At 48.7% G+C, this 56,103-nt stretch overlaps 3 protein-coding genes across 4 annotated transcripts; 1 reads left to right on the forward strand and 2 right to left on the reverse strand.

The window, feature by feature from the left end:
• The first annotated feature begins 9,481 nt into the window (after positions 1-9,481).
• LOC107283745 (protein FAM49A-like) lies at positions 9,482-19,781 on the forward strand. Of its 2 annotated transcripts, none has more exons than XM_015811686.1 (10): positions 9,482-9,551; positions 12,309-12,430; positions 12,833-12,938; positions 13,445-13,581; positions 15,164-15,241; positions 15,668-15,784; positions 15,973-16,052; positions 16,388-16,514; positions 17,239-17,309; positions 18,813-19,781. In XM_015811686.1, exons 1-10 carry the CDS (start codon positions 9,482-9,484, stop codon positions 18,874-18,876), a joined length of 972 nt encoding a protein of 323 aa, XP_015667172.1. In that variant the 3' UTR covers positions 18,877-19,781. The 2 variants fall into 2 exon arrangements, with proteins under 2 accessions (XP_015667172.1, XP_015667171.1); XM_015811685.1 differs by lacking the exon at positions 9,482-9,551 and adding an exon at positions 11,015-11,087.
• A 188-nt stretch (positions 19,782-19,969) lies between these two features.
• On the reverse strand, positions 19,970-36,611 carry TRIT1 (tRNA isopentenyltransferase 1). The gene is made up of 14 exons (XM_029283279.1): positions 36,576-36,611; positions 35,057-35,206; positions 32,333-32,473; positions 31,873-31,971; positions 31,064-31,206; positions 28,421-28,563; positions 28,050-28,161; positions 27,794-27,906; positions 27,435-27,512; positions 25,916-26,025; positions 25,173-25,290; positions 24,702-24,846; positions 21,766-21,806; positions 19,970-20,037 (listed from the first exon to the last, which is right to left on the reverse strand). Exons 1-14 carry the CDS (start codon positions 36,609-36,611, stop codon positions 19,970-19,972), a joined length of 1,497 nt encoding a protein of 498 aa, XP_029139112.1.
• Positions 36,612-42,948: 6,337 nt separating this feature from the next.
• Positions 42,949-52,209, reverse strand: MYCL (MYCL proto-oncogene, bHLH transcription factor). The gene is made up of 2 exons (XM_015811687.2): positions 51,807-52,209; positions 42,949-43,526 (listed from the first exon to the last, which is right to left on the reverse strand). The coding sequence occupies exons 1-2, from the start codon at positions 52,033-52,035 to the stop codon at positions 42,949-42,951; spliced, it is 807 nt and encodes a 268-aa protein (XP_015667173.1). The 5' UTR covers positions 52,036-52,209.
• Between the last annotated feature and the right edge of the window lie 3,894 nt (positions 52,210-56,103).

Raw genomic sequence — 56,103 nt, forward strand, 5'->3', positions numbered from 1 at the left:
CCAAACCTGGAATGCGGGGTGTGTGCGTGCGTGTACGTGTGCGCGTGCACGTGTTGGCTGCTAGCAGTTTGGGGAGGCAAGGAGTTTGTGGGGCATGGAGTTGTCCTCAAATCAAGTTAGCCAGTGTGACTTGTTCAGTTGGGACCCAGCTGTCAGCTATGTCCAGTGAGTGGCGTGGAGCAGGCCACGCACACCTGCTAGGTCACTGGTGGTACTCGAATATTGCCATATCCTAATCTCTGAAAAGGTTGCAAAGCCCTGCACTAGGATTCCAAGATCCCTCTCACAGTTACTACTGTAGATCCAGGTTCCACCTATTCTATACCTGTACATTTGGTTTTTCCTTTTCAGTGGCTGAAGGCAGCTTCCCACCAATACGCCGACTCTGCTGGCTTCCACTGGACAAGAGCAGAGATGCGGCTCGGCTGCAAAGTGGATGAGACTGGATGACCATTGGGAGCCCGGCATCTCTCTGAATTCCTCCCTTCTAGGTCACTGGGCGGCTGGCCCGGCAGGCAAGGGTTAATCTGCCCCAGCTCCCTCGCACCGCAGACGTCACCAGGGCTCGAGCAGAAGAGGAGGGGGCGCATGGGGGGCTTGTGATACGCCGAGCCCGCGCGAAGGAGCTGCACCAACCCCAGCCCCGGCCCCGCCGCCGCGCCCTCCCGGAGCCCAGCCCGCCGCCGCCGCCGCCGCCGCCGCGCGCCCNAGCTGGGAGCAGCAGCAGCCGCGGCGGCAGCAGCAGCAGGACCCCCGCCGTCCAACCTGCGCCTTGGCCTCGTCCATGACCTCCGTGCAAAGGTGGGCACCTCGCCCCTCGGCCGGGACGGGGAGGCGGGTGGGGCGGCGGCAGCCTGGATTCTGGGGGCGTTCCGGAGCTGCGGGCTCGGTCGGGAACGAAGCTGTTTCCGCAGAGCGGCGGGTCGGCTTGGGCGCCCCTCGCTCCGCTGCGGCCGAGCCCCGGTTGCCCCGGCTTCCTGGCTTCCTTCCTTCAGCCCAGCCCGCTCAGCTGCCCGCCCCTTTGGGGACCAAGTCACGCCGAGGATTCTCGTTAGTTGTCGCTTCTGTGAAATGGGCCGCTGCGGATTCCCCCCCCCCCCCACTTTACCTGCAGAGACAGGAAATACGAGCCCACTCCCTCCCCTCAAGCAAGCCCCCGGAATTTGCCTGCTGGGGAAGTTTGAAGGGTGGGGAGGCGAGGGAGTGGCTGACACTCTCCTTCCAGCAGTCCCCAGGCGGAAGGAGCCCAGGATGAGGGGAGGCTCCTCCTGGGTCCCTCCTAAAACCTCTGCTTTCTAAGTGCCCAACCTCGAGGAGGGCCCCTCCTTCCCCTCCTCCTGGAGGTGGTTCCCTTGAGAGGGCAGCCTTCAGCACCCCCCACCTCCCATACCTCTGGGGTGTTTGGAGGGATTGACCCCCAAAGTCAGCTGCAGTAAGGAAGGGAGGGTTCTTCCCTGGAATCAGAACTGAAGGAGGTGAAAAGGCAGAGTGCGGGGTGGACAGTCTGGAGGAGGGATACTGGAGTAGCTGGTCCTGGTCTGAGCCAGCCAGGTGTTCCCTGGGCAGGTAGGTGAGGACTTTGCCAGGGGAGGGTGATGAAGATGCCCTGGGCCAAGATAGAAATGATCTGAGCCAATCAGGGTAAGGGCTACTGGAGAGGAGTCTCTCTGCAAGATCCTTGGAGATCCTGCAAGAGAAGCAGCCTGGAGGCAGTTCCCTGCGGGAGAACTCATTAAGAAAAAAGAGAACATTTCCCTCAAAGCCCCCCCCCCTCTGGGCTGGCTTAGCTGCACATAGATGGAATTTGAATGAGGGAGAGCAGAGCTTTGCATTTCTTCAGAGTCTTCTTGGGAGGTGGGTCTCTCTTCTCAGCTTCCCTTGCAAGAGTGCAGAGCATTCAGGCTGTGCTGCTGCTGGCAGAGGGCCTGGCTCTGCCCTGGCTGCAGGTCCGCAACCTCTGGGTGCACCAGACTGGCACAGAGCCTGCCCTTAGGAGGGAAATGGGGAAGGCTGGACAGGAAAGGCCCAGGGAGCAAGGATCCCCTGGGCCTCAACCCCTGCCAGGGATCCAAAGGGAGGGTCCCCACAGAGGGCGGCGCAGCCTCTGCTGAACCCACCCAGGGGAGGGACCCCCACGGCCTCTCCGCCCTCGAGCTCGCTTCCTCCTAGGAGGTTTTTCAAAATTTGGTTGAGGATTTATTTATTTGCCTCACGTGGATGCAGTTGAATCATGAAAGCCTGGAACAGCTAACAATTTCATCCTAAAATAAAAAACATTCCAAATATACCAAATGTATGAAGTAGGAGTGGATAAAAAGTCAATATGGCAGCTGGAATGGCACAATTGATGCTCTGCCCATTTTTCATGCACGCATGCAGGGAGAGCTTCACTTGTGCTGCCATGACTACCCTCTTTTTAAAAAACAACAACAACCTTTTTTTTAACCACACCCTGCAAATACAAATGGGAATCCAAATAAAAAACAGAAAATACCAAAGTCACACTCTTGGGAAGCCCCTCTTCAATCAGCATCACCTCCTCCTCCTGAACCGGACAGAGCAGATGGGACCTGTCCATCTTCCCAGAGGAGGGAGCTGGCTGAAGGGAATATGGGGGCATATTATGGGGAGAAAGGCTGCTTCCAGGCCCCACCGGAGAACACTTGCAAGAAGACAGGAGCTGGAGGGGATTCTCCCTGGTCAGTCTGGTGGACAGGTGGAGGAAGAACGTGGGAGAAGGCGTTTCCTAGATGACTGGTCCGGAGCTGTCTAGGGCCTCCCCCTAACTGGTGTTCTGGGCTCTGGATGAGAGAGAATAGGGTTTGCCCTCCTTCTGAGTGACATTGAGGAGGGCCTGTCATTAGATCCTCAAGGTCATTTCCCCCCCACTTCTGTCCCTACCGCTGAAACTATCCAGGGCCTTCGCTCTCTCTGCCTCCAGCTGCCACTTCCAGAAAGTCTCCCAACTTTTCTGTCTATTGTGTTGACAGCAGTCTTGCAATCTACTAATGTTACTTGATTAAAAAAAAGGAAATAAAGTTAGTCTGGAAAGTTTTATTTTTAATCAATGCATGCTCACTTTTTCTGTAATTAGTGTGTTGCTTACCCAGTGATTTCTTTAGTCGTAGCACTTTCTTTAGCACTGATGACAGTTTGCCCGTCGCTCCCTGGGGTTCCTCCTCTTTTCTTTGAAGACAGGGACAGCACCCTCTTTCTTTCAATTCTCTTCTTTCTGGAAAGTTGCTTCTTGTGTCAGTCTTACAATAATATTTCCTTTCTCCATCAAATCCTCATTGCTTCTTATAACCGAAAGGTGGTCACCCACTGGGCTGTGTCCTTGTTTCATTGAGTCAACCAACTGCCACAACTCTTTTCTTTGTCTTCTTGCAGGGTGCAGCTGCATTTCCTCTGCTCTGCAAGGATCTCCCCTTTTGCCCCTTGTTCAGCATGGCCTCTTTTTCCTCTCTTGAAAGCTCAGAAATTATTATTTCTGCAAGAGGTCCAGAACTGTTTGGGTTGCAGCAGTGGAGAATATCACCTGCACTCTCATTTTTAGGGGTCTTTTTTTATGAACTCAGGAGCTTCTTTGCTTAATTCTCTTCATTTTGAAAAGTTTCTTCTCTGTTCCTTGTATTTTGTTTGGTGTAATAAATCTCCATGCTCCCTTTTCAGTTGATGGTGCCACCTGCTGTTCTGTGCTTTTTCTTCCAGCACAGCTAGAAGTTTAATTTCAGGCAGGAATCCAGATATGTCTGACAAACATAGTTCATGATTGGCAAGTTCTATTTGTTCATCTTCATTTCTGCTTCTTAAGGTAACAGCAATATAAAAAAAAATTTGGTTTAGTTTTTGTTAAGATTCCCTCCTCTGGCTCTCTTTTTGGTTTCTCCTTACTTGGTATACACTCTTAATAGAGGAAATTGTGACAGCTTCCCTGCCCTCCTCTACTATTAGCTCATTCAGTTGCTCAATACGGAGCAGCCATTCAATCATCCCCAATGGGCAATTGGTGGCAACATCCCCACCATTATCAGCTATTCAGGAAACAATCTTTTCTCTCCCTACAGCATTGCAGTACCCACAAATCTTGGTCACTCCTCCCTTCCTCCTGTTGAACATTGCTAATGAATTCCTGTTAGTGATTTGAAAGCTATCTAGATTCGTTTTATTCAAGTATTTTGTTTCCTGCACTTTTTTCTGCACTTCATCAAATGGCTTTGAAAATCACACTTCTTCTGTTATTGGAGAATTTTCCAATAGTTGGATTTCTAGGATATTATGAGAGGGCGAAATGCACTTTTTCCCTAAGTCAGTACTTCTCAACCTTATTTATTTATTTATTTATTTATTTATTAGACTTATATGCCGCCCTTCTCCCCACACCTGAGTCCCGCCGAGTGTCGTATAATTTTGTCATGGTTTCGTAATAGGGGTTATTTTTGGTTAATTTTTGTTTATAAATGGCGACACAGTACAATTTTATTACTAATTTTAACAGGGATAAATTTTAAGAGGGATCCGGTCACCCGCTTGCTGAAAAAGCCATGTCTTGAGGGCGCGGCGGAAAGCTAGGAGATCCGGGATCGTCCGGATCTCGGGGGGTAGTTCGTTCCAGAGGGTGGGGGCACCCACAGAGAAGGCCCTCCCCCTGGGGGTCGCCAGCCGACATTGCTTGGCCGACGGCACCCTGAGGAGGCCCGCTTCTTCGCAAGTTCAAGATGCGTGGACTTCAACTCTCAGAATTGCTCAGCCAGCATCTTCAGTTGGCCAAGATTGAGAAACGTTGCCTTACATGGAAGATACAAATGAATATTGTCCTCTGGTTCCATGATGGCCCTCAGGCCTGTTTTTTTTAAAAAATAGGAAAACTATTGCAACAGCAGGTTTAATACTAAAATTACATGATCAAAGGAGAATTCACACAGAATCTGAACTAAAATCTATTAAAACAATTGGATCCTTTTTGAAGAAGGAAATACTTTCCTTGGAGATATTCTCTTGAATAAAATTATTTTTATTCCTGAAATACCTTTTTTGCTTTTTTTCCTCAGCATTTCGCTATCAGTTATCAATGCCCTAAGTGTGATCACTTTCAGCTGGCATTCTTGCCAGTACAATTAATTCTTGACTCATTATAGATCACTCAGAGGCAACTGGCTCAGAGCACTTCTACCCGATTGTCTGAAAGATAACAAGATGGTATTCTTTTAAAAGCTCCCCCAACTGGACTGAAAGTGGTTAAATATTGGTCAAAGGTGGTGGATCTTTTAAGGGAGGCTAAGCATCCAGGCAGATCCTGCTAGGAGGTTCCATTTCAGGGTCCTGAAATTGAGAAGATCCTGCCATTGTTCTGGTAGGTTTCTCCTCCAAATAGGTAACAAACCCCAAACCGTTGCTTAGATTTGGGATGCACTATATAATCATGAGTTTTGAAAGCAAGCTTGAAATCTTCTTGAGCAATTTTTGGCTTTAGTTTATTTTTCAATATACAAAGATTTTTTTCACATTTTTTTCTGTTGTTCTAAGCAAAGGAAAAAAGTAAGATTAGTACTAAGACAATAACAGCTTCTTTGCAGCATCAATACTTCATTAATCCATCAGCAACTTAAAACTCTCTCAATTTATGGGAGTAACTTAGACTTTGATATATCCAAATTTAAGAGAGGGCCAAATGGTTTGTAACATGGGAAGTAATGCAGTGCCTATTCTACAGGTACCACCTTATCTGGCAGAGAGAGAAAAAACTGTGAAACAAAGGCCTAAATGGGTTGTTGGATCTTCTCTGAGGCAAGGCAGTCCCAGCTGTTGAAAAGTTGGATGAGACAGCTTGAGTCCAACTAGCAGTGCCCATCAATGTTCTCTGCAAGCATGAAGAAATGGGTGCCCATATAAATTGCTTAAATGTTTGAGGATCTTCCTTGGCGTGAGGGTGGTGACTGCCACTTGTGCTGGGAGAGGCAAAGCATACTAAACACACTAATATTGCCAATAGCATGGTCTTAGCAATCATTTTTAAAATTTTGCTAATACATTTTCCCATTTAAAATTTTCTATTTTATTGATTGAAATAAAGGCAACACACATAAAAACCAGTAGGACTTCAGTTGTACAGTTGTAGAAAACATCTTAACATTTTTACCCCCCACCCCCAGCAGTTATACATAAACTAAATGGAGGTGTCTAACACTGCCCACATTAAGACTTGTGTTCAATTCCCAGGCCAAGGTTGAATACCCTTCAACTAGATCAAATCACATATTTCATAAGTACTAACTACCCACCTCCCTTAGACAAAAGAGGGATGTGAAATTATCTTTCCTTGCAAGCACATTTCTACACTGCCTTACTTCCTAAGACTCGAGGTTACATCAAAGAAGCTAAAACCATAGTAACATCTAAATATAGCATGATAGCAGTTAAAGCTGGAGATGCCCCAATAGCCTATTGACCCAATAGCCTTTTTGAATGGGATGGTTTTAACTGCCTTGTAAAATATAATCTAAAATGGACTATCTTTTTGATGTTTGTTGCCATGGAAATAGTATATTTTACAATCCTTTACAGTACAAATTCTTGGGTGCTTCACAGCATAAAAACAAAAAAATATATACAAAAGGCATACAACAGTAGCAATAACCAGATGGTGGAACAGTCAACAAGACAAAAGTTGTACACCAGAAGGAGTTCCAACCACACTTAGTCCAACACCTGGAAGGAGAAGCAGATCTTTGAGGCCCTCTGGACTGCCATCCAAGTGGAAGCCTTCCAGATGGCAGGTGCCACAACGGAGGAGGCATACTTCTAGGGTGCCAATAGATGGCACTGTTTGATCAAAGGAACCATTGAAGGTTTGAAGATCTTAAGTGAAAGCAAATCTACCACTTCATGAGGCAGCCTATTCCACTGATTGACAGCTCTTATTGTGGAAATTCCTCCTAATACCTGTATCTACTTCCGTGTGGTTTCAAACCATTGTTCTACTGCTGCCTTTGGGTGACAGAGATCATCCATTCCATCTTCTGTCTCGCAACTCTTTAAATCAGAGGTCCCCAACCTTTTGGGCACCAGGGACCGGTTCCATGGAGAAAAGTTTTTCCACGGACCAGAGAGTGCATGGTTTTGTGTGCTGCCTGCATCCCACGGATGGGACTTTGCTTGTTTGTTGCTAGCATGCCTCTAGTTTTGTGTCATTTGCATATTTAATGATCATTTCCTCAACTTCAGGATATTAATAAACATGTTTAATAGGACAGGCCAAGACAGAACCCTGTGGCCCTCTACCTGATACTACTCTTCAACTTGATGTAGAACCACTTGTGAGCATCCTTTGGGTGTTGATTCCACTATACCCACCGCTTGTGTAATTTAGCTCAGTGGTCCCCAATCCCCGGTCTGCGCCGGTTAGGGAAGGGACCAGGCCATGCAGCTGGAGGTGAGCTGAAGCTGTGGCATGCGGTGAGTCTGCAGAAGTTGGGACTGGGGCAGGAGGGCGGCTATCATAAATACTGTGAAGTTGCCCACCATGATCTAATACACACAGTGTGTTTCCTTTTTCTTAAACAGTACTCAACATTGTCCCAAAGGTGTTTTTCAAAAGACAACTGGACTTCCTTGGTTTTTTTCCTTGAAGACATTTCACTTCTCACCCAAGAAGCTTCTTCAATTCTGATTTCAGAACTAAAGAAGCTTCTTGGATGAGAAGCAAAACATCTTTAAAGAAAAAACCAAGTTACCTTTTGAAAAAGCATCTTTAGGACAACCATGACCTGAATGATTGAGAATTTCTATAGACAGTACTCAACCTTGTTTTATGTGTCCACATTGATTTTGTTCCCTGAAGTTGTCCTCAGTATTAATATTCAGCTGATGACAAATTCTTCCTGATGAAGTAAGAAGTAAGACTGTTGTGAACATGATATAATTAGGAACAAAGAGAGTAATTCCCCATTCCTTCCAGCTGCCTTTGAAGGTTTTTCTGTTTTGATATTTTAATTGCTGCCATGTATTGAGATAATGGCTTTAATATCTGAGGCATTTATTTTTCTCTTGTTTAGTCTTTTAATACCTTTGCAATCCACTAGAGAATTCTTGCTGTTGGTGGGAGCAATAAAAATCAGAAGCAATCGATAAGCATAATTGCCCTCAGCAGCCAAATCCTTTGACTCCGTCCTGTGTGGAACAATGGTTGAAATTTCTCTTTCTGACCTGAGGTGTCCATTTTCGCATCCTCAGTTTCACCAAGGACATTGCTCTCCTGCTCAGACACCTGAGACAGGCCGTCTGAAGGGAACTGCTGACTTGGCCAGGAGCATCTGGAAGCCTCACACACACACACCCCATTTCTCTCCCTCTTCCTTGCTGCAGGATCCTCCCAGCTGATGAAGTGTCTCACGATCCACATAGGACTCCAGGACTCCTTGCTGTAGACATTGCCCAGGCACCATAAACAGAGGTAAAAGGGCCTCCCCTGCACTGCACAAGCCCATCCTGGACCCTCTTCACCCCAACGCTCAGCTCTGACCTTTCTGCTTCCTGAGCCAGGAGGAAGTTTGGGGGAGGCAGAGCCAGACTTTGGGAGGGGGTTGCAAAGGAGGACATTCCTACTCTTCAGATTGTGGCTGCTTGTAAGAAGCAAAAAGGGCACCTTGAGGGATGCTTATCCAGCAAAGGAACGTGAAAGCAAAGAGGGGCCCCACCTGCGGTCTGCTGCTCAGGGCAGGCCCTAGGCCCAGGTGAGTAGGCCTCAGGGGGAGCCTACGGGGGCCAAAATTGAAAAGACTTCTGAAAAGCAGAAAAAGCAAAAGACAGTAGTGGCACACTCTGTGAGCCAGCATGGCTCAAGGGCTAAATGTAATTTTGCAATATAAATATGGTGAAAGTTTCTGAGAAAAGAAAAAAAATTGGTCTGAGGCTGAAAATCATAAATATAAAAGCTCAAAAACCTAAAGAAAAACACACACCCCAAGAAACAAAAAGCCGCTTTTTTGAAATGCCTAACCAGATGGAAAGGCAAACCCAACTGCAGGGGGCGCCAGAGGGCCAGAGCTAGGCACAGGCTCCAGGGCCTGAAGCTCAGGGGACCCTCAAGCCGGAGCACAGCAGAAGGGGGGCCAATTGTGGAGGGGCTGCAACCAGGCTGGCTTCACAGGGAGCCTGAGGTCCAGCTCCCCAGGCCTCAGTTCCTGCCCCACAGCCCAAAGTGGCGGTGCTGCTGATGCTGAGTGCCTGCAAAGGGTCAGCTCTTGGGGCCCTCAAGCACCCAGGAGAGTTGGGCGGGGTCTCTGGGCCAGGAGCTTGATCCCCAGGCATCTGCCAGCAGGGCTGAGCAGCAGCAGCAGGATTTGCAAGCTGGTCTTTTGGGGGGCGGATGTAGGAGCCCTGTTGTGGGCTCCTGATGGGGAAGGGGTTGAGGGTGGCCCTCGTCCTGGCTGGGCCTCCACTTTCCCACCCCTTCCCTTTCTCCTGCTTTAGGTCTGCCGCCATGGGCAACCTGATCAAAGTGCTGGGCAAAGATTTAGAAAACTGTCCTCACTTCTTCCTGGATTTTGAAAGTAAGTCCCGGGCACAAAACAAAGGGGGCTGGGGGGCCCCATAAATCCTGATGGGGGAGTCACTGTTCTCCACCAGTTTTGGCCATGGATTCCTTTGGTCTCCTGGAGGGAGCCAACCTCTGCATCTGTCTCAGAGGAGACATGTTTGCACTACAAAAAAGCAGCAGCGTTGCAAATTCTGTTAGGGAGGGGCGCCCACAGTTTTAGAACTGACGCCTAGACGTCCTCAGATTTCAGGTCCAGAGTTTCCCATCAAGCAAATTGGGGATCATTAAATCCCTGCATCTTTTTATTGGTGCATGTGTTTCATTTTGCACCCCTCTTGCCATTCTGGGGTGCTCAGGACAGATGACAGATTGGAAAACCAGAAGTAAAAAGCAAAACCATATAAAGCATTTACAACCCAGCTAAAGATCTTTCAGTTGCAGCTGAGGTTGCATCCTTCGGTCCAGATGAAAAGGGCGGCATGTAGGCTGGGAGTCTTTCCCCCCAAGTCTGAAACAGAGGCCTAAGCAAGCCCACCCCTCTGCTCCCACCCCCAAAGTGAGACTTCCTAGTGTGGGAACCACTGAATCACAGGTCTTGTTCTGAAGCAACACTTCCACTAGCCCAAGAGAGTGGACACCTCCAAGATGCTAACGGTCCGTCTCCCATATAGGAAAGAGAGAATTTTACTGGCATTATGAAATGCTGGCACAAAAGAGGAAAAGGCTTGTGTATTTCTTCCTTGTAATTAAAAAACTTAAGCCATACCTTTGGGATAAAATTAACAGTACATTTATTGATTGTGCTCAATTGAGCTGCCATGGTTAGATTGGCTAAGTATAAGCCATAGGTTGGTCCCAACACATGCTCATTGCTCGAGTTGGTGTCTCTTATCCTCAGTGCTTCCATCTGCAAAATGGGAGCAGTGGTGCTGATGGTCTTTGACAATGCATCCAGGGGTTACTGAGAGAAGCCTTGGGGTCTTGGAAGTGCCATATAAAGGCTTAGATCCATTTCAGGTGCTTCACATGTCACTTCTATTCAAAACCTTCCTGGGAATGCTTCCTTCCTTCAGGCAGAAGGTTTTCAATATTGCAACAGGGACACAGAGCTGCTGTGCTCCAGCCACGATGGGCCACCTCAGGCCTGCCTGCCACAGGGGTGCCCCTCCCCCTCCCATGTCAGAGAACAGTGGCTCTCCTCTTCCTTATCATTGGTCTTCCTCGCCATCAGCCAATGCTCACCTCCATTCAGGGCAGGAAGAAGCAGGCCAGACCAGACCTAGTTCAGCTTGGACACCCCCATTGCATTCCTGGATTTTCCTGCCTTTGGCTTTGCATTGGCTTTGTCTGACCTGCTGGAGACTCTTCCTGTCCCAGATGGGGAGCCATTCCCAACCCCATTGTGCCCATCCTTGCCCCCCCTCATGACCCATCATGCTTTTCTCCCTCTTGTCTCTTCTCTTGCAGGTGTGTCACATGGGGAATCTTCTTAAAGTGTTGACTTATAATGAGCATGACCAAGGCCCTAATTTTTTCCTTGACTTTGAACGTGAGAAGGGTTTTTAAAATTATGTTTGTCTTTATTTTAATTTCACAAGTTCTTTCATTAATTTATGCTTTATTCACGTTGATTTACTTTCATTTGGTATTATTTTGCTGGGCTAAGCAGGGTGGTGGAACTGGGGAACTAGGAGGGCAAGAAAGAGACTGGACAGTCACTTGTCTGAGATGGTATAGGTTCCCCTGCTTGAGCAGGGGGCTGGTTTAGAAGACCTCCAAGGTCCCTTCCAGATTCTATTCTACTCTACTCTATACTCTACTCTACTCTCCAGACAGATAGATGGCAGTTGCAGAGGAAGTGGGGGCAGGCCCATTAAAGATGTTGAGGGAGTCAGGAAGGGCAGGACTTTCAAGAGGAAAGCGGGATCAGGAGCTCCATCTCTAGAACAGCATAAAGACCTCTAGGCTTCATTAGCAGCGTCATTTGCAGGGGGCCCCATTAACCAGTCTAAGGTCACTGTTATCAGTGACCCCTCCCCTATTTCTGCTCCTTAAGGACATGGACTTCTTTAGAGAGCAACTTGGGCCCTTTGCCTGAGAGTGGACTTCATCTCCCAGAATCCCTGGTTGGGGAGCTCTGGGAGCTGAAGTCCATTCTTTGGGAGGACATCCTAGCTGTGGAAGAAGGAACCCACATTGGGGGAGAAAGGAATGAAGAAATGAGGGATGCTGGCCCATCAGACAGACCCTGAGGGTGAGAGGGACCCCTGCTTAGTAGCAGCCATGTAGCCCTGACTTAGGTTGCCACAGGTGTAAAGCTGTTTCATGCTTTCTATTCTGTTTGGTTCTCCTGTATGTTTTTCTATATACTTATTTTCTACAATTTCTCCTGCTCTGCTCAAGGCCGAAGAACTTGGCTTATCAGAGCAAAGCAACTCATGAGTCATGGCTTTCTGGTGAAGCCCCAGGATATTTCCCCTCCCTCCTAGGGGGTCTCCCTTTCTTGGTGATGGGGCAAAGGATCTGGAGACAGAAGCTTATGGATCCCTTGAAGATCCTGCTTCTCCAGGCACCAGTTTGGATTGACTGACCAGCTTGGGGAGGTGCTTTATGGACTTACAAGAGTGTCCTCAGAAGTGTCCTAGCTCCTTCCCATCACTGGCCAGCCAACCATCCTCCTCCCTTCCATATGCTCCCCTCTATGGCCACTCCTTTGCCCCCCAGCTTCTGAATTCTGCCTCCCTTCCTTTCTGGGTGGGGTGTGCTGCAGATGCTCAGCCCACGGAAGCCGAGACTGCTGTCTGGAACCAGGTGAATGCTGTTCTGGAGGAGGCCCAGACCATCCTGGCAGAACTGCAGTCCTACACTGGTGCTGGCCAAGAGATCCGAGAGGTATGAGCAAAGCTGAGCTTGCAGCCAGCCCAGACTATGCCACAAGCGTGGCTAAGGTGGGAGGCTCTGTTCTCACAACCATGAGATTCTGCACTGGGATTTTTGTTGCCCCGGCTTTGGTCGCTCAACATTTTTGTCTTGCTAGCCTTGGTTAGTCAGAGCACCTCCTCCAGATAGATTGTTCCCAAGTCTTGGGGACTGAGGGTGGGCTTCAGCTGCCACGGGCTTTCTCTAGCCTCAGAGTAGTCCCCAGATATCCCAGCTCCCGGGAGTCAGGCCCACAGTTGATCCACCAGGGAACAGGCCTGGTTGGGGTTGCAGGCTGCTTCTCTGGGAAAATAAAACCAGAGCAGTGGAGGGTTTTAGGATCAGCACGTCCAGCATGACAGTTTCCTTCTTCAGGCGATCCAGAACCCCAGTGACCAGCAGCTTCAAGAAAAGGCCTGGCGTGCTGTGTGTCCTCTTGTGGCGAAGCTGAAACGGTTTTATGAGTTTTCTCTTAGGCTTGGTAAATGTATGTCTGCTTGGTGTGCGAAGGGAGGGATGACAAAGGAGGCAGTTCACACACACATACACAGACACACACTTTTACTTTTTGCAGCCTGTCTTTCAGATTGCATCTTCATATATTGATTATACTTACCGGGGCCCTGGTAACCTAAGAAAAGGCAGTCAGTATGGGAGCAGCTCCTGGGGTGCCCGAGTGTCCTTATCCGGTGCCAAAAGGTTGAAGGATCTGTTTGGGGAGGGGCTTTTCTGGGCACGGTGGTCCCTGGGTTCTAGGTTTCCCTTCTGAAGACATTTTTCTTTCTTGTTCCTTTGTGGGGGAGGACAGGAGCCTCAGTTCTTCCTCTTTCCTGAGGCTTTTTCCTCTTAGCAGCTGGTGCTTCTTCTCCTACACAAGAGCCTGGCCTGGCTGTGCAGAAAAAGGAGTGCCTTCAACCCCTTGTAGCATTGGGCCAGCCCCCCAAGTGGCACACAGGGACTGACCTGTCCTTTGTTTTCCCCCCCCAGAGAACGCCTTGCGGAGCTTGCTGGAGGCCCTGACCAGCCCCCCCTATGCCCCCACCCAGCACTTGGAGAGAGAGCAGGCCTTAGCCAAGCAGTTTGCAGAAATCCTGCACTTCACCCTCAGCTTTGATGAGCTCAAGGTACCTTGTGTGTGGGGTGGGGGGTGGGGGTGAATGGAGGACAGGAGAAAGAAGTAAAAGGGTTGCAGGGGTGGTGCAGCTTCAGGCTCACAACTGGTCCAAACAATGTTTAAGCATGACTCTGTTGAGACTTTTTCTTTGGGCAATCAAAATGCGCCAAACCTGCCCAGACAGAGGGAACCTGGATCTCTAACCCTTGATCTGCCTCTGTCTGGTGGGCTCTCTCAGCTGAATCTCTCTCTCCTCTGCCCCATTCATTTTGATATTTAATCTGCCCATCTGTGTTCTCTGAGTAAATGACATACTGAGTAAACATATCCAGTAAGATCCCATAATAAATTTGCAGTATATCTAGTAAGAGCAATAGTCAGTGCAGAAAAATACATAATTCCCTATAAAATATGGGATTTATAAATATTCTCTCTGCTGTTTCCTTTATGTAATTGCAACTGCTTGTAAACCTCCTTGCTCTTTCTGAAGGACAACACTTGGGTCTCACCCAGCCCGCCAGGCAGGCAGCTCCCATTCTCTCTTTAGATGGAAGGGGTGTTTTTCCTCCTCCTCCTCCTCCTCCTCCTCCTCCACAAATCTTGCCGTCTGAATTAGCTGTGATGTCTCCTGGTGGTGGCTGAGGCTGGGATCCACCCAGCTCCCACTGGCCATTTCAGGTTGTTGCAGACTTTTCAGGAGAATCCAGTTCCTTCAATGTGGGCTCCCACACACACACACACCAATGTCGGAGAGGCATCCCTTCCCATGTCTGCTCCCTTGAAAGATCTGGCCGCAGGTCCCCAGACTCAGAGGGGTGTCACGGGTGGGGAGCTGACCCTTTCCCCACCAGCTCCCCACTTCTATAGAGTTGTTTTACTTCACAGGATCAGAGACCAGGGAATAACCCTTCCCTCCTCTTTTCCTTGCCAATTCTTCCCACACTGGCAGCTGATCCCAAGGCTTTCCTATCTAGGCAGCTGGGCAAGAGGGCAGGAGCTGAAGGTCCCCTCTTCTCTGGAGCTGCCCCCAGGATCAGAGTCCTGGCAGAGAGAAAGAGGCTCCCACCCTCAGCCATTGTCCGCCACCGCATGGCCTGCCCAGAGGGCCTGCGAGGAGTTTTTTCAGGCTACTTTAAAACAAGGGATTAGCACTCCTTCAGAAGAGCACTAAACATGTGTTTAAAAATTTCCCACAAATCATTTAAAAAGCAAGGGGTTGTAACATAAAGGGACACCTTGCAACCACCCTTCCTAATCTCAGATATTTTATTCTGAAAGATTACTAAATTCATTTGCCCTATGAACTGTCAACACTAACTTTCTCCCCCGCCCCCCCCCAACCCACATTTCAGGGTAGTCAGAAAGCATCTCATAGTTGCTGCAGGAAGCAGCTAAATGTGGATTTCTCTCTGCCCTGTCCTACTCCGACAGTGTCTGCTAGGGGTCCCGAGTGTGTTGGGGATAATGGTTTTCCCAGTCTGTGAACAAACTGTAAGCCCGGGGCCTCATCCCCAAGGAATGTTGGGGCTTCCAGTGAAGCCAAGGTGGGGCCAGGAGGAAGCCCTTTTCAGGTGTTCCCTTATCTCCCTCAGATGACCAATCCTGCCATTCAGAATGATTTTAGCTACTACAGAAGAACCATCAGCCGAAATCGAATCAACAATTTGCAAGTAAGGAAATGCTTCTCTGTTTTGCTAAGTTTTGGACACATAAAACTCTGGCATGAATAAAGTGGAAAAAAGAAAAAGATCGATGCAGAGCAATGCGGTGATTAATTAAAATCTATTATTTGCTTATGAGATAATGACCAATTTTACCCTAACCCTAATCCTAACCCTTTACTCAATTGCGAAAAATGCCAAGGAACCAATCGGGAGGACCACCGTCTCCCCTCAGCCAGGTGGGCTTTTGAAAGTGGGGAAAGCAGACCCTATTTTGGTTTTCTCTTTGAAGGGTTGAGTTTTCTCATCCCTGATGGGGGAATGAGAGCAAGCAAAGCTGACTCTTCCCCAGAGAAATTCCACCCCCACTGCAGTCCTGCAGTTGTCCTGCAAGTGGGTCACTTGCCTTGCCTTGCTCTGTGCCCCCACATGCAGCTGGATGCGGAGAGCGAGGTCAACAATGAGATGGCCAACCGGATGTCTCTCTTCTACGCCGAGGCTACCCCGATGCTGAAAACTCTGAGCAGTGCCACGACCAAGTTTGTTTCAGAGGTGAGCCGTGAGACCTCCTGGGATATTTTTGCAAGTCCCAGGAGGAAGAGACTGAGGCGCCAGCGCTGCAGAGGCTCTGGGGAGGGAGGGGGGTCTGAGGCCCTCCTTCGCCCTGAACGCGCTTCCTCCCCAGGATGAAGAGGAAGTGATCCCCCCACCCACGGAGGCTCTTGCTCTCTTTCTTTCAGAACAAAACTCTCCCAATAGAGGACACGACTGACTGCCTGAGCACCATGGCCTGTGTCTGCCGAGTGATGCTGGAAACTCCGTGAGTTTTGGCCTGCTCCTCCACGGACATAGGCTTGCACTGCGGAGGCCGCTGGGCTGCTTACACCACAGGCCCTTGCCACTAAGACCCCAGGGAAGCTGGCAGGAAGGAGGGCAGCAGACCAGCGGCCAAGACGGTTGGTGGTTCTGCTTATGGTCAAGTGCAGAAGGGTGAATGCATCAGGAAAAGGCTGCAGTCTCCCTGGCAAGCGGGCTTCTTCTTTGAAGTGGTGTGGACGCAGACCAGAATTGATGGCATCTGGCATTTTTCCAGGAAGGAAGGAAAACTGAACCTGTGGCCAGTTCTTTCCAAGTCTCTTTTCTGCTTTCCCACAGGGAATATCGCAGCAGGTTCACTAACACTGAGACCCTCCTCTTCTGCATGCGGGTGATGGTGGGGGTCATCATTCTCTACGATCACGTCCACCCAGTGGGGGCATTCGCTAAGACCTCCAAGATAGATGTGAGTAACCTTTGAGACCCACACGGCTCAGTGTAGCCTTCGGGTGAAGCTCAGGTTTTGTGAGCTCCCCCGCCTCACTTGCGCTCTGAATTCTCAGTGGGAGACTCACCCCGGTTCTCTCACCACTTCCGGCATCATTTTTCCTACCAGAGAATATCCATTAGGAAGGGCAGCCAATCAGGTGGTGCTGCTGGCGGCATCTGCGGTTTTTTAAAAAAAATGGGAAGGAGGAATAAGAGCAGCATAGCTGCTGAGAGTGATATCAGAGAGGCAGCCAAGAGGTGGATGCTGACTTCCAAATAGGAATAGATTGCAGATCTTTCAAAGAGGCATGCACTCAAAAGAGTGGAGCACTTTAAACAGCCCATGCAGAAGGACATGCATGTGACCCCTTAAAGCCACTTCGTCCTCCCAAGGGGAGGGCTGCTCTCTCTTTGGAGGTGAGGGGCAAAGAAGAGAGGCTGTTCTCAAAAAGGTTTCAAAGGAAAGCAGCAAAGTTTTGGAGAAATCTCCCTGGCAAGGAAAGGATTGGCAGTCCAGCTTAAACTTGCTGTTACCCATTTTGCTGCATGCCCTTTACTCACAGTCACATGTTTAAAAAGTCCCCTTAGAGATAGAAGAAGCCTCTTTTGGTCTCTGGTGAAAGTTCGGCAGGCCTCGTTGCACTTTTCCAGCCCTTTCTCCCCTCTGCAAATGAAAGCTCTTCCTTCCTCTTTCCCTCTAGATGAAAGGATGCATCAAGGTTTTGAAAGAGCAGCCCTCCAACAGTACAGAAGGCCTTCTCAATGCTCTGAGGTATGGCAGCTCCAAAGGTGCTCCCGTGCCCACCGGAGGTCCAGTGTGCCTCTTGACCAGGCACTTTGGGTGCTGGAACTGCAGGTGGTCAGCCATTGCCCTTCTGGGAAGCTTCATGAGAATAGCAGGGGAGAACTTTCACGGGATGAAATTGGGAAGAAGATACAGAACAGAGACAGCTGACTGGGAGAGATTAACTGTGTAGAAGTACTACCTATCTGATTAGGTAGAAAACTATTCTTGTTTTGCCCAAATATGAACAAATATTCCCATTTCCCAGGAAATGAAGCTTTCTTAGGGTAAGAATTGGTCTGGGTCTGGGTTCTCCCCACTCCATCCAGTGGATGCTTTGGTGCCACAAATGATTTACAGTTCAATTCAACAGGAACCTGTTAGCACTTTACGGCCATTTGTTTCTCCTCACTTCTATCACAGGAAAGACCTTTTCCTGAAGGCCTCTGATGGTGAAACAGAGGCCGGGGTGCGCTGTACGCATCAATCCGGAGCTCGGTTCTCAGCTGCAGAGGCCTTTCCTGAAGGCCTCTGATGGCGAAACGGAGGCCGGGGGGGGGGCGCTGTGCGTGAGCGGCGGCAAGTGGCCGCTGAAGTGGGCTGGCAAGGCAGGTGTCGGGGCATGGGAGGCCTGGGTGCAACGGTAAATGGATGTGGGGCATGTGGGGCAGCTCCACCCTCCCACCCCCACCTTAGCTTGATTTTTAGGCATGCGCCTCACCCCAAAACTAGGGCTTATTTTGGGGGTAAGGCTTATATTAGGTCAACCCCCCAAAATCAAGCTAGGGTTTCTTTTTGGGGAAACACGGTAGAAAGGTTGTAAGTGTGAAAAATGGTTATAAGTCATTTTTTCAGTGTTGTTATAACTTTGAATGGTCACTAAATCAACTGTTGTAAGTTGAGGACTACCTGTACAGTGCATCAGAAAACCCTTAACTGGGTGACCGAAATACTTCTCACTTTGCACAATGCACTGAACCAGAAGCAAACTAAAGAGATCAGCGTAGGGTGAATGCAGCCCATGTTGTGGGTCTGCCTGCAAGATGAGAGGGTAGTGGTGAATATCGCTAAGACAGGAAGGACAAGTGGGTGGAAATGCGGTCATGTGTCTTTCTGTTGCATTTTACCAGGAAGGAGTCAGGGTTCAGTGACCAGGAGGTGGGTACACAGGGATTTTCTGCATTCATCACACACAGCCCCTGCCTGTCCAGTGTTGCACTCAGGAAACGTGGCCTTAAGGGACACTCTCTTCCACCCCCGTCCTGTTCTGTAGCTCACCTTTTTTTCACGGGTTGTCTCTCTACATCACACACACACACACACACACATTCTCTCTGTTAGCTTATTCCCTGATTACTTTCTTCCAGGGCTTTCCTGTTCATGGGCCATCTATCCATCCTTCGCCCAGTGGGGGCCAAGAGGCTTTGGAGCTTCATACATGTCTCTCCCTCTTTCCCACCTCCATAAGGATGGCTGTGCTTGTCCTCCTAGGTACACCACCCGGCACCTCAATGACGACAGCACTTCTAAGCAGATCCGGGCTTTGCTGCAATGAAGCTTCCTGGAACAGCCATTCACCAGAGACACACCCAAGAAATTCTTCACGGCACCTTCGGCAAAAATTTTAATGTTAGCATGTTGCTATAAATAACCATTGGTCATCATATCCCTCATTTTGTAAAAAAGAAAAGAAAAGTTGAAGAAGTGCAGGTGAGATTGTCAAAATAAATATATAAATATATATATATACACACACAGATATAGAGATGGAACTACAATAGATATTCCAATTCCAACTCCAAGATGACCCCCGTTCAATGCTGGCCAAAGCGTAGGGTCCAGTCTCTTGCCTCAAGTGACCGGGCTGTGCTGAATCCAGTCCCATCCATGCTGGGGTGACCAGGTCCCCTGCATATCATACCTGTGGAGCATGGAGGAAGGTTTTTTCCAAGCCTTTCTGGGACCATAAGATGGATCTACAAACAAGCCTGGATGCCAGGAAAGTGATACTCTCTTACCCAAGATGTAAATAACACATCTGGAAAAGCTTGATTGAATGTATGGGCACGAGCACCATCATTAAGCCTTCAATTCTGATTCCATTCTTAGTGGCTCAGTCACACCTTTTAGATTTTTAATATGAACAACTGCATATTAACTGCACACCTATTATTTTGTACATTTTTGTGTCAAAATAAAGCAAGAAAAGTTAATGTATGAGAGATCAGCATGATTTTCTGCTTTGCTTTAATCTAGGATGGCTGTGCTTGTCAATACTGGTTGGGTCTGTTGCCCCAAACACGGCCTCCACTGTTAAGCTGATTTCTTGTGTATACCAGGCCTTGCCCGATTAGGACCAATTTTTAGGTCACGTTGCCACCAGCCTTTGCTCCTTGTAAGGCTGAGGAACGGAGCTCCAGGCCAAAAGGAGAGCAAGGAGGCATTTTAGCTAAGACCTTACATTCCACTCTGGGAAAACCAGAGATCTTTCGTTGGGCCACATAGCTTGACAAGTGAAAGGATTCTAGGAATATCACTCAAACCTCCAAAGCAATTTGCATGGAAATACAGTATTCATAGACAGAAAAGAAGCATTTGAAAAGGATAGAAGTAAATCCAGAATGGGAAATTAAAATAAATAAGCAGAATCAGTTTTTGCCCAGCTTCAGGTAGTGAGATATAGGGTCTTGACTGAAATACCTCCTTGTTCCTTTTTCTACAACATTCAGCCAAAATTTGCCCTTTTCTAATATAATCCCTTCGCCATTCCCATTTCTGGAACAGAGAACCATATTATTTCAGGTACTTTAAAGTTGCTCTCATAAAGCAGAGAGAGAGAAAGGGGTCTTGGGCCAAACATTCTTGGCTCACTCCTTCGGTCCCTTTCCCAAGGTCTTTAGCCCCTCCCAACCAATGCAGAAGGTGGCATTAATCCAAGAATGGCACCACCGTTGCATGTCCTGACTGCTGAGGGTTCTGGCAGCTTTCACCCCTTAATTCCTCTGCTCCAGAAGAATCAATTGTGAAGCTTTGTGAAACTTCCTAAGAGTGAGGACAATTAACCAGTGGAACAGCTTGCCCCCAGAAATCGTGGGCACTCCATCACTGGAGATTTTTAAGAAGAGGCTGGACAGTCACTTGTCTGAGATGGTATAGGTTCTCCTGCTTGAGCAGGGGGCTGGACTAGAAGACCTCCAAGGTCCCTTCCAGCTCTATTCTATGTTCCCTGAGACTGCAAGGTGCAGCTTTTCCATTGGCGGCTTCTGGGTTTGAAATTTTGGGTTATTCTTAGCATTGTTTGCTAACCCACCATGTTCTGAGCTTTTATTCTCAGGATCCCACCTCAACCAGTTTAGCCTCCCGGTCTGTACTCCTTGTCCCTCTTTCCATCCAAGCTGTCTGTGCAGCCACGTTGCCTTCCAATTTTCCTCTACCTGGAATTGTGTAATTGTGCTTTTAGTATCTCCTTTAGGATCTTCCACTCACCTTGAGCTCCAAGTCTATTAGCATCTCCTACCACAGAAGCTTACTCATCTTTTCCCTAAGTTCATTAAAATTTACTTTTATGAAATTAAACTTCCCTCAGGTTTAGTTCTCTTGAAAATAAAAATATCATTATACACTCACATCCCCAAATATCACTATGTTAGAATAGAATAGAGCTGGAAGGGGCCATGGAGGTCTTCTAGTCCAGCCCCCTGCTCCAGCAGGAGAACCTATACCATTTCAGACAAGTGATTGTCTAGTCTTTTCTTAAACATGTGCACATGTTGGCTTTTAAACTTGCCCTTCACCATGACACAGGCAATCCCAGAAACAACTACCTTCTCTTCTTCCTCATATTTTATGTAGTTACCTTCATTTCATTGATGACCCATATCTAAGACACCTTAAATTCAGCCTTAGCAATTTTATTAATTTCACCAATCTCACCTAGAGGTGACTCTAGGTGGCTTCCAAGCAGATAAAAGTAACACAATAAAACAATAAATGTTGACATTAAACTGATAAGGTGGCCACGCATCTGCTGCCCAAACCCCTCCTCAGACACGTCCTCTCTCCGTAAGGCCGTCAGTGCACCAAGCCTGGCCATGGAGAAGCAGCTGCAGTTCAGTGCTGGGCTTACAGCTGGCACTTCACATTTGCCACCTTCCCAAGTGGAGAGTTTCAGCCCTACCAAGGTCTCCCAGCCAGGAAGGTCTGAGGCCTCCTACAAAAGCTCAGAAGACGGTTGCTGCAGGGCCTCGGGGAAAGTCCAAGCAGAGCAGCTCTGCCACAGCCCCAGCAGCCCCCACCCTCTCTGCTCCTTCCATCCCTGGATTTCAACCTGTTTCAAGGGCAACCTCTCTCTCCCTCACCTTAGTGCAGGGATGGGCAGCTATGGCTGGCTCAGGAATTCTGGGCGTTGAAGTCCACAGGTTGTAAAGGGGCCATAGTTGCCCACCTCTGCCGTAGCGTCTCCATGAGGAGCAGGACCATAGTATGCTGTGCGGGGACAGGAAAAGTGGTAGCCTTTGACACATATATATTAAGAATTGCTGTAGACTGGAAGACGCTTAACTGCCACCCCACTCCATCCCCCAACAAAACACACTTTTGAAATTCAGTGGCAAACTGTTGAACAAAAAATGGTGCAATTTCCTGCCCATCTTGGTGGGAAAGCAAACCAAAGTGCCAAAAATGGCACAGAAGCAATTAGAGAAGTTGAACAGGTTCAAATGGCTTCTAGTTCAAGGTACTTGAGGGGCCTTTAAAGCCCTACGTGGCTCAGGACTGCAGGGTGTCTCTACCTCAACAATGTTTTCAGAGCAACAGAACTGGAAGGGACCTTGGAGGTCTTCTAGTCCAACCCCCTGCTCAAACAGGAGACCCTAGACCATTCCAGACAAGCGGTTGTCCAATCTCTTCTTAAAAACTTTTAAGACACATGGGCTGGGAATTCTGGGAGTTGAGGTCCACACATCTCAACACTGCAGAAGCTGAGAAACACTGATCCAGAGGACCACCTGCTTCTGGTGACTTTTGGGTGCCCCGGTTGGGAAGGGCAGGCTCTGCTCTTAGGAATGGCCAACTTCAGAGGCCCCCCCGAGTTAAGCCTGCTCAGTTGCAGCCCCTTTTCTTAGGCACAACTTACCTTCCAAGATCAGATGAACTCCCCACCCTATGGAGCTTCAAGAAAGGAGTTAAAATCTGGCTTTTAAAGTCAAACCTGACAGTGAAGACAGTGTGAGCAGCAGGACCCTTTTTGGAGGGTGAATGCTAATAAAGTTATTTTTAAAAAATAAAGATTAAATGTTGATGTCTTGGATGCTGGAGCTTTTCATAATTCTGTTAATGGTTGTTTTGTTCTACTGATTTGTTTTCTTGCTGAACAAGGGAGGAGGCACCCAATCCCAAGAAATGCAGTCATCCTCCCAGACTTTCCCAAATGTCAACTCTTCATCCCCAGGTCAGTTTTCCTCCCCCTGTAAAGACTCGCCTCCACCCCACCCCCTCCGGGCTACAGAGACCAGCCGCTTTCTGGCTGAGCCCCCCCCCCCCCCACATTGCCCTCACTTGCTTCCCAGGTTCACTTGAATCTCTTCCATTCTTCTCATCGGACCTCTTGTTTACTCTGGGTTGTGTCATGGGGGGGGAATGTTGAGGAGGGAGTTGAGGGTTCACTCCTGTTCCAGCTTTGCACAACACTGGTGTCAGTAATCACGGCAGCTGCAAAGTTTTGCAATCCACCCTCAGAGGGGCTGCTCCCGGGTTCCCCAGATGTATATGGCAGCTCGGGGGTCATGTCTTCAGGAATCAACCAGAACATATCATCCAAGTTCCAGTTCCAGACTGGGCCAACCATGGCTGTGGCTGGAAGGTTTTTTTCCTCCTGCAGGTAGCCATCCTGCCCCCCCCCGCCTCCTCTGGGTTTGGGGTTCTGCTTTCCATCTGCACAAAGTCAACTTGCTATTTTCCTTTGGAACATACCCCTCCCTAGCTACTTCCTATCTGCAGATAGATTGCAACACTAGAGTCTCCCTTTTCTTCCGTTACAACAAGTCTTCCCTCCCTCCTCTTAATGTTTGGAATGAAACCATTTTAAAAGAGAGGGAGAGGGAGAGGGAGAGGGAGAGGGAGAGGGAAGGAAGGAAGGAAGGAAGGAAGGAAGGAAGGAAGGAAGGAAGGAAGGAAGGAAGGAAGGAAGGAAGGAAGGAAGGAAGGAAGGAAGGAAGGAAGGAAGGAAGGAAGGAAAAGTTCCTATTCCATGCCCACCCATAACAGTGCAGGATGTGCAGGATGAAAAAGCTGCCTCTTGCACATTCTCAGGACCAAACGTCCAGAGTCGGAGTCATCCGTGAGGGCCTCTCCACCTTTCCTACTCAGGAAAGAGCTGCTTCTTTGGGACCTCTTCTCCCCCCCCCCTCCCCAGGCAAGATGCCCTCCTTGGCTCCTCCTGTCCTTTTCTCAGAAATTCAGATACACTTTTGGGCTTAAGGATCCTGTCTAAGCAGCCTCAGCTGCTATACTACATTTGGGTCTTAATTTCATCCTGCCTCAGCATTCCTGCCAGTTAAAGAGTTTCAGGTTCATCCGATTGCTGGGGTGCTTTCTAATCTCCAAAACCTCTTGCCATAAATAAACCCCTTTCTCCTGAAGGTGCTACAGCACTCTTTTTCTGATTTTACTTCCAACAAATGACTCTTATCTGATTTTTATTGAGACTTATATGTTCCTGTGATTTTCTCCAAGGTGTTTTATTGGACAACTACTTGTCTGAACTGGTATAGGGTCTCCTGCTTGAGCAGGGGGTTGGACTAGAAGACCTCCAAGGCCCTTTCTGGCCCGGATATTGTTATTTGTTGCTCATGTGAGTCAAAAGCATCCATAGGGTCGTAAAAGAAGTCAAGATGGTAACCTTGACTGAATTGAAATTGAAATCCCCCCAATGTATTATTTTGCAACTAAAGGGGAAGAGTTTTAATTGTGTAGTTACAATTCCCATTTTGTCTTTTTGACCTCTCTGCAGGCAACCCGGCTCAGAGAAGCAGATCTGGGCAAGAATAAATGCAACCAACGGTGAGAGTAGCCAGCAGCAGCAAAGGCTGCTACATGCAGACCCCCCCCCCGCCCCCAGCTCCATTTTGCCTCCCTCGAGATCAGTGAGAGCACCCACAGTATCAAAATATAAAAATATTTGCCTTCATTTGGGGGAAAAAGGATTGTAAAGATAGAGGTGTGCCATGGACAGTTTGCTGCTGGAGGACAAGAGCCTTGCATTTTGCAGACTAGAGTTCATAGAAAATGGCACAAAAGCCATTCCTCTCGGCCCGTTCTGCCCGAAGGGGATGGGATCCGGACCCTCTGTGCCTCAGACGCAGGACTGGGCCTAGGACTCACCGGCCTCCATCCATCCGTCGGTCTGTCTTCCCTGCAGGGGTTTCTGAGTTGCTGCTGCCGCCGCAGCCCTTGTCAGAAAGGGAGGCCAAGGCTGAGCGCCGGGACTTCTTTAGGTGGGACAGGTGGCAGCGGGACTTCAGGTGAGCTGCCAACGAGAGTCGTTCAGAAAATCGATCCAGAAATGACAAACCGCCTTGTTTTCCTAAATAAAACTGCACAACTCTTTTAGCATAGGAGAGAGTGCATAATTTTGCATAACACAGGAAGGGGATTGGCTTTGCTTTCTGCCAGCAAAGAGGAAGGTCAAGGGGGTGGCCGGTGACAAACAGTGGTTTGCAGGGTGGCTTGTCAAGCAGCTGCCTGGACAGACAAGCTGAGGGGAGACAATCCTGCAAAAACCACTCACGCAAAGGTTGGGGTGGTCTTTGGGAAAGGAGGTCCTTCCTCTTCCCCCAGCCCCATAAGCCTTACCTCTCCATTCTCTGTCCCCGATGATGACTCGGCTGCACAGCTCACACAACCGACAACTCTGCTTGTCCTTCGCTGGCATCGGCTCCAGCTTGAGGGGCTCCATCGGAGGCTTCTGGCCCTGGGGGTGGGAGCGGGGAGTGAAGCATTCCGGAGGCAAAGAGGACTTCAACTTGTCTTCCCTGTTCCTTGAAGGCAGCAGGGCTGAAGACCCAGAAGCTAAGACCCCACCCCAAAGAGAAGCTCCTGCAGAGTTCCAGGTTTCGTGATTCAGAGAAGGACCGTGCCATTACAAATGCCCACAGAGACTCAGACAGTCACTGGGTGCCAGGGATGATGCTCCCATCGTGCCAGCTTACTCCCAGATCAGTAATGCTCTGGGATGGCAGCTTTTAATGTATGGGACCTTTATCACTGTTTCCTCTGGGCAGGAGATCTTGTCTTATCTTTCAATTCAGCGTGCCAGAGGCCCGAATCTAGGGATGGGACAATACCTTGTCTAGGGTAGGTAAAGAAAAAACTCTGCTGGGTTTTTCTGGTTCCCCAGAGCTGTCTACTCCCCATCCCCTAGGCCTCCTCCAGGGTACAACATACACAATGAGCACAAGGGGCTCTCTGCTCCAGACCAAGGGTCCCGGGGGGCCAGGCTGCAGACCCAAGAGGGCAGCAGCCAGTCAGAACAGCAATCATCGGCAGACTCAGAGTGTGCCAGAGAAAAATCTCCTCCAGGGCAATCTGGTGGTTACCTTCAAGAAGCTCTCCACAACCTGAATGGCTGGTTCCAACACACTTTTGTCCCACTGAGAGAGATCGGAGACGTCCAAGCCATAGACAGGGGGCACATTTGATCCAGGACCTGGAGGGACCCATAAAAAAGAGCATCATTGGCTTTATCCTTGTGACAGGAGGCTCCTCTCTTAGCCAAACGAGTAGGGAGAGCTAGTAAGGCATAATGTGTGTGGGGGGGGGCTAAGGATATACTGAAAGACTCTGCTGTATTACATGGATCTTGCAGACACTGCTAATCCCTTTGAGGTGAGAGCTGCTGCTGGGCTGTCCTCCAACAAACTCAATCTGCCCCAAAAGAGAAGCTGGCGAAGGGCATACCTTCCCCCACCCCAGCCTGGCTTCTCTCTGCTCTTCATGCCGACCGGCCCGTGCGACTCACTCACAGGGCGTGGGCACCCTTTCTTCCACCACAAAGAGGACTGGGCCCTCCTCCTGGTACCTATTTATCCTGAATGGGCCTCTCTTTCAATCTTTTTACTCTCTCGATCTGCTTTATTGCTCTCCGTGGCTAATTGGTTTGCTGATATTATACTGTTTCTGATCCACAGTGAGGAGAAAAAGATCCTCGTCATCCATTCCTGGGGCTGGGGCTGTCGGGGGGGGGGGGGAATTGATCAGAGAAGAGTTTCTAGAAGGATTACAGTGAGCCAGGCACTGTGGCACCTCAAGGAGGTAACTTTCTGCTTAAAACAAGACACCAGGTGGAGGGGAGCCAGACCGCTGCTCCTCCCAGTCCTGCCTGATGCAAGGCCAGGTGCGCCTGTCCAGAGTACAGATGGCAGGAGAGGGCAGCCTCTCTCAAGACGGTGCCCCATGTCTGCCAGGCAGGCTGAGTCCAACAGTAGAAGGACAATAGCCCTCCCAGTGCCAAAATCTGAGCAGGTGATGCCTTTGATTTCCCTGACCACAAAGCCCGGCTCCTGCCACACCTGTCGGCTGCCTGGCAGAGAAGCGAGCACGGGCTGCTCAGCACCTGGCCAGGAAAAGGCCGTGCCATGGCCCAGAGTCTCCCTCCTCTCCACCCACTTCTCAGGTTTCATGCCTTTCTCCTGAACCCACCAGCAGCCTTTCAACTAGCACCCCCTCCAGAGCCTGAGGCAAGGTGGTACAGTCCAGTGGGGGGGGGCGAACTGTCTCATTCCCCCCCCACCGCCAGCTGGATCAGGGAGGACAGCTGTCAGTTGGGGCCTCTCCCTCCCTCTGGCCCAAGAGGGAAAAGACAGTGAGGAGGCGGCCCCCTTCCTGGTGCCTCTTGTTTCACCACCCTTAAGGGGTGGTCTTAAGGGGCTGCAAAAGGGCAGCCCCTCAGGCACAGCAAAGTGCTCTTCTCCAGAATAAAACCTTCCCTAAGAGAACGCACTCTGCACATGCTTAAAAGAGTTCAAGCCGTTACAATTATTGTCCATTTCCCAGGAAAGACCCCTCGCACTTGAGTGAGTTGCCGAGTGAGTTGTGGTTCAGGGAGGAAGGACTTACGTCTCAGGAATCGGTTCTGGACCCACTTGTTCTGCTTCCGAGCATACCGCTTGGTCACTGTCTTGAAGGCCTGAAGGGCTGGAAGAGTTCAGGGTAAGAGACGGCAGAGCCAGGAGAGGCTGGCCCTGGCCCAGTCAGGCCAATACAAACACTAGTGTGAGGAAGGCACCACAAATCCTTTACTCAACAATCTGTTTATTTCCTCTGGACCACTTGCATTTTAGTATGCCAGAAAATGTGTTCCATCTCCTAGAACATGGACCCACCTGTTGCGCCAAAGGTTGCCTAATTCTCTGACCTGCCAATCAAGCAAACCACATCCTGCTCTCCAGAAAGGTTCTCCCCAAGCAGGTCCTCACCTTGGTCCAGCAACTGGTGCCTGTCCTCCTCTGGACTCTTGTCCTTGGAAATCAGGAACTGGTGGAATTCCTTGAAGCCGATAGACTGGAAAATGCCCTGCTGATAATCCTGGCTGGGGAAGGGATGAGAAGCAGGTGGCCGACATTGCCGGCTGTTGATCACTCATGTAGCTGATCCCTCTGGCCTCCCAAGCCAGCTCAGCCCTTCACACACACCCCTGCCAATGTCCATCTCCAAGCAGGACCAAGGCCTCACCTGTTCTCAGCCACTTTCTCCTGGTTGTATTGCTGGTGAAAATTCTGCAGCTCCTCCAGCAGCCCGGCCTCCATCATTACATCCACCCGCTGGTCCAGTCGCACCTCCAGAACTGAGGAAACCCAGCAGACAAAAAAGTCAGGCTACATACCACAAAAGCTCTGGGAGAATGATGGGGTGTCTGCTCCAAAGTCAATTCAGCAGCAAATGCCAGAGAATGGCTGCCAACCACACAGCATGACCAGAGAATAAAACTGCACGTTTCCAAAAGGACCTGCCAAAGCCAGAAGGGTCCTGCTCCTCACCCTCCCTCAGCCTGAGAGAGGAAGGCTGGCCTTAGTCATCAGACACCCCCCCCCCCCGTTGTTTACCTGCCTGTTCTGCATGAAGCCAGAAGATGCAAGAATTGGGATACTTCAGAGGACCCCCCAAGGGTCCTCCCCCTTTTTCCTCATGCTGTCGTCGTAGCAACTCACTGTGGGGGATGCCAGTTTGTTCGAACAGCTGCAAGCTCCTGCAGGAGAGAGAATTTCAGGGCGGGTTGGCTTGGAGGATGCTCAGCTACAGCCACAGAGCAAAGGACGGCACTAGACCGGAACCCAAGAGGAAAGAAACATCAGAAAAAAACATGCTTGCAGAAGCAGCAAGGCCAGACTTGCCCCTTGCTGAAAAGAAGGACAACACTGTGCGATGTCCGGCGATGGGAATCCCTTCAAACCATCTGGAGCAAGCAGGGAAGCTGGAACCACGACAATGTTTTCACTGAGCCCTGCAGAAGCTCCAAAGAGACGGCCACCAATCCTTGCAACTGGGGCGATGAGCAGATCAGATGTGGATCAACCCACTTTAGAAATGGGACCCAGGCTGGGGGCTCTCCAGAATGGCTTTCACGGCTGTCGTGCCACAAAAGCAACATGCCATTAACTGGGCCTGGTCAGATGTTAGGTCTCCCACTCTCTCCAAATCATGCGGCATTCCCTAGCCTTGGGATGCATATGAAGTTAGTTCCTTATTCCCACTGGGGCAGAAGCTCAGGCTTGGAAAGCTGCAATGAGGGGGGGGTGTCTCTCTTTACAGTAATTTAGGGGGGCAATTATTCCAGCCCAGGGATCTGCCTAGAACTGCATGCTCAGCTAGAGAGACCATGAGTCTGCCTCAGGCTGTCCTTGCAGGGCTGCCCAGCCTTCCAAAGCCAGTGCCTCCAGAATCTCAGGAGAAATTAAGGGAGATGGGTGGCATAAAATTAAATAAATTAAAAGAGCTCCATCACAATGCATCTGCAGGATGCCCACAGGAGATGTGAGGAGAGGCCAGAGCAGAGGCTCCTCCTAAGATCCTTCTTCAGGCCGCCATGTGCCAGTTCTGACCACCACCACTCCATCGCAGAGCAAATGCAAACAAAATCCCAGGACTACCGAGGAAGGTCTGGCCTCGGGCCCCACTCTAAGTGAGCAGGGTGGGGGCTCCTCCTCCCTCTCCTGGGCGGGGTAAGGTTGGGAGATTTGAGCAGAAGGACAAGCCAGGGCTGGCCACAGCCTGTTTCCCACACAGCTGTAAAGCTGCCTGTCTGGTAGGGCAACTCCAGTTTGCACAACTGGTGCAAATCCCAGAGCAGCCGCCCCGCCCAGCCCAAGACGTGCCTTTCAGGCAGCTGTGCATGACGGAGCTGCTGCCCTCAGGGCAGACCGGGTTGCTCGCTGCCGGGCTGGCCAGAGAGGAGGCTCTGGAGAGGAGAGTTCTTGACAGTGAGAACAGCAGAACAGCTCAACTTCAAAAGTTGACATTTAAGAAGAGACTGGAATGGTATAGGCTGCTTGAGCAGGAGGCTGGACTAGAAGACTCCCAAGGTCCCTTCCAACTCTGTTATTCTGAGATCAGCTCTGGCCTTGCTGCTTCATGGTCATGTGGGAGCTTCCTCAGGGAACAGGGAACCATGTCCAAAAATCAAGATGGTGGCTGTAATCACCTAATTCAGGAGTGGCAACTGTGGCCCCTTTATGACCTGTGGACTTCAAGCCCCAGAATTCTGGGACTTGAAGTCCACAGGTCATAAAGGGGCCACGGTTGCCTATCCGTGACCTAAATGAGGCCCTGTCCCATTAGTGTGCTGTTGCCATCTGGACTTTCTTGTGAGGGATCTCTTGCAATCACAGCTGTTGAGGATTACTGGCCTGGGGTGTCAAAGGGCCTGAGAAGCTCCTGGCAGAGTTCAAGAATACGTGACTGGGGTGGGTGGATGTCTGCAGACTGTGGTCAAGGGGAAAACAAAGGTCCACCCATTTTTTATGTGGCTGCCATGGTGACTTTGTGGACCATGTCCTGCAGACCCTCCCTGTACGGTCAATGGCTTGGGTGACTTTAGAACAAGGTGGGCACTTTGTTTATTGCAGGGCTCATGCTGGCTGAGGAATTCTGGGAGTTCAAGTCCACAAGTCTTAAAGCTGCCAGGTTTCAAGAGCCCCGGGGCATTGTTAAGGGAGGGCATCTTTTCAGCAGCCAGCAATCACAAAGTGCTTCACGGTCCCTTCTCCCAGGGAGACGAAGCGTTGACCTTCTTGTCTCCTTGTCATTTGTAACAGAAGCTGAAGGATTTTGCTTGCCTGCAGGAGATAAAAACCACAACTTCCCATTTTTGAGAGAAACTGCTCTGCTGTTACTCGCCATCTGTTACCCAATATCAGAGGGCAACTGAGGTGGACTTACAGGACTGTAAATTAAAGGGCTGGCAGGGCCACACAGCCAACAGGTTCCCTCCTGACCTAGAAAGTGTGAACCAAAATGGAAAATGAATTCTTCCAAGTCTGTGACTCATAGCAATTAAACAGAATTTCGATCACTGGAGGAACTCTACAATTCTGCAAGGAAAAAGTGAGACTACCTCTACCCAGCCTCTGGGTGCAGTGGGAACAAAACACACCTCTAGAGGAACCTGTAGGTATGAGCCTCCAATTTTCAGGGGCCTGTAGTATTTGGAGAGCATTGGCTGTCCCTGTTGCAGCCTCCATTCGACTGACCTGATTATTTTGCGCTTATTATGGGGGTGCAATCTGGTTGCCATGTTAGGGTCCACCAGACTCAGCCGACGGTGTAGCTCCTGACTCTCCAGATCCTCCAGCCCAGCTTTCCACTCTTCTGTTGTCACTGTTGGACCCCTGGCCTCCCCCTGAAAAGACAGGGATGATTACACACAAGACAGATTCCCCCAAAGTATGACACAACTGCTGAAAGGAGACAACCTGCAGCTAGGCTCGCAAATCCTCTTTTTCTGATCTTAGCAAGGATCCAAGAAGGACATCAGACACAAAATGGAGACCTTGCATCCACCCACCACCATCCCAGCACTGCCCACCTCTCAGGAGGACAGCCTGCTTGCAGGCAGAACACCAGATGTCAAACCCAAGCAGGGAAAACTGAACAAATCATTGTCACCAACAAGTGATAAATCAAGCAGCATATGGAAAATCTCAGACTATTAGGCAGTATGGGGAGAAATATTATGCCATCAACATGTGACATTTTTGTAACCAAAGATTTTTGCAGGTATTCAGAAAGGGCAGAATCCTGCAACTATTGGGCCTTGATAAGAAAGAAAGAAAGAAAGAAAGAAAGAAAGAAAGAAAGAAAGAAAGAAAGAGAGAGAGAGAGAGAGAGAGAGAGAGAGAGAGAGAGAGAGGGAGGGAGGGAGACTTTACAACTCACACAAATCAGCCAAGCAATAGGAAGGCAAAAAACTAACATGACCTTGATGAAACTCTGTGTCTCCATCAGTCAAAATCCCTCCTACCAAAGGATTAATTTCCACTTATCCCAAAGTGAGCCTTACCTTGGTGTCAAACAAAATCTTCCAGAGTAAAGATTCAATGTAATAATTTGTTCCACCAACCACAATTGGGATCTTCTGGGAGGCAAGAATCTCATCAATGTAAATAGTTGAGGAACATATGGAAAAACTTTGAAGCTGAGCCTCATTTAAATATATATATATAACCTGACAACTTTAAAATAATACATTTTGAAAGACATACTTCTTCTGTATTTTCCCCCTTTTCTCAATTAGCATTAAGTTTATTCTTGAAAAGTTGATGCCCCACCAGCATCAGAAAAGTTTGGATTCTTCAGGACACAATTTGCACGTGTTCTTTGCCTGAGTCACAAACATATTTCTTTACTAATTCTCCATACTTTCTCAAATTGGATATGATGTGGTTTATAAGCCCTCGGTTGTGGTTCTCTCCCACAGCACTGAACCCACCCATGTCCCAACAGTCTCTGGGAAAGGATATGACGGTGGTGGCCTTCTTCTGGAAGTCCAGCACTGTGTAATTGGTGACCAAGGGATCCACAAAGCCGATCATGTGATGCTTGCACAGCTTCTGCTCCTGGGCAGAAACTTTGTTGGTGATGATGTCCAAGCCCTGATATACCTGAGACAGGGAGAGACAAACAGATGAAGCATTAAATTCAGCCAGTGCTAGTCTTCATGCTGGTGGCCAGCCTGTATCTCAGCTGGCTCACCACTTCAAGCCACAGGAGGCCTCGGAGCAAGCAAAGGGTCACTCTTAAGGCACTGCTGAGGACGAGAAGGTCACCCCCACCCTTAGAATGTACATGCTGGTTCAGGACTGCTTGAGAACAGCACTGTGCAAAGAATGTGTGTCTGCCTGCATCAACATGTCCTAATGAAATGAAACGGTTCACTCAGAGCACTCGGCTTCCCAAAGGCGTCTCCAGCATTCTCTTCCTGAGCAGCAGGGCGCACCACTCTCTGTGGGGCGGGGAGGAGCCACATTCCTTCTCAGGCCGGGAAAAGGGGACCTACAAGCAAGCTCACCTCATCAGAGCCATCTCTGGAGACTCACTGGGTGTTTTGGCACACCCATCTAGGACCTGCTCACTTTGTCCAGAGAATAGTTCAGCTTTAGATGTAGCCACAGAACATTTGAAAGAACACAAAGACACGAACACTAAGCACGTATTGATTGCTTGTTGCTCAGCACTGAGGAGCCACAACTGAATTGCACACACCTGACAGAGACACATCATCTGCTCAACCCATCCTTCAGGGCAGCCAGTCATGAGACCACAAGGACCAAGCTTTCCTTTTAGGATTGCTCTATATACACTTTGGTACATATTATTACAGAAAGATCTGCACCTTCGAATATGCAAAGTAATTCTCCATCATCATCACCTTCCTATCTCCAGTTCAAATCTGGGATTTGGTACTGAATGCCAGGAGACAGCACAGACTGGTCCGGGTTTTGCATGATCTTGTTCCTAATTGGCAGCTTCAATGTTCAGAAATCCCAGATGGCAGAACTACCAGACAGCCTCGCCCTGGAGGCAGCCTCAGCAGAAGGATGCTCACAAGCGAAGGTCCCAGTCTTGGGCAGAGGCGCCATGGTGCCTCGGCCTCCACAGCATCTTTCTTGCCTCAAAGGAAGGAGGCAAGGAGGCAAGAGCTGAGAAGGGCAGGGGCTGGGATAGCAGCACTGTTCCTCCAGCTGGCTCACATATAAGGATTAAAATGAGATGAGAAAAAACAGACACCCCCAGTGATATCCAAAGGCAGAGTGGGAAAAAGAACAAATCAAAACAAGACACAATCAAACAATATAAATCCAAAACTGGGGAGCGGGTGCTCCAATTTCCCTGGACCTCTGCAAGATTCCCACAGGGCCTGGGCCATATCCATTTCTAGGGGAAGGCTGTATCATAGGGCACAAAACAAGCAGGACTCCTTACTCTATTCAACAGCACGGTATCAGCAGTCAAATCCTTCAAATTTTTGGGTTCTACAGACTCCCAGGACTTGAAATGGACACTTGACATTAGAACCATCGTTAACAAAGCACAACAAAGAATGTTCTCCCTGCAGTTCAGACTGCTCCAGGAGCTGCTGATACAGTTCTATGCAGGAATTATTGAGTCTGTCATCTGGACTTCAATAACTGTCTGGTTTGGTACAGCAACCAAACAGGACAGGTGCAGACTTCAACGGATAGTTAGGATCGCGGAAAGAACAACTGCCACCAGCCTGCCTTCTATGAAGGACCTGTACATTGCATGGGTCAGAAGGAGAGACTGAGAAAACATCACTCCCATCCTGGATGTGAACTGTTTCAACTCCTCCCCTCTGGACGCTGCTACAGAGGATTGCAGGCCAAAACAACGAGACAGTTTTTGTACAGCTGTAGCATTATTATTATCCTTATCTTTTACCACTCTCTCTTATTGATATTATATTATTATTGTGGTTGTTGTTATTATTTTGCTTTGCATGTACACTGAGAGCTTCTGCACTGGAGACAAATTCCTTGTGTGTCTAATCACACCTGGCCAAATAAGGTAGTCTATTCTATTCTATTTTATCACACAAGATATCACTGCTTGCCCCAAAGGTGCTTTTTCAGGAGGCAACTGGACTTGGCAACTGCAATGGGGAATCCCCTTCTTGTTGCAACTTCAGTTAGACAAGAAACAACAAAGGCTTGTTTTGATATTATTTTGCATTTTCACACACGTGCAGACATACGGACGCTTCCCAGGCTGCAAAATAAGTTGGCAAGAAGCCACTTTACCATCGGGGGTTGAGGACAGCCTCCCCCCAGGACGACGACAGATGCCATTTTATGCCGTACCTCCTTTTTAAAAGTCCATTTTATATATAAACGAGATATGCAATCTAAAACGAGAAAAGCCAGAGCCATCGGGGCGGCCGCCAACACTCAGAAGGGCTGGCCGGAAGCTTCCCGGGCCAGCCTAGCGGCGGGCGTGGAGAGGCCAGGCCGGGAAGGTCCGCGGCGGAAGGCCCGGCGAAGGGCGAGGGCCCCGCGCCACGAGCAGCCCAGCCCGCTTCACGCGGCGCCCGCCCGGCCGCCCTCTGCCTCTGCCTCTGCCTCTGCCTGTGCCGCCCCCCGGCGCCGCCCCCGACAGCCGGGCCCTGCGGGAAGCGGAGCCGCTGCGCGCCCGGCCTCTGCCCGCCTTCCCCCGCGGGGCCCGCGCACCTGCATGGAGTCGGCGCTGACGATCTCGCCGCCGAAGCGCAGCCCGAGCTGCAGCGCCAGCCGCGACTTGCCGGTGCCCGTCGCGCCCAGCACCACCACCACCACCGGCAGCCGNGGGGGCGGGGGGCGGGGCCGCCGCGGGTGCGCGCGCTGGGCGGGGGGAGGGGAGAGGGTCGCACCGATTCTGCCGCTTTCGGGGGTTTGGGCTAAGATTGTACAACGCGTGCAGGGGTCCCAAGGTGTGAGCCCTGGGCACCTGGTTTATAAGCAATGATTCATGGCTTAGCTGTTGGGTAAGCCCTTTTCAGGAAATTTTGGCTTGGCAAAAAAGTCAGACCAAAACTTGGATTCCAGCATCTCTCCTAGTTCTGCTTTTATTTAGAGCGTCTCCCTGATCTTAGACTTTTCTTTTTCACGGTCCCAAACTTGGATTCTCATTCTCACTTTGGAATAATAGTTTCCCAGGATTAGACCTGTGAAATCCCCTGGAGTTGCCTGAGATTTCTTATATTCCCTCTGCAATTAAACATTGTGGATAGAATCAAGATCAGGTGAAGTGTTAGTACCGTTAGGCCTTGGTAAGACCACACTTGGAATATTGCATCGTTTTAGTCACCATATTATAAAAAGATGCTGAGACTCTGGAAAGAGTGCACAGAAGAGCAACAAGATTGATGGTGGGGGGCCCTGGAAGCTAAAGCATACAAAGAACAACGGTTGCAGGAATTGGGTATCTCTAGTCTAGTGAAAAGAAGCACGAGGGGGGACATGATAGCAGTGTTCCACTATCTCAGGGGCTGCCACAAAGAAGAGGGAGTCAAGCTATTCTCCAAAGCACCTGAAGGCAGGACCAGAAGCAACGGATGGAAACTAACCAAAGAGAGAACCAACCTAGAATTAAGGAGAAATTTCCTGACAGTGAGAACAGTTAATCAATGGAATGGCTTCCCTCCAGAAGTTGTGGGTACTCCATTACTGGAGGTTTTTTAAGAAGAGACTGGACAGCCATTTGTCCAGAATGGTATGGGGTTTCCTGCTCGTGCAGGGGATTGGTCCCTTCCAACTCTTCTAACTCATGGTTTATCTTGGATGCTTTAATTACACCACAGTTGGTTAGCTACATATTACATTGAATAGAAGGTATACCACAGTATCTGGGATCCCTGTCTTCCGCTAACTTGCATCTTGGCCATTTGCCTCTCTCTGACCTTAATATCAGGGAATTTGCATATTGTATTGCTACATCATGATTGGTTTTGGATCAATGTTATGCGAATCCAATACCTATGGGTTGCTTAATTAGAGCAACAGTCAGATGCAATGTATGGTCTGTGTCATTCAGTTTAGCTCTGAAGCCATGGTAAATCACCTGGGTTTGCTGGATATCTGTGACAGTCCCTCCAACTTGCCACAGCTAGGGCCCTCCAAGTCAAGAATGATGGGAGCTGGAGTCTTCACCCACCAGGAAGGTACAGGTTAAGAAGAGGCTGGCTCCCCTGGATTAGGGGTCTGCCCTTACCATGTCACATCGGGTGCCAGGTGGGCTGATGTACATGGGGGGAGAGCCAAGCACAAAGGGGAGAAGAAGAAAAAATTATTGGGTAAGCAAAGTTGGGAGAGGGAGATTGCCATAGCAACCATTTGGAAGAACAGATGCCCTAGGGATGGATAAAGAGATGAACTTGTGACCAAAGACAAGAGAAAGGGATTGTTGCCGTAGCAACAAAAAGCAGAGAAGAAAAAGGATGGAGAGACAGTTACCAAGGAGATGGAAGCTATTGCCAAGGTAGCAGAAAGGTTCAGCAATGTTCTGCCATAGCAACAAAGGGAGGGGGAGATGTCTTTTGCCCTAGCAACTCACATCTCCTGCCATAGCAACAGGGAGAGCAGGCAATATAATTGGAGGAGATGGGATTAAAGCAGGCTTTACTAACCCAGCCATGAACTAACCTTCCTTTCACCCCCCAAAATGAAAAATACATGAAGCTTTTACAAAACTAGATTAAAAACAAACAACCCCCCCAAGGCTACATTGTAGCATAAGAGGAAATGCTTGATAAGCAAAATAGAGCAAAAAACTGTGATGCCTAGACTTTAATCCATCCTTCTGCTCAGGGTAAAGCCCATCTCCCTCCATGATCAGTTCCACTGTCCAGCTGCTCTTCCAGTTCAAAAGAGACCTCGGCCACTTTCACTTGGACTCTGCCTTTTGAGATTCTAGATCTGCAACTTCATGTCCTGGGAGACCCAGGAGAGGTCTCCGTCAGAGCCTTTTGAATAATGGAGAACAGTTCTCTTTCCCCAACACTGAACATACCTGCCCTTCCAGTCTCTCTGTAGCAGGGTTCTCCAAACTTGGCAGTCTTAAGACTTGTGGACTTCAACTCCCTTGAATTCTGGGAGTTGAAGTCCAAAAGTCTTAAAGTTACCAAGTTTGGAGAGCCTTGCTCAAAGGATTTGCATTTGGGAACTCTTCAGAATTCTCACTGGATTTCTTTGAGCTGCTTCTGATGTCTCCAAATGCATTTTAAAGGTGTGGTTTCTAGAACTGGACATAACATTTGAGGTGGGGTCTGACCAATATACAAAAAAGGGGGAAATAATTATTTTCAGTGATTTGGAAGTATACTGTTGAAGCAACCTAAAATTGCATTTACACTTTTTGCCTGCTGCTGACTCCTACTTAGGTGACAATTAAGGACTTCTTACAAGGATCTTTTTTATTACAATGTTACCAAGCTAGATGAACACCATCTTCTACTTGTACATTTGACTTCTGTTCTTAGTTTAACTCTGTTTTAAAAAGTTATTTTAACCTATTTGTCTATAACCTCTGAAGGATTCCCTGATTTTTCACTGTCTACACCATTAGCAAACATAGCCAACTTTTATGTCATTTGCAGTATTAATAAACTTATTTCTTTTTTATCAGAGAAGTCCTTAATAGTTTGTGGGAATGCTACAGACATAATATATTTTGATTTCAGCAAAATATTTGTTTAAAAAAACCCATGATGTGCAGTTTAGCAAGCTACTGTAGTTACCTGTGAGCATGAATATTAGAGAAATATTCTAGGTTGCAAATTGTGCTTGCTCGTCATTGGCTTCTCATGAAAGTATTATCAGATGAAAAGGTAAGAAAAATACTTACCAAATATAGGGACGATGCATTCAAAGTAAATAAGTGTTCCATAAACATGTTTTGGTCAATCTCAATGTCAATCCTTTGTTATACTCTTCATAGTTGCAAGTAGCATACCTGCACTCTTGTTGGAAAAGAGAGAGCTTGTTTCTTTTCCTTATATGGTCAAATGTTGTGGGGAAAAAATTCGAATTCAATTTTGTAGGCGTACCTAGCCACACACATGGACATATACAGGTAGTCCTTGACTTGAGACCTTTCTTTTAATGATCATCCAAAGTTACCACATTGCTGAAAGAAATGACTTACAATCAGTCCTCACACTTATGACCATCATAGCATCTCCATGATCACATGATCAAAATTCAGCTTCTTAGTAACCAGTTTGTATTTACAATGATTGCAGTGTCCTGGGATCAAGTGATCACCATTTGCAACTTTTCCAGGGGGCTTCCAACAAGCAAAATCAATGGAAGAAGCCAGATTCACTTAATGACCATGTGATTTGTTTAATGATCATAGCAAAAAGGGTCCTAAAATCAGGCATGACTCACTTAACAACTGCACTAGTTAGCAACCAAAGTTCTGGTCACAAATGTGGTCATGGGTCAAGGACTACCTGTACAGAGAATGTATCTACATAGGATGCTTAACCCAACAAGTAAGTTGATAACTTTTCAGGATTTGCACAATACTTCGATTCATGCTGCACCCAAAGCATGAGCCTGTCCTCGTGCTACAAACGAACCTCTTCCTCCCAAGAATGAAAATTATTAAAACTAACCAAGGTTGGGAGGCTGTGCAATGCAGCAACTATATTTGCAACTGACCAGGATAAGCGTATCACATGAATACAACCAAAGGACTGTGTGGGATAGCAGCACAGAAGACCCGTGGCAGGGGAAGATGGGCAGATCACAAGCTGGAGGTGTAGAAACTCCCAGGTTAAGTTTGGAGAAAAGTCCTGTGGCTGCTGTTCCTTACCTGGCATCTTAGGAGGGCATTTCCATCCCTAATCTACCCAGCGGGCCTGGCTGAGTCCTGAGGAATGCCCACTGAGTCCCTGTTCTGGGGCCCGATTGTGAGTCAGGAGGCCAGAGATTCTGCTGCCAGCTGTAACTTTCATGACGCTGCCTGAAGCATTTCTGCAGTTGCCAACTTTCCTTTTATTATGCAGAAAAGACTGAGCATGCCACTGCAAGATGAACCTCTCCAAATAAAAGCTTACACTTTGGAAGCGTTTTTTTCCCCCAGTAGAAATGTTCCCTCTAAAGCAGACCAAACGCACTTTAGGGCATCATTTTGCAGAACAGATGGTGCGTTTTTGCCTTATAGTTGCAATTGTCATTTACTGATATTTTAATCTTTGAAGGCTATACAAGCTACATCAGATGGCCTGTAAATGTCAGTCTATAGGTAGGACTGAGTTTGGGGGCCATTTTGGGAACCTTTTGGAGTGAAAGCTTAGCACATCGATGTTAGTTTCTTCATGCAAATTGGAAAAGTCAAATGGTTTTTATAAACTATTTACAGCAGTGTGACTAGGGAGACAGCTCCTGATGATATAATAATAATAATAATGATGATGATGATGATGATGATGATGATGATAAAGTTGGAAGGGACCTTGGAGATCATCCAGTCCAACCCCCTGCTCAGGCAGGAAACCCTATACCATTTCGGACAAATGGCTGTCCAGTTTCTTCTTAAAAACTTTCAGGCTAGGGGACTGCTCATTCCTTGTTCTGGGTCTATGGAGCAGCCACAGACTTGCTTTGCAATACATGTTTGTCTTTAGACATGTGAAAGCAGAATTGCACTGATAACATGGGTTTAATATGTTGTGTGAATCCAATGCATTTGTACAACTGCTAGCATTTCACATTCATGCCCCAAGCTAAAGAGGCCTCTCTCTTGAGCATAGAAACACTTAATTGGGCTTGGCAGAGCCTTATGTCTCTGCCCCGGAGGGATTTCATGCTCCTCTTTTGATATCATGTACCACAGTCACAATGAGGGTGGGCCTAACCAGTATCTTCCATCCTGGTCATCTTGTTGGTCTGATAAAACCTCTTGATTCAAACATTTTAATTACCTTTGAATTTCAATACAAATCCAGTTCTAGTGTTGGGTAAACCAGCTCATCTTTTTCTTGCATCTGTCAAGTTGGAGTACAAGCCATTGGCCCCTCCTCACTCAGAGCAAGCAAAATCCTGAAGCACTCTGTTGGATTAAGAATGCAGCTCTGGATTTTTTTGGATGCCAAAAAGCCAAAAATAAGCCCTTATCCTACAAAGAATCAACTTTGCTGCATAACCCCGAGGTTGCCCCTCCCGAATTAGAATAAATCTCCATTTACAGAGAGGGTGGAATGGGGTGACAATCATGGCAATACCCCAAATTAGCCAGATGCTGCCCGCAAGTGTCCGGGCACTTCAGGAGTTCAAAGGAAGGTGCTGAACAATTCAAGATGGCCGGTCTTGAGGAATTTCCATTATAGCACAGAAGTAACTTCTGCTCTCACTATCAACAGCCATTTAATTTTCAGCTGGATTCAACACAACATGAAGCCTTCCCCCCAGGTAAGAATCTGCCCCCCCAAGAGAAAAAGACACCACATTGGTTTGCCCATTTGTCATTAATTTATTTCAGAAATGTGAGGTAACAAAGTGCTAAGTCTGACCCGCCCCCCCAACCTCGAAGCTTTGCTGGGGCTGGCTGAGGAATGTCCCAGCCGTATCTGCACGGTGGACTTTGCACTCTGCCAGCAAGGAGGCCCATCACTCTCCCTCCTCCTGAGATGGGGGGGATGGATGGGAGTTTGCAGAAGGAGGGAGCAGCCAGGCTCTGGGAAAGCTTGGCAAAAGCAGAGGGAGATGCTGCTCAGCCCCCTCCTGTTAGCAAAGGCTGCCATCCCACCCTAGAAGAAAAGACCACAAATAATTGCAGTGGATCAACGTGGCAGTCTTTCCCGCCAGCAAGGATCTTAGGGTGGCTCTTTCACTGAAGAGGAAAGGGAGCCAGTGCAGTGGCCTTGTGCAGAAGGGCAGTTTCTGAAAGGATTAGGCCAAACTTGACAGCTTTAAGACTTCTGAACGTCAACTCCCAGAACTTCAACTTCCTCATGCTGGCTGAGGAACTCTGGGAGCTGAAGTTCAGAAGTCATAAAGGTGTCAAGTCTGGAGATCCCTGCTTTAGGCATCCATCTCTCCCAGCGAGTTCCATGCAGCACATGAAGTTCAAGATCAGGGAGAGCAAGCGCACAGCTTTCTCTCACCCGCCATGCCCCCTGGCCTTCCATGAGACTCGCCAGCCTCCTTGTTCACCAAGATGTTCTTAGTGCTTCCACAAGCCACGAGTTGCACCCCACCTGCTTTGCTGCCCTGAAGATCTGCCCCACAGGTGGGCTAATAGCCCATATAAGCCCAGTACAAAAGCAGCCATTTCCTGCTATACCTGGGAAACAAACCCCATCTTGGAGTCGGCTTGAACGTGCAGGGTCAGCTCTGCTTTCCACCAGACAGGCCCCTGGGACATCTGCTGTTGGCACTTGCAAGCTGGAACCAGCCTCTTCCCTGCGAGAAGAATTTCCAGTCATCCCAGTTTTTGGAAAGGAGCCTGTTCCCAAGGGAGCCAATCTGAATCACTCCCTTGCAAGCCACGGAGGTGGCCCACCGCCCTGACTGCAGGCAGTATATTTGGATATAGAAACAAAGGGGGAAGGGGAAAGAGCCAGCATTTTACAAAAACAAAAAAAATCTAAAAAAGTACAAAAATACAATATGTATCTTTAAAAAGCAGTCCAGTACAAAGAATGAGGCAGTCACTACATTAGGTTCCAAGTTATACAAACACCAAGATAAGTCCTGGTTTGTCATTCAATGGAAAAAGAATGAGGTAAATCAAATTCAAGGTGATTGCAGTGCTGTTCTAGTGGTGGAGTAAGGTGGGGTGGTTTTTTTTTATGCCCCAACCCCCGTGTGAATTGGAAAAACTCTGAAAGGTCAGATGGTATCCACAGCAGAAGTGCCTTTTGCACCAAACCCTTGATATGGACTCCCTCCTGGGCAGGTTGTACTCCACTGGAATTAGATTTCCTTAAAACCAGAAGCTCCCCTGCAGGGCGCTCCTTGCTGCCTTTCCAGGGAGGTCTCAGCTCCCCGACTCCAGCTGTGAAATAACCCTTTGCGCAAAGGACCCATCCACGATTTGTTGCAGAAACAGAAAAAGACAATGCTAACCAAGTCTTGGACTGTGAGCAAGGGGACGAGACAAAGAATTTGACTACCATCACACTATGAAAAAGCAACAAATTGCAGAAAGATCCACCCTCCTAAGGAGCTCCACAAATGACAAATGCATCATGCACCCCTGACCTCCACTGAGAAATGCTGCTCAGGGCCCCCTTGAAAACACCCTACTGATTGCGATGAGGGTCTTGTCTGGTATGTCCCAGGGTCCCTCTGGAGAAACAGCCGTCTGGGTCCAGCAGGGCCCACCAAGAAGGGGACAGCTGTGGGTCTTCGCCATAATCCAACATTGTGCAGCAAAAGCCGCGTTTTGGTAGCTGAAGCCCCCCTCACTCTCCTGGCAGGAGGAACAGAAATCAGATGGGAGTAGCAGAATAAGGACGAGCCCTGGGTGATGTGCAGTGGCAGTGCATGCTGGGAATGACAGTCCATTAGCAGCCTGCAACCCAAAACCAACCCAAAAGTGCTGATGCGACTGAAAACCCAGGAAGCCTGGCCAGCTACTGGGTGCCCTGCAGGTGTGAAATCTGTTTCCGTAGCTGAAGCTGGTGCAGTTTCAGCAGCTTCTTCTCAGCCAGCATTTGCTGCTCAGTGCTAAGAAGCAGCTGCAGGTACTCGGAGGCTTTGCTCAGGACCACCACTTTGGGGGTTTTGGGGTGAGATGCGAGTCCGGGCAGCTGGTCCCTCAGTGCCAGAAAACGCGAACGAAGGTCATTCCGCCTCTTGCGCTCCAAGTAGTTGTGGTTTTTCCTCTTGGTCACATCCTCACTGTCCGAGCCAGGAGCGCTCCCAGCCTTGGGGAGGGAATCCGCAGGAGGGAAACTCTCTGCCCCTCCTTGCCCTGGCAACCGGGGCTCATTGTCCCCAGCATCAGGGCTGCCCTTCTCCAGAGGCCCCTCGATGGAATGAGCCTCAGGTGGGGAGCGGGCAGCATAGTTGTGCTGTTGTTGATGGATGGCGATGTGGAAGTGCTTTGTGCAGGGATCCAGGGGGTCATCCCGCACTGTGATGGTGACTGGCTTCCTTGTCCCCAAAGCCTGCCTCTTTTCCACGGTCACCACATCGATTTCTTCTCCTTCTGCAAACAAAGAAAAGATGGAGGAATCAACAGGTATCAAGATCTGCTTCTGTGATTCAGGCAGTGGCAAACGACTAATTAAAGGAGCTGAAAGTGTGCAGAAACCTGAGTACTCAAGCAGAGATATAATTGAATGGACAGCACTTCACCTGAGCCAAGAGACAGCTCAAGGCTGGGTTTAAGCTGTACTGTGGTGAGCTTGGTTTTGGTTTGCATATTCTGCAAATCCAGCTAATTGTGATTTTCAATAAACCATAGCTGAACAAAACAGGTCTCAACTTGTATGAACCAAGGGTCCCAGCAGAAGTAGGTGGAACCTTGTGGCCTCTTTCTTCAAGGCATGTGAGCATCCCAAACCAGATATTAACTTCTACAACTACTGAAAAGTGCCTCGATCCAATCCCAAGGCTGGATTCAGTTTTCCCTGGTAGCCATCAGATGCCTTGTAAAGTCAACCTTGGCACTGCCAGAAGAGGTTCTTCATACCTGCTCCTGACCCTAAGTTATGGGTCGATGGCTTTACCAAATTCTGGAATGGCTTGTGGCTCGTAAGACAGGAGATGCATCTCTAAACTCAAATATCTGGAACACTGAATGTGTTTTCCTCCTGATCTCCTGACAGGCACAGCAAGATGCAAAAAGAATGACTGGAAGGAGCAAAATCATGATCTGTTCCAATTCTAGAGCCACTCTGTGAATTAAGAAATACTATGTCCCCTTTTGGGTAGTATTTGTGCATTTGGACCTCTAGTCTGATACTCTTCTCCCTCTTCTCTTTTTCATCAGATGTTATCAGTCTACTATTGAGGACTATTACAGCTTTATTGCACTTAAGTAACCAAATGCAGCACAATAACAGAGTAAAACTCCTTAAAGCAGCAAACTTACAAATCTATAACTGAGTAGTAAAAGATCAGGGATATTAAACCCAACCCTAAAACTGACCAGGTAGGTGCCTATAGAGAGCCCCACACTGTCCCCATTAATATTCTCCAAAGACAGAGACTGTTAATTCTAGAGAAAAGGCATCACTCTAAAACTATGGGACATTTCAAGTTCGTTAAAATGCTCCATTTGGTCAAACGACAGTTTTGGTGGCCATCGCTGAAAAAGGACATTGAAGGGTATGTGGCAAGCTGTCTAGTGCTCCACTGAAGGAAATCTCCATGGACTTTATTGTAGAACTCCCTGAGAGCTCAGGAAATACGGTGATCTGGGTCATAATGGACCTATTCTCCCAACAAATACATTTCGTGCCCTGCCAAAAGATCCCGTCCACCCGTGCCTTGGCTAAACTTTTCATTCAACTTGTCTATAGACTGCATGGGGCTCCGCAACGAATAAACTCCAATTGCGGAGTCCAATTCACCTTGAAGTTTTGGCAGGAATTTCTGGAACTTTGGGGGATCTCCCAGGGACTAAGCTCCGGTCATCACCCCCAAGCTAATGAGATATATGGAAGAGCCAATGGGGTTCTAGAGCAGTACCTCAGTTGTTATGTAAACAACCAGCAAGACAACTGGACGGAGCTCCTCCTGTTTGCCGAATTAGCTTACAATAATTCCGTCCATAGCAGCACAGACTTCACCCCATTCAAAGTGGCCATGGGCCAAGACTTTGCCTCAATACTTGAATTACCTGTGGTCACCCCCTCTGTCTCCGCTCTCAAAGATTGGGTGACCCAATTACAAAACATCTGGTCAGTGGCTAGAAAACCGCTATAAAAAGCAAGCAGACAAAAAATGCACAAAGCCTAAGGACTTTAATGTAGGGGATTGGGTGTATTTATCTACCAAGTACTTGCAATCCAGACAACCTTCAAAAAAACTGGGGCCCAAATACGTTGGACCTTTTCCCATTAAATGCCCGATTAACCCAGTCACAGTAGAACTCGAACTCCCCAAATCATTCAGGTGCATCCACCCAGTTTTCCACTGCAGTCTGATGAAACCTGAGACGCCCTCCCCCTTGCACCTGATGCCACCCCCTCCCCCCGAGCCCCTCACGGTTGAAGGGAAGCGGCACTTGGAAGTCAAAAACATCCTGGATTCCCGCAAACACTACAGGAAAATCCAGTGGCATGGAAAGACTTGAGGGTGGACCTCAAACATGTTAAAGCCGCCAAACTCCTTAAGCCAGGGGTCCCCAACCTATGGTCCACAGCCCGGTACCGGGCCACGGTCTGTTGGCTACTGGGCCCCAGGAATAGCTGGTGAGCCCTGCCCACTCACGGTAGCACCACTGCGTGGGCACTAGTGGCCCCATTTGCGCATGCACTGGGACGCAAGCAACGCCATCAAGTGGGTGCCAGCGGCTCATTTGCACATGAGGACGGGCACCAGTGCGTGTGCCATGTGAGCACGTGGCCCATTTGCGCATGTACATACACGAGCCCCTGCGTCGTGGGTGCGTGGCCCACATTTCTCTGCTGCTCCCTTTCCTTCCGGGCTGCCAAGCTGGAAAGGTTGGGGAACTCTGCCTTAAGTGGTTCTACAAACAACAAACAAAATGACAAACAAAATGATCTAAGCCTGGTTGTCCTTGTTCTCTCTCTGTCTCTTCTTTTGCAGAACTAATGTCCCTGTCAAGGGGGGCAGCATGTCAGGATCTTGCTGGCACCTTGCTGGGCTCCTGCCATCAAAGGGTAGGGAGGAATCCACACCTGTGTATCTAATGGTGGGAAATGGGGAGGTGGTGGTGGGGGAATGGGGATGGGGAAATGACAACGGAAGAAGACCAGGTCACGAAATTGGCTTGTACCAGGATCTTCAAGGCCATTTGCCCTGAGAATAGAATGCTACCAGTTTGACAACTCAGGAGTTTCTCAAAACATCATACCGGCATCACATTGGTTGGCTGGGTGGGTGGGTAAGGTTAGGGTGGGAGGGAGGGAGTGGGAAAGGAAAAAATAGCTTTGTATTTTGCGCGGGAACACCGGATTCCGCCTGACTTTGCTGCAACCAGTTTCTTTCAGTAAAAGTTCCTTTGCTTCAATTAAATGGAGTCATGAGTCCTACTTTCCTGAGAGCAAACTGGGGCATGTCTGACAAATAGTTTCTCAGCCTCAAGAGTGACCAGGGCAATGTAGCCACATTATTCTGGAAACTTAGTACACACTTAGCCTCCTTTCCTGTGCAACTCAGACCGGTCAGGACTCCAGCAATCTGACCTGCACCAAAGCAACCTCCTGAGAATTGGGAGGGGAGCATTTCTGCCCTCCAAATTCAGTCTGTTTAGAACTGCAGCCAAACAAGCCGTGTTTTCTGGTACTCTGGAGGGAGAGGAAGAAATCTCTACTGAAGACAATTGCAGGGACAACAAGAGAACAAGCTCTAATTGTATCTGGTTGGGAGGCAGGATTGGAACAAAGTTTATTGGTTAAATCCACCACCCATCTTTTCCCTGTTCTTTCATAGCTCATTGGAATTGTAAATGAAGCCCAGGCCTGGGGTGGGGGGGCAGGCAGGAGGAGGGGAGCTGGTTTTTGTCCCTCTGACTTGCCACTTCACAAAAGCCATAAATCTATAGAGCCTTTCCCCACCTCCAGAGGCACAAAAAGGGACATAGCACCTTCTGCCCAGCAGCTCACAAAAAGAGAGAGTGAGGAGTTGAGAAGGGCTTAAGTAAACTCCAACAGAAACCCTTCATTCTTCTTCAGACAAACCGGCTGGGCTCTCTGAAAGAAAGAAAGAAAGAAAGAAAAAAAGAAAGCCTTTTCCAGGAAAGGCTGCCACCTGTCTAAACTCGCCTCTCATCAAACCCCTGCCTCTGGTTCAGCTTTTCTCGTCTTTGCTAAGGGGACTAGAAGAAACAGACAGAGGAGCCCACAGTGGAGGGTCTTTAATGTGAAAAATAAAATAACAGAATAACAGAGTTGGCAGGGACCTTAAAGATCTTCTAGTCCAACACAAGCAGCAGACTCCATTCCAGACAAATGGCTGTCTAATCTCTTCTGAAAAACCTCCAGTGATGGAGCACATCTTCTGAAGGCAAGCTGCTCCACTGGATAATTGTTCTCATTGTCAGGAAATTTCTTCTTAGTTCTAGGTTGCTTCTCTTCTTGGTTAGTTTCCAACCATTGTTTCTTGTCTTGTCTTCTGGTGCTTTGAAAAACAGGCTGATCTCCTCTTCTTTGTGGCAGCCCCTCAAATGTTGGAACACTTCTATCCTGTTGCCCCTGGTCCTCCTTTTCACTAGACTAGACATACCCAATTATTGCAACCGTTCCTTATATGTTTTAGCCTCCAGTCTCCTAATCATCTTTGTTGCTCTTCTCTGCCTTCTTTCCAGAGTATCATCATCTTTTTTATATTGTGGTGACCAAAACTGGATGCAGTATTCCAAGTGTGGTCTTACCAAGGCATTATAAAGATACTTGGATGAACCTTATTTCTCACTCTCAGGACCCAAACACAGTGCTCGTGGGTTACATTTTAAACAATGATAATGGAAAGATCCTGCTATTCTCTTGCAACTTGTTTTATCTAAATTCAAAGAAAAGGGAAGATCGGGGGCTTCCTATCAACTGAAGAGTAAGCAAGCAGGATGGGGGCTGGAGTCTCCAAGAATGCCTTTCCCATCCTCTACAGCAGGGCTTTTCAACCGATTGTACCACTTTTAGGATATGGCAATATCCAAGTACCACCAGTCGCCTAGCAAGATGTCAAAAACTTGACGACCCCCCTCCAAAAAAGGAAAAAAGTGACAAAGTACGGGTAGTCCTCGACTTACAACAGTTCACTTAGTGACTGTTCGAAGTTACAACAGCACTGGAAAAAGTGACTTATGACCATTTTTCACATTTATGACCATTGCAGCATCCCTAGGATCTTGTGATTTACATTTGCATGCTTGGCAACCGATTCATATTTATGCCGGTGGCAGTGTCCCGGGGTCATGTGATCCCCTTTTGCAACCTTTTGACAAGCAGAGTCGATAGGGGAAGCCAGATTCATTTAACAACCGTGTTACTAATTTAACAACTGCAGTGATTCACTTAACAAATGTGGCAAGAAAAGTCGTAAAATGGGGCAAATCTTATTTAACAAATTTCTCACCCCTTCTTCTTTTCTATCCTCTCCTCTTCCCCCTTTGTCCTTTTATATCAGGAGTGTCGAACTTGATTTCATTGAGGGCCACATCAGCATTGTGGGGGGGGGGAGTGGGGCTGTGTGGCCAGCTCGATGTTGCTCAGGTCGTCACTCAGGTCAGGGGGCGCCTGTGGAGGGATCCAGGGGTCTCCCGTGGAGGGGGTTAGGCTTCTTCCCTCCCCCCTCCCTCTTTCTCATTTGCATCTCCTTCCTTCTCTTCTCTCCCTTTCTCCTCATGGCTTCTCTCACAAAAAGCCTTTTCTCTCTTTCTCACACACACACACACATCCCTTCAAAATCCTCCCCATTCTCAGTACATGTCCCACCAAAAGCCTTTTCTCTCTCCCTCTCTCTCTCTCTCTCACACACACACACACACAAACACACTTCTCTGACAAAAGCCTTTTCTCTTTTTTCTCTCCCTCTCCCGCCAAAACTGCCTCCTTTTATATCCCTTCCGCCCTCCTCCTCCTCCTTTCTCTTCCTAGTGAGCCGGAAGTGCTGATCCTGGGGCCTTTGTCTCGCCCCAGCAGCCCTGCAGTTCCTGAGGACTCTCTCAGGGCAAGTCCTGCACTGCGCCGCTTTGGCTCTTTATCTCCCCTGCTACACTTGGCTAGGCTGGGCAGGGCCGCGTACCACCTGCCAGGGGCCAGCATACCACGGGTTAAAAAGCCCTGCTCTACAGAGCACCCATCTGCACTTGACAAAATTACAAATGGATCACTGCTTTGGGGCACTAGTTCACTTTGGTCCTGAAAACAGCATAAAACCCTTAAAGTAAAAGATTTGAAAACCCATTTATACCCATTATGAATTCCCATTTACTTGCTCTACATTTTGAAGTTGTCTTCTAAGCTTCCTTTTGCAGAATCCAACTTTCCCCTAGGATTAATATTGTCTAAAGAGCTAGTTTGGTCTAGTGGTTAAAGCACCAGGCTAGGAACAGGGAGGCCCTGTGTTCTAGTCTCCCCTTTGACACAGAGCCAGCTGGGTGACCTTGGGCCAAGCACTTTCTCTCAACCCTAAGGCAATGGCAGATGCTTGTGAAATCTTGCCAAGAAAACTGCAGTACTCAGAGACAATCTCCAGAAATCAACAAAGACACACACAGAGAGAGGGGGGGGCATATAAAAGAGCCTGACCCTTAGTTCCAGGATGAAAGAAGTTGATGGATCACATTCAGAAATGCCACCCCTTCCTATCCCCATTGGCTTCTCCTCCAGCCACTCATTAAGCAGCCACACCCCCTCAAAATAACCCAAACATGAGCATCTGTTGCTTTTTGTCATTGACTGAAAAGGGCATTTGTGGACAGAGCCCTCCTGTTGGTGGGGGTAAAGTTCATGTCAACACAAGCGCATGATTCAATAAATCAGTAACTGTTCCCACCCCTTTGCTAACTGAGATTAAGCCTCTGCCAGACCTACCGCTGTCCTCATGAATTAAACCTTACACCTGATTTGTTTCTTCAGCCTTGCAAGCTGAGTCACAAGCCACCACCATTCACCTAGTGACTCAAGCAGAAGAGGATCAACAAAGCTTGAAGCCTGGAAATAGAATGCAGTAGAATTACAAGGAACCTCCCCCTCCCAGTTTAGCTGGGAAAAAACTGATCTTGAACAGGTGTTGCATCACTATCACACCTATTTTGTCATTTCACTTTGTCTAAACTGTCTTTTCACCAGAGGGCAGCTGTCACCCTGGAATTACTCTTTATGCTGGAAAACGTTTTCCAGAAATAATACTTCACTAAAATGAGTCAGTAAGAAAGCATCACTGCAGAAGGCAATCTCTGCCATAGCTTGTTTTACCGAACACTTGAGCCGTCATAATACACTTCCACATACACTCAAACCACTTGAATATCGAGGCCTGATATGCAGCTGGAGAATATCAGTGCCTCATGGGTACAGTAAGAAATCGGGGAGATCCCTTTTTGGGTCTCAGCCAGAGAATCAGCCAGCAAAAAGTTGGTGTTGTAAATGAGGAAAGGCAGCTCCTACCATCATCTGCTTTGCTGTGAACTCACCAAGTAGACTGAGCCAGATGAAACTCAGGTCTTAAATCCACCACAAAAGGGATCAAACTGCCCTAACAGCAGCTGACTGGACCAGGCATTGGCAGTCCTTGCAGTTTATTTGTTGAACAACTGTTTCCTGGCCTCTAATGACACGCTAAGGACAACATGTGAGTCGACCAGTTTGCTTCTTCCATTTCCAATGGCCAATCTCCCCCACCCATCACGGTTCCTGTCCCTCTATTCATGTTTGTCACTCTTCCCCTGAAGTCTCCCCCCCCCCATGAAAATTTCAATGAGAATCTTAGGAGAGGGCTCACATTGGAAGTCTGATTTTTCTTGAAATGGCTCCAGAACCAACTAGGTTCTTTCTTTCTCCTGTTCTGTGCAACTCTGAGGTGTGCACCCAAACTCCAGAACTTCAAGCATGGTTTGCCTGTCCGACCCCCATTTTATTGTACCCAAGAACATAATGCCTTTTAGATCATTTTAAACCCCAAGCTGCAGAAGGAGAATGAAAGGACATTGCTCTATTGCTCTATTGACCACCCTGCCATGCTTTTGTGATGGCACCTGTAGTGGTCTGATGCCACCAGCTTTTAGCTTTAGGCTGCTGCTGCTGCTGCTGCTGCTATTTCAAGCCTTCCAATAATTAATTATTAATTATTATTAATTATTATGAACTAGATTGTAGTTCATAGGATTGCAATGCAGCGGAGGTACCCTGAAACTTGAAACGGCCACTAACTCACTTCCAGTTCCTCAAGGAAATGCCCCCTCCTACCGGCAGACCCCAGGAGCAGAGGGGAGAGATTTCGTCTTCAAGGCCTCCGGGCCGAGTTCACTCAACATGTGAAAAGCCACCGTCTCACCGGCCCTGCCCGATAATGACCCGATCCCGACAACACGCTAAGGCCGAGCGACCCCACCCTCCTTAATCCAGCTTCCCTGGGAACCAGCTGATCTGATCTGGAAGGGGCTAAAGCGGGAGGGGGGGAGAGAAGAGTCCGCTAGCAGTTCGCGGGAGCAGCGAGGGAAGGCGGAAGGAGCAGCGCAAACTTCCTCGCGAAAGCAGAAACTCCAGGGGATGCTCAAGGGCGCGGGATGCGGAGAGATGGGCAAAGGGGTTGGGCGCGACCCTTCAGCCCTCCCTCGCCTCGATGCCAGCCTTACCGGAGTCACTCTGGCTCTCGGAGCCGGACGAGACCGGGATCTTGGCGTCTGCGGCCGTCGCCGCCGCCCCGCTCCCGCCGGGCCAAGCGAAGACGGCGCCCGGAGCCACGCACTCGCCGCCCAACCCGGCGAAATCGTGCGCCGGCGCCAAGGCCGGCGCGGGCTTGGCCGCCAGCTTTTCGCCCATGGCTTTCTCCAGGCGCTCGCGGGCCGAGAAGCCGCTCCACATGCAGTCGCGGAGGACGAAGGCGCTCAGGTTGCCCAGCAGCCCCGCGGCGGGCTCCAGCGGGCCGTCGGCGCCCGCATCCTCGGCGGGGCCAGGCAGGGGCGAGGCGGGGGGGCTGGGCAGCAGTTCGAACTTCTTCCAAATGTCCTCGCTGGGCGCGCTGGAGCGGTGGAAGTCCTCGCCCTGCGCCTCGCACGGGTCGTAGAAGTAGGGCGGCGGCGGGTCCAGGTCCATGGCCGTGGCTCCCTCTGCCGGGTAGGCGCCTCCGGGTCGCGGCCGCCGCTCTGGCTTCTCCCAGGGCCGGGTCGGAAGCCCCTGGGCGGGTTCAGCGCCGCCACCTGCGCCGCCGGGCAGCTGCCGCGGGTCGGGGCAGCGCTAGAGCCTCGCACCAGCCCAACTGCCCGGCGAGCTACGGAAGCGGCGGCCGGCGAGGCGCGACCTAGCCGGGCTAAGCCGTATTGTTCGCAGCCTCCGCCGCTTATATCGGCCTCCAGCCTCCCGCCCGGACCGTCCCCGGAATACAGCCAATGAGCAGCGCCGGATCCGCGAAGTGGGCGCGTACAGGCGTCGCCCTCACCTTCCCGCCAGGCCCGCCTTGCCCGCGAAGCCCCCCGCCCAGCCCTGGAGGGAGGGAGGGAGGGAGGGAGGGGGGCACCGCGGCGGGCCCCGAGACCCGTCGCTCCTCTGCCGGGTCGTTCTGTCCGCTCGGGAGCCCCGGCCTCGGCCTCCCGCTTCTCTTCCTATTGGCCAGCAGCTCAAAGCGCGGGGAAACCCGAAACCGTGAAAGACTCCCTGGCGTTCGACTTTAACGGAGCTTCTGTGCCCTGGAGGGACAACCTGGATCCATTTGATCTTGTCAAGTAACAGGTGACAGTTTAGAGGGTGACCCTCCTTGGGTGGGTCGGGCAATCGCCAATCCCCATTCCCCCTCCCCACTGAAAAAGGCCCGTACTTCCTGGTCCTGGCAATAGTGGCGAATAACCTCGGAGAAGGAACCTGCACCCTCTTCCTCATCCTTCCTGTGGCCTGGAAGAGAGTCTCCAGTCTCAAGCCCCCTGGACCTCCTCAGGTGCTGCCTTCAAAAGGCCCGAGGTACAAAGAAAACCTAAATGTCTGGGGGGGCGTCCTTTTAATCCCCCAAACCGGACTAATGCTAGAAGTAGGAATACAAGGGAACCAACCCAAGATAACTGCATAGGATTGTGACGGAAGATGCAAAGACACAAAACAACCAAATTCTGAGTCACACAGAAGCACTCAGTGAACCAGGAGGAGGCGGATTTTGGTTTGCCACAACTGAGGTGAAGTGAGCATTGCCCAGCACTGATGCAACTGTAAGACAATTATTAGACTATACAAGTACTCCTCAACTTACAACCATTTGTTTAGTGACCGTTCAAAGTGAAAACAGCACTGGAAAAAGTGACTTATGACGGGTTTTCCCACCTAGCCATTGCATCATCCCCATGATCATGTGATCAAAATTTAGACACTTGGCCACTGGCGTGTACCTACAATGGATGCAGCGTCCTGAGACCACCTTCTGTGACCTTTTGACAAAGTCAGTGGGGAAGCCAGAGTCACATAACAACCATGTTACTAACTTAACAACTGTAATGATTCACTTAACAACTGTGGCAAGAAAGATTGTAAAATGGGGCAAAACTCACTTGACAAATGTCTCGCTTAACAACAGAAACTTTAGGCTCAATTGTGGTTGTAGGTCAAGCACTTTCTGCATTGTGTTGTGTTTCATTCTCTAAGCATTAAGAGATAGTACCCATCTATGTCAGGTTTTATGACTGTGAAAAAGACTGAATAATGAGGCTATCAGAGGGATCCTGGGGTAGGGAAGAATTAAAATTATTGGTAATTAAATATCATTTGTACAACATTCAAGCTTAATTTAATTCATGAAAAATACTACCTGAACACTGAAATAAATGCAGATGAGCAAACTTGTATCTTCTTAGTCTGTCCCAGAATCAGATTTGCTGCCTGTTTGTTTTACTGTGCTGATTTAACTATCGAGAACAGAACAGAGCTGGAAGGGACCTTGGAGGTCTTCTAGTCCAGCCCCCTGCTCAAGCAGGAGAACCTATACCATCTCAGACACGTGACTGTCCAGTCTCTTCTTAAAAACCTCCAGTGATGGAGCACCCACAATTTCTGGAGGCAAGTTGTTCCACTGTTTAATTGTCCTCACTGTTAGGAACTTTCTCTTTAATTTCAAGTTGCTTCTCTCTTTGGTCAGTTTCCAAGCATTGTTTCTTGTCCTGCCCTCTGGTGCTTTGGGGAATAGTTTGACCCACTTTTCTTTGTGGCAGCCCCTCAAATACTGGAATACTGCTATCATGTCTCCCCTATTTCTTCTTTTCTTTAGACTGGCCAAACCCAAGTCCTGCAGCCTTTCTTCATACGTTTTAGTCTCCAGGACTTGGGTCATCTTAGTTGCTCTTCTCTGGGCTTTTTTTCAAAGTCCTCCATGGAATCTTTTCTAGGTTCTCTCTGAGTTTGTTAAAATCAGCTCTTTTGAAGTTTAAGATATTGGTTGAATTATTTTCTATTGCTTATGTTTGCATTATATTGAATTCCAGTATGACGTCACTTTCCCCCAAGGTTCCAGCAACTTCAACTCCCTCCGTCATTTCTTCCCTATTAGTAAGAATTAGGTCCAGTATAGCTTTACTTCTAGTTCCCTCCTCACTTTTTGGATGACAAAGTTGACGGCTAGGTTAGTTAGGAATCTCTTTGATCTCCCGCTTGCTGCAGAGTTTGTCTCCCAGCTGATATCTGGTTAGTTGAAGTCTCTCATTACTACTGTGGTATGCTTCCTACATGCATTTGTTAACTGGTTGACAAAGAGCCCATCTATTTCTTCTGATTGGTTGGGTGGCTTGTAGTATACCCTATGGCAATGTCACTTTTTTTCCCTTTTATATTGACCCATATAGATTCTGGAGGGCTTTTATCTTGGATCACGCGCATTTCTGTAGACATGTAGTATTCCCTTACATATAGTGCAACTCCCCCTCCTCTTTTTGTAGTTCTGTTTCTTTTGAACAATTTGTATCCATCAATCAGTCCATTCCAGTCATGGGTTTCATCCCACCAGGTTTCTGTAATGCCAACTATGTCATACCCATCCTCATGTACTATTGCTTCTAGTTCACCCTGTTTGTTCCCCAAGCTTTGAGCATTAGTATATAAATATTTAAGACTTTTATGTCTGTCCATGGGTATGTTTCCTGTATCTCCTGATCGTTGTTTTATTTTTTATTTTTTTCTCATCACTCCCTACCTCTTTGTTTGATTTGTTTTCTTGGGGCTTATGATTGGTTTTGTCTTCTAGAGATTCTAATGATTGGTTACCCTTCCCCCTCAATTTTAGTTTAAAGCCCTTCTAATGAGTTGGGCCATTCTTTTTCTCAGTACATTTTCCCGTGTTTTCATGAGGTGCAGCCCATCCCTTGCCAAGAGTCCTTCGCGTAGGAAATGTAGTCCATGGTCCAGGAAACCAAAGGTTTTTGGGTGACACTAATCCTTTAGCCAGTGGCTTATTTCTAGAATTCTTTTTTCCCCTCAATGGGTGTTGGCTTTTTGTTGGGAGTACTGATGAGAACACTACTTGTGCTCCTAGCTCCTTAACTTTATTGTCTAGTTTCTTATAGTCTCTCAGTATTGTGCTCAGGTTCTTTGTTTTGTCATTTGTCCCAATGTGAAGGAATAGGAGAGGGTAGTAATCTTTGGGCCTAATTATTTTGGTTAGGTTCTCAGCCACATCTTTGATTTTTGCTCCAGGGAGACAACATACCTCCCTGGATTTTATGTCCGGTCTGCAGATGGCTGATTCTTTTCCTTTGAGAATAAAATCTACTTTCACCAGCACCCACCTTCTTTTTTGGGTGTGTGTGTGTGCAGTCTGAGGTGCCTTTCTGTTTGTCTCAGGTGTGTTTGTTGATGTGACTTTTTTAGGGATATTTGGTGTTGTTTCTTTGCTAGGTGTTTGCATGTTTTCTTTGAGGGGGATTGTGGGTCTGTGTATTTCCATCTTGGAGAAATCGATTTCTC

This window comes from Protobothrops mucrosquamatus, unplaced genomic scaffold (genome assembly GCF_001527695.2).
Source record: "Protobothrops mucrosquamatus isolate PMUCROS unplaced genomic scaffold, P.Mucros_1.0 scaffold46, whole genome shotgun sequence".
NCBI lineage: Eukaryota > Metazoa > Chordata > Lepidosauria > Squamata > Viperidae > Protobothrops > Protobothrops mucrosquamatus.

What these genes read in the sequence shown, in the direction of transcription:
- LOC107283745 (XM_015811685.1), top strand. Translation starts at nt 11,015, where the DNA reads ATGGGGAATCTTCTTAAAGTGTTGACTTATAATGAGCATGACCAAGGC. An exon ending in TGAGTTTTCTCTTAGGCTTG is followed by an intron (nt 12,939 to 13,444) that starts GTAAATGTATGT and finishes TTCCCCCCCCAG; the next exon opens with AGAACGCCTTGCGGAGCTTG. An exon ending in GGCCTTCTCAATGCTCTGAG is followed by an intron (nt 17,310 to 18,812) that starts GTATGGCAGCTC and finishes TTGTCCTCCTAG; the next exon opens with GTACACCACCCGGCACCTCA.
- MYCL (XM_015811687.2), bottom strand. Translation starts at nt 52,035, where the DNA reads ATGTGGAGCGGCTTCTCGGCCCGCGAGCGCCTGGAGAAAGCCATGGGC. An exon ending in CGAGAGCCAGAGTGACTCCG is followed by an intron (nt 43,527 to 51,806) that starts GTAAGGCTGGCA and finishes CTTTGTTTGCAG; the next exon opens with AAGGAGAAGAAATCGATGTG.